Genomic DNA, 72,089 nt, shown 5'->3' with positions numbered 1-72,089 from the left:
TCGTGCAAACACGGACTGATTTCATATAAGCATGAAGGATTTCATATAAAAAAGCCGGATCTTCATAAACATGATGGATTTCATTACAGTTACATGACCTAAGAGGTGCCAATCCGGCTCTCTTGTATAATTAATACTCCCTCCGTCCGGAAATACTTGTCCTAGAAATGGATGTATCTAGACTTATTTTAGTTCTAAATGGCCGCCCGCGGATCCCTTTGTCTTCCTCATGTCCGTCAGACACTTGCGGGGTCGACGAAGGTCCTCAGAAGAGACGAAGCAGCAAAGAAACCACCCAAATCCGCGGTCGTCGCCTCGGCGGTGGCCTTCATGGGTCCCAAGTGGTGACGGCCTCCCGTGTTCTACTTCTCCTTGATGATGGCGGCGGACACGGAGAAGCTGGCCACCGACTCGTCACTCTCCACGCACCCGGCTTCTGTCTTTGCCTGCATGGCACTGCCGCAGGCACGGGAGGCGCGGCCACCGCAGACACTGGTGGCGCGGTACGACGCAGTAGCGACGGTGCCCATACCGGCGTGCTCGCCACCGTGCCGGCGTGGAGCAACTCGCCACTCCTCATCGAGCTAAACTGGAGCGGCAAGTTGCTGAACCACATGCCTGCTTGGGGCGGCAACTGGCTCCGTCGGGCCAAGCGAGGTTGGTGAAGCACCGAGCGGCCTTGTCCGTATCCGGAGGGCTCGGCGGGCCACCCAGCCGGGTAATATACCGGAGAACGGCTCATCGGAAGCCATCAGAAGAGTGGAGAAAATGGTGAAGGAGGAGATGGGGGGCGGCGGAGGGGTGCGATTCTTGCCCGTTGTCTGTCTGGCCTCGTGTAAATAGAGGGCGGACGGTAGGAGCTTGGCCGGCGTCTGGCCTCGTTTAAACTGAGGGCGGACGGGGGGAGCTCGGCCGGTGTTGTGTTTAATTCTGGCCCGCTCATGAACGGACGTGTGGCCAGAGTAGGATTCTCGGTTTGCATGCGGGTTTAACGGAGGGGTTTAATGGAGGCGCCGGGCATGCAGCGGGCGGCGCAGTATTATTCGATTTGACAGCAGTAATGAGCTGTCAAATCACAAAGGCCCTCGCCTCTCGTGAAACCGACCGAGCTAGACTGCCCCACCCTCTAGCCTTTTAAAAAATGTATATACTCCACTTTTGTATAGTAGTAGTATCGATGGATTGCGCCATGGAGCAAAACTTGAAATTAAAAAAAGGTGGTACATATAGAGAGGGAGTATTCGATTTGACAGCGGGCGGTGCAGTTCCCGATACGGCTTTAATGCAGACGAGGGAGGGAGTAGCGGTTCCCAATATGTTGAATGGCCAATGCATCCTCCTTCAATTAATGCAGGAGGGAAGTAATGGGAGGAGGTCCGGGAAAAGAGGCTGCACGATGTGAATGCAACGCAGTTTGCCCTCATTGCCCTCATATAAAGGCGCCCCTCCATTCCAATGCATCTACCACATCTACACACCTAAGCATTTGCTTAAGCACCTACACTAAGCGCAAAAGAGCTCACTCCAGACCCATGGCAGCGATGCGCGTGAGCAGCCAGCGGCTGCGCTAGATGGTCCACGACGCCGGCCTGCGGCATGGCGCCGAGGATCGTCTCCAGACGGTGTTGGAGACCGGTTGGTGGATGGCCGCCGTCGACGCCAACTACGACTCTCAGTTGGACCAGATGATCGTTGCCACCAGCAACAAGTTCACCGTCCTCAAGAAGCTCGTGGACGACATCGCCGTACTCCTCCAGCCCGCACGCTCGGGCTCCTCATTGCCTGCCACCCTAATCGGCCTCCATGGCCGGAACCTCTTTCAAGCACTGGTGGCCCTGCGACTGCCTGCCGACGCTACGAAGAATGTCCACCTGGAGGTCGCGCTCGCCGCGAGGCGCCTCGCCCTGCAAGAATTTGTCGACCTACACATCCACGTGTATGAGCAAATCGTGTACATAGGTATCTACAAGGCCAGTGAGGACGCTACGATGTTGGCCTTCCTCAACCGGCTGGAAGCCTTGGATGCCTTTGCTGAGAAGCACCTCGACCTCGCCACAAAAGCCGCTGCTCCTTAGCCGCCGGTCGGTGGCCTGGCACACTAAGTTGACGAGGAGGAGGAGGTCATACGTTCGTGGATCCATTTTTCTTCTTGCCTTCTGTAACCACCACTGCAATCGCATCATCGTCGTCTTAATTCTTATTGTCTTATTGCATTCTCGTTCCAGTCAATACCGACATGTGCTTTCGCAAAAAAATGCCGACATGTGCGATCCCTTTGCTTAATTATATGCATCACTGTAACTAGTACTCCATCCGTCAATTTATAAGTTGTGCTTACCTTTTCCATCAACTTCGTGCAACGCGCGGGCATCTTGCTAGAAACACTAGAATATGTCTATATAATCCGTATGTGATAGTCCATTTGAAATCTCAAAAAAGACAAATATTTAGGTACGGAGGGAGTAATATATTAGGAGTATATCAAAACAATAGTGATTTCTTTCAATTTTGTGAACAAATATTACTATTCTACTAGTTTGGATCCGTCGCAACGCACGGACACATTGCTAGTAAAAGGAAAAGGCCTGCCGCGTTCGCATCGCACCCCCACACGCCCGGGAATCAGGAGTACAACACGGCCCGTCCGGCACGACACATAGCTTAGGGAAGGCGTGTTGCCTAGCATTTTGACTTTCATGTGGGACCGCCATTGAGAAAACTGACACCCCGCCCGCCATAGGGTTGGAAAACAGAAATGAGGGGAAGATCTAGCTGTAGCACGGAAGCCAAGAAATTTGGTGTCAGATAGGGCTCGTTGATAGAGTAGGAGCATTCCGTACTAGGACTACTCCTACTAGTACCAAGTTTGTACTCCTAATACTATATTACTAGTACTACCACTATACAACTAGTAGGTACGTGCACAGCACAACATCGTAGGAACAAAAAAATGGGAAGATCTTGTTTTGGGTGATTTATCTTTTTTTCAATCAACGTAGTATGAATAATATGATGTGGGGGGCACCCGTGAAGCTTATGTGGCTTGGTTGCATGGCTACGGAAGGTTAGAGAAAAATAAATAGATAATGTGTTTAGAGTGCACTCCACTAAATAGATATACTTTGGATCCATTGCAACGTACCGACACATCTATATCTATACCCCCTATATAGTGTGTGAAAAACTTTGAAAGTTGGTCGTTGGATGAAGCCAATCCGACGGTACAAAGATGGCAAATCCGAGCACTACTGGCTGTTGGATATCATCCACCAGATTCTGCCACATGTATAATCTAGAAAACTCCATGGTTGAACTTAATTCATGAGTAACTTTGCCACAACTAAGCTTAGGCAAAGTTATTAGTTCTTCAAAATGAGAGCCACAAGTTGGCAAGCCTAAGGGAATCTTGCCACATTTTTTGTGTGTATGTCATGTGGGGCCTTAGTGTGGCTTGCCTAAGGTGTGGCTTGAACCGAACACTCACCTAAGTTAATCAAACTTGCCTAACCTTACATTCCACCAGATTTTGCCACATGTTAGAATCCAGAAAGCTCCACATGTAGAAGCATAATGCACAAACCACCAGAATCTCATGCGTGCAATGCACGTGTACCTTACTAGTACTAGTTGGTAGTAGTAAGAAACAAATTCCAGTTTTGGCATGAGCTCGTACCGCGGGAGCACCACAAGGCCTGCTGCGGGAGTTACATTTCCCTCTCGGGGCCCATGGGACCGAACTTCAGTGGCTTAGTGCCCGGCCTATGAGTCAATGACATGTGGACCTTAAATGCGGCTGGCCCACATGTCATTCTCATGGTGGTGGCATGGTTCGCGACTCACTCGTTCGAGATGAACCGGCCGGTGGTGGCGTGGCCGTGGCGAGGGTGCCATAGCTGGGCGTCGAGGCGTTACAAGGCGTAGATGGCCACACCGGTGGGTACTACCTGTAGTACATAAGTACTCCAGTTGAGGATTGATGCCCGGGACGAAATGTGTCACAGCCGCTGGATGAAAATTTGATGGCGCGGGAGTACGGATCGGAGCACAGCAGCGGAGCAGGCAAACCGCGTCCAATCGGGTGTGTCTGTGGTAGAAAGTTGACGATCGCCGCAGTTAGCTGGCTCGCATGTCATGCACACAAAGGCAGATGAGCGGTGGGGCCGAGAGGGATGAGGGGCATGTCGGGGGGATGAGGATCCCCTGACGTGAACAATCCTACCATTCTGTCACTGACATGTGGGACCCATAAGCGTGGGTCCCACCTGTCAGCGAAGGAAAGGCAGGGCAAGGCAGTGATAGCCACGTCAGAGGATCCATGTCCATGTCGGGGGACGTCATGCCGTGGGTTGGAGCGGTGTTTTGGGAATCGCGTGTGGGTGTGGCAGTGGTAGAAACAAGAAACGTGATGGTCGTCGTGGTTCAACTTCCATGGACAAGCTGTCATGTCTGCTGACACATGTATATCAAAACTAGAGTGCTTATATTTCAAGCACGTGAAACAAGTATTATTCTACTACTTTTGATCCATTGCAACGCACGGGCCAGCACAGTGGTAGTAGTAGTGTCCATCTCTATCTCTAGAGGCCTTCCCTCGTTCATCCTTTTCTCTCACAAGATAAACTACTCATACAAATGCATCTTGATGTTCCGTGGAACGCACGAGGATGTTTCCTTGGGGGTCTCTCCAGCGCGGCATGGCTGTAGTTGCAAGTTCATGCCCCTTGAGATGTCGACGTTGAGGGGCACTCGGATTTCCTCTGATGAGCAGGTAAGATGAGTTTAATCACGTAGTAAATGCATTCTAAAGACTACTTCCATGTCCATTTCCTAATTCTCCCCCTGCCCATTGTTTCACAGGTTAGGCTCGGTGCAAGTGGAGATTGGCTTGCATATGTACGGGAGGGTACCAACATCAATTTGCACAACGTTTACAACGGTGACACCGTTCCGGTAGAACCTTTGTCCAACATTGGGATCAGCCATGCAAACGGGCCACCGCATAAATTGGTACGATGGAACCACGATGAGATTGAATAAGATAGCACGAACCTTGCACATGGCGGTCAAAGGCGGACCATGCTGTCTGCCGCCGATTTGTTGCCGTACGAGTAGGAAGACGTTGTGCTCCTTTCTAACCGCATCTTCATGGTGACAAACCAGGGGACTTATTTTTTATGGGACACATCCTACGATATACTCCCTCTCTCCTAATTTATTTGTTTTGAATCTTTTCATTTTATAAGTTTCAAATTCAAATTTAGAGCTCCCCATCACATGTTGAGATTACAATGTCCATTAAATCGTTGCGTGCATGTATAGTAAAGAAACAAATCTCGAGTTTGGCACCAGTTCGTGCTGCAGGAGCACCACAAGCCCTGGCGCAGGAGTTACATTTCCCTCTCAGGGCCGTCGGGACTGAGCTTCAGCGCCTTACTACACCTACCTTTGAGTAAATAACATGTGGACCCGATAGGTGACTTGTCCACATGTAATGCTCCCGTAGGCAGAGGGACAGTCGGGCCAAGAGGGGTGAGCCGCAGGTCGGGGGACGTGTGGTTTCATGGGTTCGAGCGGCGTCGTGGGAATCGCGGGTGGCTATGGTAGAAACTTGATGCTCGCCGCATTTTAGGTGGCCCACATGTCATGCGCACAAAGGCAGAGGGGCGGTGCGACCGAGAGGGGTGAGGCGCACGTCGGGGGGCGTGGTGCCATGGGTTGGAGAGGCGTCGTGGGAATCGCGAGATGAAACATGATGGACGCCGTAGTTGAACTTCCATGGACAAGCTATCATGTCTATGGACACATGCACTGCATACCAATCACTGGAAGGAATAGCAGAGAAAGCTATATATGCAGATAAATAGTTCCTTATAGTCAAGCGGACCCACGCTACTACTCTGTTCCAAAGACATGCACACCATCGAAATAGTCCATCTATATCAATATACACCGAGAGGGAATAATTTTTTTTACAAGAGAGGAAATAGTTCATCCATCCATAATGCCCTCCTGCTGGTGCAGCCTCTTCTTCTTCTTCTTCTTCTTCTTCTCATTCTATGTGGGAGACGGCTTCGCAACAAGCTCTTTGGACCTTGCAGCTATCTCAAAACTCACACGGGCATCGAGGGCATCATATTTTATCCGCCCGTACGTCAAGGGATAATTATCCTATCTAGACGACCTTAATGCCACCGTCTCGTCACCCTTCTGAAGATTTGTACCGAGCACAAAATTTGCTACGTCGAATAGGGATGGTGTCTGTTTATCACAATCTTCTACAGGAATTTTGATTCTGGTTTGTAGGTCAGCGATGCTTTTCAAATCAAGGTTGCACGACTCCAGCTTCTGTTTGTCCCCTGATGAAGACATGTACCTAGGGTGGGGACACGGACCTGACCTAAGAGTCCTACCCTAGGACATCCCTAGGAGAAGTCACCTTTCAATCGACTTAAAGGTATCCCACTCGACGGACTCAAGACACTCGACCTGCAGGCTATCATTCGACCATGAAGCCAACCACTCAACCGCCAGGAGACCTGTAGTCACTCCGCAGGCAAACGGTCAGCTGTTAAGTAGTCTTTATGGTCATTATAGCACTTTATTAGGGGCGTTACCAGTAACGCCCGACCTTAAATGTACCTTAAACCCTGCATTACTGAGGGCAGGAGGGGGCCGACGAACTCTATATAAGCCACCCCTCTCCTCAGTATGAGGGGTTCGCACCCCTGTTATTCACACGCCAGTAATCCAATCGACCGCCTCTGGGCACCGAGACGTAGGGCTGTTACTTCCTCCGCGAAGGGCCTGAACTTGTACATCTTGGTGTGTTTACAACTTCCCAATAGCAGAGATCTAGCCTCTCCATACATACCCCCCTACATCATTGTCAGAGTTAGAACCACGACAGTTGGCGCCCACCGTGGGGCAGCAGTCTTAGCGCCTGATTGGAGAAGTTGCGATTTTTTCGATCCCTTTGATCATGGTTTCGTGCGGAGTTTTGGTGGAGGGCCGCGAGATCCGTCTCGGCGCGCTCACGTTCATCGCCGACGACTCCGCTTGGCTTCAGGAGGCACCACTCGACATCGACGCGCTCCTCGTCCGCGGTGCGACGCATTTCCGCGCATGCGTTCGTGGCGTCCTCCTGCGGCAACCGTCGACCCAATATCGGTCGGCCCCCGTATCACCTTCCCGCTCTGTCTCCCACCGGCGCAAGCGCTCCGGTCGGTTGAGACTTCAGAGGTGGGTGAGACATGCCGTGGCTCGCCAGTCGGCCACCCCGCAAGTCGTGGCGATCGAGCCCGACGAATCCCTCTGCGGCCTGTTCGACCGGCTCCGCGGAGACCGCATCCGAGTGCGACAGTAGCGACCCAGCGGCTGAGGTTCTGGCGGTCGATGGGACGCATAGTCCTCCTGGTTTCCCTCACGCTGGTGGAGGCGCGGGTGGGGGCGACCCGTCGCATCCCCACGATGAGTATCTCCCCGAACCTCTCACATCATTACAGCGAGAGGAGCTTCGCCGTCGGAACATGGACGCGCTCCACACTCCTATTGTCAGAGAAACCCCTGAGGCCCGGGCCTTGGAGGACGCGCGCTTGGCTAACCTGGCCGAGCGCACTCGACTGGAGAATCTCCAACGGATACTCGACGAGCAAGCACGACAGCGAGCTCCCGAGTCCAGTCGACGTCAGCAAGCTCCCGAGTCCAGTCGGCGTCAGCTCTTCCCGCCGCCGCAGGTATACCGAACCCCAGTTCAGAATTTGGCCGCTGCGGCCCGTATAGCAGAATCAATTCAGCCCTCCCAGTCGGAGGCGGGCAGAGGCTTGTTGCAGATCAGAGCGCTGCTCCAGGCGGCGGGAAACCAGAATTCTGCTGTCTCTCAGTCGCGGAACAGGATCCACAGTCGGTCCGTCGCAACGGATACAGTCGAGTCGGCTCACAACCTGAGATCGCCCCCGAGGCGTGAGGGACGTGGCGACTGGCATGATCAGTACAGGAGGAATGAGCAGTATGATCACCGATTCGACCGTGATGATCGACGTCGAGTGCCAACCCCTCCCCCGAGGAGTGGGTCATATGCGCCTCGACGGCAAGATGACAGACGCCCTCATAGTGTTGGGCAGAGGATTCCAGTCGACCCCAGAGACCCAGGCTTTGATGCGAGATCCATCCTCGTCCAAGGTTTGGTTGACAGGAACAGAGCTCATCGAGAGGGCCACAACAGAGATGCGCCTGCCAGCAGCAGAGCACGTGCTTCAGGGCCAGAGTGTTTCAGTCGAGCCATCAGAGCCGCAGTGATTCCTCCCAACTTCAGACTGGTGACTGGGGTCAGCAAGTTCACCGACGAATCTAAGCCTGACACTTGGCTCGAAGATTACCGAGTGGCTGTACAGATCGGCGGTGGCAATGATGAGGTGGCCATGAAGCATCTGCCTCTCATGTTAGAGGGCTCAGCCAGAGCGTGGTTGAATCAGTTGGCACCCAGCAGCATCTACACTTGGGAGGACCTCTCCCGAGTGTTTATCACAACCTTCGAAGGAACATGCAAGCGACCTGCATGCCTTACAGAGTTGTGGTCTTGCGTGCAGAAGCCGAATGAAACTCTGAGGGAATACATCCAGAGGTGGATCACACTGCATCACTCGGTCGAGAATGTGCCAGACCATCAAGCAGTTTGTGCCTTCAAGGAAGGCGTTAAATACAGAGAGTTGAATCTGAAGTTCGGTCGAACTGGAGAGATGTCTCTGAATCGGATGATGGAGATTGCCACCAAGTACGCTAATGGTGAAGACGAGGACCGACTCCGGAGTGGCAAGCACAAGGCAGTCGCCCAAGAAACCGGAGGGAACTCTAGTCAGAAACAGAAGCAGAAGGCCAAGCCAGCCACTCCTGGGGAGGCCCTGGCCGTAGCCCAGGGAAACTTCAAGGGAAAACCCAAGGGCACCTGGAAGCCCAAGAAAGTCAAGGATCAGGATGGAAACGATGTTTTGGATCTACCATGTCACATCCACACCAAGAAAGATGAAGAGGGTAATTTTATTTACCCAAAGCATACCACTCGACAGTGCCGGCTCCTGATCCAGCAGTTTCAGGGAAAACAGCCCAAAGATAAGGAAATAGAGTTGGACAGAGTCGAAGACAAGGAAGATAGCAACGATGGATACCCCCAAGTCAATTCCACCCTGATGATTTTTGCCGATGTCGAGAGCAAAAGTCGACTGAAAGTCATTAACCGCGAGGTGAACATGGTTGCCCCAACAACGCCCAGTTACCTGAAGTGGTCTCAGACTGCCATCACATTCGACCAGTCCGATCACCCAACGCACATTGCCACCCCTGGGAGGCAAGCTTTGGTAGTCGACCCAATCGTTGAAGGCACTCGACTGACCAAAGTCCTGATGGATGGCGGCAGTGGCTTGAACATACTATATGCTGAAACTTTGAAAGGAATGGGCATTCCGATGTCCAGACTGAGTACCAGTAACATGAGCTTCCATGGAGTCATTCCTGGCAAGAAAGCCGAATCACTCGGACATATTGCTCTCGATGTGGTTTTCGGCGATTCAAAGAATTACCGCAAGGAAAAGTTGACATTCGAGGTTGTTGACTTCCAAAGTGCCTATCATGCCATTTTGGGCAGGCCAGCTTACGCGCGCTTCATGGCTCGACCATGTTACGTGTACCTCAAACTGAAGATGCCTGGCCCTAAAGGGGTAATCACTGTTACAGGCAATCGGAAGAAGGCAGAAGAGTGCTTTCAGAAAGGCTCAAAGATTGTAGATGCTCAGATGGCAGTGGTCGAGCTGCAAGAGTACCAAAAGACTGCCGATCCGAGTGAATTGCTACGGGCCAAGAAGCCTGCTTCAGAGTCAGCTTTTCAGTCGTCCGGTGAAACAAAGATAGCTCACATTCACCCGACCGACCCCGATGCTGCCCCGACTCACATCTCGACGACGCTCGATTCCAAATAGGGAGAAGCGCTCATCCAGTTCCTCCGTGAGAACTGGGACGTCTTCGCATGGAAGCCTTCTGACATGCCTGGAGTTCCCAGGGGGCTGGCTGAGCACCGTCTGCGAGTCGACCCGAAGTTCAAGCCTGTGAAAGAACATCTTCGACGGTCCGCCGTCCAGAAGAGGAAAGCCATTGGCGAGGAGGTGGCTCGGCTCTTAGCAGCGGAGTTCATCCGAGAGATTTACCACTCCGAGTGGCTCGCTAATGTCGTCATGGTCCCCAAGAAGGACAAGTCACTTCGCATGTGCATTGATTTCAAACATATCAATCGGACCTGCCCGAAAGATCATTTCCCTCTCCCCCGCATCGACCAGATAGTGGACTCGACCGCGGGATGTGAGCGTTTGTCTTTTCTAGATGCTTATTCAGGGTACCATCAGATCCGTCTGTATGGACCTGACGAGATCAAAACGGCTTTCATCACCCCACTTGGGTGCTTCTGTTATGTCACCATGCCCTTCGGCCTCAAGAATGCTGGAGCCACGTTCATGAGGATGATTCAGAAGTGTTTGCTCACTCAGATCAGTCGGAACGTAGAAGCATACATGGATGATATTGTGGTTAAGTCACGGAAAGGTTCCGACCTACTGACTGACCTTGCTGAAACCTTTGCTAACCTCAGGAGATATGATATCAAGCTCAATCCATCAAAGTGCACATTCGGAGTTCCAGGTGGAAAGTTACTCGGTTTTCTCGTTTCCGAACGAGGAATCGACGCTAACCCCGAGAAAGTTGGCACCATACTCCGGATGAAGCGCCCCGTGCGTATACACGATGTCCAGAAGCTTACAGGTTGCTTGGCCGCTCTAAGTCGATTCATTTCTCGACTCGGTGAGAAAGCGTTGCCTCTTTACCGACTGATGAAGAAGTCTGACAAGTTCGAGTGGACTCCAGAAGCTGACGCAGCGTTTGCAGAGCTCAAAGCTCTGCTCTCCACCCAGCCGGTGCTTGCTGCCCCAATCAGCAAACAGCCTCTGCTGCTGTACATTGCGGCCACGGGACAAGTTGTCAGTACAGTACTCACGGTCGAGCGGGAAGAAGAAGGAAAGGCCTTCAGAGTTCAGCGCCCAGTCTATTATCTGTCTGAAGTTTTGACCCCTTCAAAACAAAGATACCCTCACTACCAGAAGCTTGTATATGGGATTTACATGACCACGAAGAAGGTTGCACATTACTTCTCTGACCACTCCATTACAGTCGTCAGTGACGCCCCACTGTCAGAGATTCTGCATAACAGAGATGCAACTGGTCGAGTGGCCAAGTGGGCGATTGAACTCCTTCCCTTAGATATCAGGTTTGAAGCAAAGAAGGCTATTAAGTCCCAAGCAATCACAGATTTCATCGCCGAGTGGATTGAACAGCAGCTTCCGACTCAAGTTCACTCGGAGCACTGGACCATGTTCTTCGATGGATCTAAGATGCTGAATGGTTCTGGTGCTGGGGTAGTTCTAGTCTCCCCCCGAGGAGATAAGCTCAGATACGTTCTCCAGATTCACTTCGATTCCTCCAATAATGAAGCAGAGTATGAAGCACTTCTGTATGGGTTGCGCATGACCATTTCACTCTGCGTCCGTCGCCTCATGGTCTATGGTGACTCAGATTTGGTGGTTAATCAGGTGATGAAGGAGTGGGACGTCAGAAGTCCGGCTATGACTGGTTATTGCAACGCAGTGAGAAAGCTAGAAAAGAAATTCGAGGGGTTAGAGCTTCATCACATCCCCCGACTGAAAAATCAAGCAGCTGATGATCTGGCAAAGATAGGCTCCAAGAGAGAAGCCATTCCCAGCAATGTGTTTTTGGAGCACATCCGCTCGCCGTCAGTCCAGGAGGATCCTTTCACAGAAGAAGCCCCACAACCGAAAAGTGCCACAGATCCGACTGAAGTCGAAGTTCCTGCTGTGGCGACCTAATCATGGAAGTCTTGGCAATCACTCCCGACTGGACGATACCGTACATCACGTATATCCTAAGGAAAGAGCTCCCAGAGGACGAGGAAGAGGCTCGACAGATCGTCCGCCGATCCAAGGCCTTCACAGTCATAAAGGGGCAGTTGTATAGAGAAAGCGCGACTGGAATCGGTCAAAAGTGCATAACACCAGAAGAAGGTCGGATAATCCTTGATGATATCCACTCGGGGACCTGTGGCCACCATGCGTCCTCTCGGACCATTGTGGCTAAAGCATACCGAGCGGGATTTTACTGGCCTAGAGCAAATGAGATGGCGAAAGAGATAGTCGACAAGTGTGGAGGCTGCCAGTTCTACTCCAACATGTCACACAAGCCTGCATCAGCCCTGAAGACCATTCCACTCGTCTGGCCCTTTGATGTCTGGGGACTGGACATGGTTGGTCCACTGAGAACAGGCAGGAGCAGATTCACGCATGTGCTTGTGGCAGTCGACAAGTTCACCAAATGGATTGAAGCCAAGCCTATCAAAAATCTTGATGCTAGCACTGCTATCGGTTTCATCAGAGAGTTGATATTCAGGTATGGGGTCCCGCATAGCATCATCACTAACAATGGGTCAAACTTCGATTCAGACAAGTTCAGAGCTTTTTGCGCCTCTCAAGGCACACGAGTCGACTACGCATCGGTCGCGCATCCTCAGTCGAATGGACAAGCTGAAAGAGCAAATGGTCTGATTCTCAAAGGACTGAAGCCTCGGCTGATGCGTGATCTCAAGCACGCGGCAGGCGCTTGGGTCGACGAGCTTCCGTCAGTTCTGTGGGGATTGAGGACCACCCCTAACCGATCGACTAGAAGAACTCCATTCTTTCTGGTTTATGGAGCCGAAGCGGTTCTGCCAAGTGATCTTCTTCACAACGCGCCCCGAGTCGAGCTTTACACCGAAGATGAAGCAGAACAGGCCCGGCAAGACGCAGTCGACCTCCTAGAAGAAGAGAGGGAGATGGCCATGATCAGATCGACCATTTATCAGCAAGACTTGCGTCGATTCCATGCCCGGAATGTGAAGAGTCGAGCCTTCCAAGAAGGAGATTTGGTCCTCCGAGTGGATCAACAGAAACCACACAAGCTTGCTCCTACTTGGGAAGGCCCCTTCATCATCACCAGAGTCCTCCACAATGGAGTGTATCACCTCTACAATGTTGATCGCCAGATCGACGAGCCACGAGCTTGGAATGCGGAACTACTCCGCCCCTTTTACACTTGAGCTCTCCCTTGGACGAGATATAATAAGAAAAATTGCTGCAGTTTATTTTTACCAAAGGCAAGAGTGTTTCAATAATTGCTGTCACTCATGTTTGCTTACGAAATCCCCCAGTGGGTGACTTAGCTGCGAATCCGTTTCGCCTAAGTTTGAAGAAATCCTACCGAGTGGAGAGCGATCCTCCCACTCGGGGGCTTAGCTGCAGTCCAGCACTCGCCTAAGTTCTCTCACCTAGAGACTTAGCTGCAGTCCGGCACTCGCCTAAGTTTGAAAAAATCCTACCAAGTGGAGAGCGATCCTCCCACTCGGGGGCTTAGCTGCAGTCCAGCACTCGCCTAAGTTCTCTCACCTAGAGACTTAGCTGCAGTCCGGCACTCGCCTAAGTTTGAAAAAATCCTACCAAGTGGAGAGCGATCCTCCCACTCGGGGGCTTAGCTGCAGTCCAGCACTCGCCTAAGTTCTCTCACCTAGAGACTTAGCTGCAGTCCGGCACTCGCCTAAGTTTGAAAAAATCCTACCAAGTGGAGAGCGATCCTCCCACTCGGGGGCTTAGCTGCAGTCCAGCACTCGCCTAAGTTCTCTCACCTAGAGACTTAGCTGCAGTCCGGCACTCGCGTAAGTTTGAAAAAATCCTACCGAGTGGAGAGCGATCCTCCCACTCGGAGGATTAGCTGCAGTCTAGCACTCGCCTAAGCTCTCTCACCTAGAGACTTAGCTGCAGTCCAGCACTCGCCTAAGTTTGAAAAAAATCCTACCGAGTGGAGAGCGATCCTCCCACTCGGGGGCTTAGCTGCAGTCCAGCACTCGCCTAATTTCTCTCACCTAGAGATTTAGCTGCAGCCCGGCACTCGCCTAAGTTTGAAAAAATCCTACCGAGTGGAGAGCGATCCTCCCACTCGGGGGCTTAGCTGCAGTCCAGCACTCGCCTAAGTTCTCTCACCTATAGACTTAGCTGCAGTCCGGCACTCGCCTAAGTTTGAAAAAATCCTACCGAGTGGAGAGCGATCCTCCCACTCGGGGGCTTAGCTGCAGTGCAGCACTCGCCTAAGTTCTCTCACCTAGAGACTTAGCTGCAGTCCGGCACTCGCCTGAGTTTGAAAAAATCGTACCGAGTGGAGAGCGATCCTCCCACTCGGAGGCTTAGCTACAGTCCAGCACTCGCCTAAGTTCTCTCACCTAGAGACTTAGCTGCAGTCAGGCACTCGCCTAAGTTTGAAAAAATCCTACCGAGTGGAGAGCAAACCTCCCACTCGGGGGCTTAGCTGCAGCCCAGTGCTCGCCTAAGTATTTAAAAACCCTACCGAGTGGAGAGCAAACCTCCCACTCGGAGGCTTGGCTACAGCCTAGTGCTCGCCTAAGTACAAGACTCAACCCAATCCGTGAGTCGACTGCTAACTCCACCTTCGGAATTGCGCCGCAAATATAAGGTCATTCTGAGTGAAGATCCAGTTCCACTCGACGAATCAAACTGTGAAGATATCCAACGAGAAATCTAGTTCAGAAAAAGCCTAAAAGGTCCCAGACCTCAAAGTACTCGAGCCCTCGGCTCGGCAGAGTTTAAACGGTTACAAATCCACTCGGCATTCCGAGGTAAATTCAAAGTTTTTTACTCCTCAGGAGGAGGACTGGAAGGGGCGACGAACTCATCCAAGTCGATCCCGTCGGCAATACGAGTGGCAGCAGCGATGAAAGTCTCCATGAAGTCTTGAAAGTTGTGCTTCCTAGTATTGGCAACTTGGATGGCCGCCAGCTTTTCTTCTCGTGCCTCCTTGCAATGGACGCGGACCAGAGACAGAGCGACGTCAGCACCACATCTAGCAGAAGATTTCTTCCATTCCGCCACTCGACCTGGGACTTCGTTAAGTCGAGCCATCAGAGACTCGAGGTCGTTCTAAAGCGTCGCCCCAGGCCAGAGTGATGTGTCGATCTGCGACATCGCCACTTTCAGCCGAGCCAGATAGTCAATGACGCTGGCAGTACGAGACTCCAGACGGAGCATGTTCATTCCAGCCTCGTCCTTCACAAGAGAGTTAACAGGGTCCAAGCTTGGCTCCACTCGACTGGTCTCCTCTTCAAAATTCTGGCAAAGTTCTGCATACACGATCCAAGGATAAGTCAATTTTCATAGACTGAGTCGACACAAAAACCAGTCGGAACTGAATGTGCACCTTCAAGCTTAAGGTACAACTTCTTGGCGAGGCTCCCCAAGTAGCTCTCCAGGTCGTCCCTCCTGCGAGCGATGTGTTCCAGCTTCTCGCTCAGGGTGAGGTTCTCCTTCTTCCAACGTGAACACTCCCTGTTGGCTTCATTCAGAGCAGTCTTCAGCTTGGTATTCTCTTCTTCTAAGTGGTCGACCGAAGCCAGCTTCTGTGCGGCCAGAGCGGTCTTGTCATCAGCCTCCTTACGGGCAATAGCCAAGTCCTGATCCTTCTTCGCCAGAGCTTCGTTCAGTTTTTCTGCGAAGAAATGATGATTGAATCAGAAATAACAAAAGGGTACTCAAGCCCAAAGACTAACCAATCGACAAAGCCGTCTTACCTGCGGCGCCGTCTCTGACCTTCTGCAGCTCTGTTCTGGCCAGGTCCAGATCAAGGTTCAGTTGAATCTTCTGCTTCTCCAACTCAGTATAGCAAGCTACGAGTTCACAGGATTTCCGTAAAAGCAAAATCAGTCAACAAACGTCCAAGATAAGTTGCTTCCGAGTAACTAAGGGACAATGACGACGTTTCTAAGACCACAGTCGAATCATAAACATTCGACAGTAGTCTCGGGGACTACACCCAGTGGGTGCACTCAGTGTGCCCCCACTAGTTTGACCAAAAAAAAGGTTCCACTTGACCTGACCCGACCAAACCGAGTGAAGAAATACAACTACAACAACACAATGTAAAGACTATAGTCGACTGCCAGCAGTCCACCGTAGTCTCGGGGACTACACCTAGTGGGTGCACTTAGCGTGCCCCCACTTGTCCAAGGATAGGCAGACACACCCAGTGGGTGTACAGATACAGATACAAAAAGATCTTCGGAAAAGAGACTCTTCAAACAGCATATCATAACAGAACAAGTGTTGAAGTCGACTGACCTGGACGCTGCTCTGAAGAGCCGAACTCGCGTCATAGGCTGCTTGGCTGGCCTCCCGAGCCATCTTCACTTGCTCCATCATGATCCCCGCCTGGCGTATAGCCTCCTTGGCAGCAGCCGCTTGGTCCTCAGGGACGGGGTATGCGGCAAAAAGCAAAGACGGATCCGTAGTCGACGATGAGGGCCGCGCACTCGCCAGAGGAACGGCGAAGGTCACAGAAGCCCGAGCGGTGTGACCACCATCCCGAGCTACGGCCTCGGACGCCGGAGCGGAGTGGGGGGCCTGGTCAGCCGGCGCCTTCTTATGCCTCCTCACCCTCAACGGACCATCATCATCGTCATCCGGGAGGTCGACAACATGAGGAGGGGCTACAAAGGAAACATTCAATCGACCAAAGTTGCAATAAATGATCAGTCGACTCAAGACAGAACGTCAGTAATCGTACCAGGTTTGGAGGTAACAGCATCCTCCAGCTCTTGGTCGTCGTCCTTGGCGGAGACCTCAGAAGTAGCAGCACTGCAAAACTCGAAAGTCAGTCGGTTGGCTCAATGAATCGACCAAGGATCTGTCCATGGTCGACGAAGGAAAACAAGTTTTATTATTACCCAGAAATGGTAGGGACAGCTATCTTCATCTTGGGAAGAGCCTTGGGTGGCTTGGATAGCGTCGTGCATGGGAGCTTGGGGACCTTCCCAGTCGGCGTAGGAGAAGAGGTCCGAGGGCGTTTCGACGACTGCCCAACAAAAGCAGTCGCCTTGCCACGTTCCCGCGCTGGGTCGTGTGTGTGCTTGGACCGCCCCTCTGGGCGAGGGGGTTCGACCTCCTCCTCCTCCTCTTCGCTGGAGTAGACATTGTCGTCTCCCTCCCCTTCACCGTCGGACTCCCACTCGCCTTGGTCATCCCCGCTCTCACCTCCGCTCGCCTCCCCTTCCTCAGTCGGCCCCTAAGCCCCGTTGGGCGTCGATTACATCTCGGTGGTCGCCTGGAAAACAATAGACAAGACGAAAGTCAATCGACCAACTCAAAGAAGACCAATGCAGAAAACAAGATTTCAGTCGGGAGCATAAAGACACACCTGGTCCACCTCATACGAATTGTCGAGTGGAACCACCCTCCTGGCTCCTCGGGGGTTGTCTTTGTTCCCCGTAATGCTCGACAGCCACCCCTCCAGCATCTCGTCGGTGACCTCCTCTGGGTGGACCCGAGTGGTGTCGTCAAGGCCCGCGTACAGCCACATCGGGTGGTCACGGGCCTGGAGCGGTTGGATACGCCTCCGGAGGAAGACCTCCAGCAGGTCCATACCAGTCACACCCTCATGGACGAGCTCAACCACTCGACCCGCCAACACTTTGACCTAGGCCCTTTCCTCCGGCGACACTTTCAGAGAAGCAGGATTTTCAGCTCGGTCGAGAGAGAATGGAGGAAGTCCAGTCGACTGCCCTGGGGTCGCCTGGTCTTGACAGTAGAACCAGGTTGCCTGCCAACCGCGGACCGACTCCGGGAAAGTGATGGAAGGAAAACAACTCTTCCCCCTCGCCTGGATCGCCAGACCCCCGCACAGCTGGATCACCTGCGTCCTCTCGTCACTCGACTTGGCCTTCTTGACCGATTGAGAGCGACAGGTAAAGATGTGCTTGAAGAGTCCCCAGTGAGGGCGGCAACCCAAGAAGGCCTCGCACATAGAAATGTAAGCGGCGAGGTATACGATGGAGTTGGGAGTGAAGTGATGGAGCTGCGCCCCGAAGAAGTTCAGAAAGCTCCGGAAAAAGGGATGGGGTGGCAGAGAAAACCCTCGGTCGATGTGGGTGGCTAGGAGCACGCACTCACCGTCACGGGGTTGGGGTTCGATCTCTCCCCCCGGAAGACGCGCGGCTTAGTGGGGGATGACTCCCCCCTCGACCATGTCGTCGAGATCCTCTTGGCGGAGCACCGGCGGCATCCAGTCGCCCTGAATCCAACCTTTGGGAAGAGCGGTTCTGGAGGAGGATCCGCCCCGAGCCGATCTTCTTCCCTTCCCCTGCGCCGCCGCCTTCTTCGCGTGCTCCAGAGCGGAGGTCTTGCCCTTCGTCATCGTCGCCGGCGCGGTCTCGCTCGAGCCTGCTGCGCTAGGGCGAGAACGGAGGTGGCGGAAGGACTTGCGAAGGGAGAGAGGAAGAAGGAAGGAGGAGAAGAGAGCGCACTGCCTGGAAGCCCCGAGCCGGCGATTTATAAGGGACCGCTTCCGAGTGGTTGACTGGTAGGCCCAGGCTATCCAGTCAAATCCCGCAGCAGACGCGCGCACAGTACGTGGCAAAAAAGGCGACGCGGTGATCGAGGGGCTTCCGCTTTATCGCTTCCGATTACTGCGGCCGCTCCCGTCCCGCGCGCTTCCCAAAATCCGAATCCCGCGACATCCGCGGGCCACAAAACAACTTGTCAAAACAAAAGACCCCGATCGCGCCGGCACTCGGTATGTCACAAGCAAAGAAATTCACTCGACGGAAGGCCTGGAATGGATCAAGGCGACTGAAAAAGGTTGACAACATCACCCGTGACGATTGACCCAAAACGAGGCGCTCACGTAGCCCGTAGAACCAGTCGGAAAGATCTCCAACTCTTTCCCCACTCTAACCTCGATCCATTCGGGGGCTAATGATGAAGACATGTACCTAGGGTGGGGACACGGACCTGACCTAAGAGTCCTACCCTAGGACATCCCTAGGAGAAGTCACCTTTCAATCGACTTAAAGGTATCCCACTCGATGGACTCAAGACACTCGACCTGCAGGCTATCATTCGACCATGAGGCCAACCACTCGACCGCCAGGAGACCTGTAGTCACTCCGCAGGCAAACGGTCAGCTGTTAAGTAGTCTTTATGGTCATTATAGCACTTTATTAGGGGCGTTACCAGTAACGCCCGACCTTAAATGTACCTTAAACCCTGCATTACTGAGGGCAGGAGGGGGCCGGCGAACTCTATATAAGCCACCCCCCTCCTCAGTATGAGGGGTTCGCACCCCTGTTATTCACACGCCAGTAATCCAATCGACCGCCTCCGGGCACCGAGACGTAGGGCTGTTACTTCCTCCGCGAAGGGCCTGAACTCGTACATCTTGGTGTGTTTACAACTTCCCAATAGCTGAGATCTAGCCTCTCCATACATACCCCCCTACATCACTGTCAGAGTTAGAACCACGACATCCCCTTCGATGGCTGCCCCACAGAAGTATACGTCCTCCTGAGACAAGAAATCGTGAAGCTCACCTGATATGGAGGGCTATTGTATGATGTGGTACACCAAAACATCATCTTCGTGGCACAGCTGAAGGACGGCGGCGCGCTGGATCTTCCCAGGGGCATGCTCCGTGTACTCTGGGTGGAGACCGATGACCCTCGTCTCTACCTTTTCGAGGGAGTTGGATACATTGTTGATCCACTACCGAACAACCCTTGGGTGGACGGTGACGGTGGCAACTATGCACATCGAGCCTTCGACGAGGACATGTTGGATGCTAAAAACCTGGATCTCGATCTCTTCTGCCATTTGGAACCACTGGAACGGAGGGCTATGGTTTGGAGAATTAGGATTAGATGGCTAGTCTAACTGAAGTAGTAGATGATTATTTAAAGAGGTTAAAACAATGTGAACACAGTGGGGTTTGAATGCAAATGAAGATGAAGGGGAGGTGAAGAAGCCGAGGAGAATCGGTTCCCGATGGAGAAGTAAATGGGAGAAGTGACGTGCAGGTAGTTAATTAGACGGCTAGGTAGACTAAACGAAAAGGCTATGCGAGTAGACTGATGAGTCGTACCTGTTCGTGTACGTGCCCATCCTTCCTGATAGGTGGGACCTATGCAAACAGATAAAAAAATGTGTCGTAGTTTTTTTGAGCGCGTGAGTGGGAGACACAACATTCTCTGGTTAAGGAATACTCCCTCCGTTTAGGTGAGTATAAGTCACCTTATGAAAATCAGGTTTTCCCAAAACCTTTAGGCATGGAGCATTAACTTCCTGCTCGATCCCCTCCCAGCCTCGTTAGCCAGCGTTCTCTTCCGCTGCTGCCACGTTCTACCTTTCCATTTTTCCTCTTCTCAAGTGTGGAACGATCTGCATGCCGTCCTTGATGCACCAGAACGACCACTGCATGCATCGCAGCAGGGCGTTGATTGGGCATGCACGAGAATTTGGTTAGTCCTGCCTTCAGTGGCTGCGTGCTGTCGCTCAACAGTGGCATGGCGGCGCTTGACGACCAGTTTGCCGGCAAAGTGCTGATGGTAACCATCAACGGCGATCGGCCTCTCGTCTCGCCGGACGACCTTATCAAAGCTCTTGGCATTGCGCACGGCATCCAAATAAGTGACTTGCTCGTCAAAGTATGTCCGCCACCGGCTGATTTCTTCGTCAGGTTCCAGACAACTTTTGACTGTAGTCGTGTGTTCGAATCTTCCCGGCGTTTGTTCTGCGATGGCGCGCTGGTGAGCTTTGATCGGTGGCACCCGGGGTGGGGCTCGGTGCCCTCTGAGCTTGAGTTTTTAACAAAGCTTACCTTCCACGGCATGCCTCGATGTGCTTGGAATAGCGAGTCCATGAACGAGCTTATCAACGACCTTGGAGGTGAGCTCGTAAGTATGTTTGTTCCTCCAGACAGCTGGGCCATAACGGTTATGGCATGGATGAAGAAGCCGTCCACCATACCGAAGGTGATTGGTGTTGAGATACCAGTGCAGGAACCGGGGTTGTACTATTCATTGCTACCAAGGCCGCCGCAGACCACGTTAGGGATGTACCTGTATCGAGTGTTCGTGCATGTCAAAGAAGTGGTCAATCCATCAATCGAAGTCCTGCCGCCGCCGCTGGTGCCAGGGTCCGTCGACGACGTCCATTACAGGAGTCAACGTCAGACTTTCCCCGTGTTGCTCGGAACGATGGATGACACATGGCCTACTCCATCGTGCGGCGGAGGCCACTACTTCTTTGGGAGAAGAGGCAGGGCTGGCTGCCTGGATGTGCTCTAATTGAGGTAACAACTGAATCTTGTCAGATACTAGTTAAATCCGAGCTATGGGTGTGAAGCACTGATATGCCAGTACATTTGATTGTGATCTGTTCTAATTTTGTACCTGAACTTTTTTTAGAAAGGGCTATACGTCAAGTTAATGTGCTAGCAGAACTTATTGTGTTGTCTGTCTATTTTCTTTGCACAACATTCAAGATATTTCCCCGTCATTGATAAAGACGATGAACCGTTATGTACGACTTCGTTGGTTTCAACATAGCCCTTCCCGTAGCAATCCACTGCTTCCATCCTGATTGTGTCGCCTACGTGAAATTTTTATATGCAAGTTCAGTGTGCTATGATGTTCTATATGATTGTGTCAACTATATAAGTTTTTACTGAGCATCAGCAATGCATAGGGCTAAAAGATGTATTTACGAGCATCGACCGATGGCTCTCTGTCTCTCTATCTCTCTGTCTCTCTCTCACACACACACGCACACACACGCGCACATGCACAAGTGGGACCCGTTGAATTATTTATTTGCTCGTGACAGCTTTTAATTAGGTTCCACTGTAATCTAACTTTTTTCTTAAGTTATTAATTGAGCTCAGTGACTTCAAAAAGTTGTACAGAAGCCTTGTTTGGGCCTTTCCGGCGTCGCTGAATGTGGGCCGAGTAATAAATGGACTTCAGGAAATAATAAATGGGATGTAATTATAATAACTGGACAGTTACTATGCACCAAACACGTAATTAATTTGAAAAATATATTATTTTTGGAATTTGAAAATTTTAATTTCATTACTTGTTGCGCGCGCAATATTTTGTTGGATTTTAACGTAATACAACTTTATTTTGAAATTATATTTAACCTGACTAGAAATTTCGGATAAAAATATTTCGGATCCCATCAAAATGTGGGAATTTTTTTTTGAATTCTGTTTTGAGCGGTTGTTTGAAATTATTAATCGTTGTCCTAGCTAGAAGTTGGGTTGTACTTTTGGCAAACTGTAAATGGGCTGTAGTAAATTCCATTAGAATTAAAAAATGGGTTGTACATTCTTACAAATCGCAAATGTGCTATATGTTCTCTACCAAATCCGAGCTGTGGGCCTACTAAGTTGATGCGTACCAAGGGCTTTGTCAACTTAGTCAATATAAATGATTCTAGCTGCAGTGATCGTACGATGTCCATCCAAAGGCCGTAGTGCTTCTTCAACCTCTGGTCTTCTTGCTCCAACCGCCCAAAGCAGTGCCGGTCGTGTCGCGTGCTCCTGCCTCCCGTGGCCGGCTGTGATGCCGCGGAGGCCTCACCGCCCCGTACTACTCCCACCGCTGGCCAGGCCATCCCTCTACTCACGCACACCCCCTGTTATTCTGCGGCGACGGCAGCCTCACACTGCAGCCGAACCAGTGAACCCTCGTACTCCTCTCCGCGCGGGCTTCCGCTGCTGCATCTTCCCCGGCTCTGCGTCGTCCCCTTCCTAGGCCTCGCCGTCGTCCAGACCACTGCCCTGGTGCTCTCGGCGCGGCGTGGTCAACGTGGTCAACAACCGACTTCCATCAGAAGAGTACTGTACGTGGAGAGGCTGACATCTGGGTCCAGGCGGCCGCAAGGAAGTGCCTCCTTATTACGCACAAAATAATTATTCCTCCACTTGACAGCAGGGACCCACCGGACGGGCCACCTTATTTCGTGAAAAAACGTTTCCCCCCTGACTGCTGGGACCCACCGGACGGGCCAGGGTATTTCGTGAAAAAACGTTCCCCCCGCTGTCATCTCGGACCCACCAAAAGTGCCTCCTTATTACGCACAAAAAAATGAGTACTCCCCCTGCTAGCTGGGACCCACCATGGTGGGAGGCTGACTTGTGGGCCTACTAAGTTGACTGGGAAGGGGGCCTTTGTCAACTTTAGTCAATATGAACAATTCTAGCTCCAGTGACCGTACGATGTCCATCCAACGGTCGTAGTGCTTCTTCAACCTCTGGTCTTCTTGCTCCAGCCGCCAAAAGCAGCGCCGGTCATGCCGCATGCTCCTACCTCCCATGGCCGGCTGTGCTGTCGCGGAGGCCTCACCGCCCCCTACTATTCCCACCGCTGGCCAGGCCCTGCCATGACGGCAGCCTCACACCGTAGTCGAACCAGTGAATCCTCGTACTCCTCTCTGCGCGGGCTTCCACTACCGCGTCTTCCCCGGCTCCCCGTCGTCCCCTTCCTAGGCCTCGCCGTCGTCCACCACCCTGGTGCTCTCGGCGCGGCGTGGTCAACGTGGTCAAGGAACGACTTCCATCGGACGTGGACTGTACGTGGAGAGGCTGACAGCTGGGTCCATGGCCGCAGAAAGGAAGTGCGTCCTTATTACGTGGAAAATAATGATTCCTCCACCTGACAGCTGGGACCCACCGGACGGGCCACTGTATTTCATGAGAAAACGTTTCCCCCTGACTGCTGGGACCCACCAGCTACATCTTCGCACGCAAGGAAGTGCGTCCGGGAAAAAAATGATACGCCCCCTGACTGCTAGGACCCACCAGCTACATCTTCGCAGGCAAGGAAGTGCCTGACAGCCGGGACCCACCTGGTCGAAGCGTACGTAGCGTTGTCATTCTGGTCGCGAACGTGTACGTACATATATACTGGTGGATGTAGAGGCGCGCACGTGCCGTAGTAGAGGCGCGTACGTGTCGTAGTAGAGGCGCGCACGTAGCATGTACACATACGTACACCGGCCAGGGTGCAAGAAAGAAAATACGGCCACGTATGTGTACATACGGCCGGGGTTTCGAACGCCTACTCGCGCACATGTACGGCCAGGGCTCGTGTACATGGCTGGGTCGGAACGGAGAAAACGCGTCGTCGTCGTGTTCATGGGGAGGCAACAGAATGCGTCATGTTCATGGGGAGGCAACGGAATGCGTCGTGTTCATCAGGAGGCTGCGGAATGTGTGGGAGCCAACCGGCTGGGTCGGAACGGAATGCGTGGTTGTGTTCATCGGGAGGGCTTGGACGGAATAGGCGATGGAAAGAAGGCCTGGCGTACCGCAAAACGGAGGAAACGGCCTTGTGTTCGACAGGCCATGTTCGAAACAGGATCCTGTTCATCAGGAGGGTTTGGCGTACCGCAAAACGGAGGAAATGGACCTCCTACGGTCAAAACAGGGGTCCTGTTGATAGGGAGGGTGTGGCGTACCACAAAACAGAGGAAAGGGACTTGTGTTGGAGCTCTAAGGTCGAAACGGGGGTCCTGTTGATCAGGAGGGGTGTGGCATACCACAAAACAGGAATCCACGGGATATTGTTCATCTCCACCACCGACCTCCTCCAGCCTCCACGGGCTCCTGTTCATCCAGCCTCCACCGCGCGCTACTCCACCGGCTACTGTTCAACCACCCCTCCACGGGCACCCCTCCACCGTCTACTGTTCATCTAGCCCTCCACCACACCACGGGGTCCTGTTCACCCAGAGGCAATGCCACTGCTCACTGTTCATCCAAACCCCCCCGCAACGCTCACTGTTCATCCCAGAGGCAGCATCGATCGGCTTCACTTAGCAGCAGTAGCGAAGGAATCGCTCGATCGAGTCCAGTTAACAGCCATCGATCGATCGCTCGGGTTCAGTAACGCGTAGCCTGCAGTGCAATCGCTCGGGTTCAGTTAGAGCCCAACGCCTCGCTCGGGTTCAGTTCGAGCCAACGCCTCGCACACACACGCGTATGTGTAAGAGAGAAACGCGCATCGCTCGGCCCCCGACCACCCACCGTAATAGGGGACTCCCCGAAATTTTCCTCCCCCTCACTTCTACCATGGTTTTTTCCGTCATGGACGGCCCAAAGAATGTCATGCAGCTGCGTCTCCGGCCCGCCCAGGACGAAAAGCCCATTTTCTGTCATAGAAGTAGGATCCCACCACATCTATGATGATACCGGGTTTTCTCACAATTATTGTCATAGAAGTGTCATATGTATGACAGAAAAAAATTCGTTCGGCCCAAAATGTCACGGATGTGTTTTTTTTTAGTGATAGTCAAATAGTCAAAGTCTACTCCACCATAAACGATAGCCACCATCTCATCGAAAGACGGGACACCTTTGCCTCTATTAAGTGGTATCAGATTTCCAGGTTGCTCGGTGAGATTTTCCAGTTTTTCATAGTTTAGATCGAGTCTGTTCTTCATAGCTACCGTCCACGAAAAAGCAAAAAAAATAGGGTTAGTTCATCATATCAGAACCAATCTGAGCCTTTGCATAGTCTTTTTAGAGTTTTGTTTTGTTGAATTTGCGGTTACATCATCGTGTTGAGTTGCTGGTCTTAGCATCTAGTTACATATAGGAGCAATTACTAGAGCTCGCGCGCGCCAATTGAATTACCAGGTACTTTCATTTCTTGGTAATGATTCTAATGTTCATAAGAATATGATGCTGCCTAAATTGGATACATTTGTTTTGCTTACAAATGAAGGGCCTATCTTGGACAAGAAAGGTGAACCTTGGAGCAAGTTCAAGCGTGGAGATGATGGCATGCACAAGGGGCACAGAGTTACAAGTGATGATTTCAGAATTTTGAAGCTACCATAATGAGTGCTTGAAGCCTTGTACGAAATATACAAGATGCCACTTCATAAATTTCGTCCAGAGGCTATTCCAGATGTCGTGTCACCTTATTATTGGCCCAGGCCCATGTAATTTCGAAATACTTGAGTATAGGATGTTTTTAGAGTTTGTGTGTGTGGGGAAACAAGAGTTTGGGTTGGTTTTGACCCCTCCTCCAAGGACCACGAAATTCTGCCCTCTTCCTCCATATAAACAGCTCTTAGGGCATCGTTTAGGCTTTTGGTTTTGTTTATATTGAAAGTTCGCCATAGCTGGAACTTCGCGAGCTTCGTTTGTGTTGAACGACGAAACCAAGACGTCACAGAACCCCACTTGATCAATAAAGCTTTCCTCTTTTATTCGCAATATCCAGATTGCAATTTCAGTTTCTTGCTTGTTGTTTGTTTGCTTGCAGGTGTTGGGGAATGTAGTAATTTCAAAAAAAATTACGCACACGCAAGATCATGGTGATGCATAGCAGCGAGAGGGGATAGTTTCGTCTACGCACCCTCGTAGACCGTAAGCGGAAGCGTTATGACAACGCGGTTGATGTAGTCGTACATCTTCACGATCGACCGATCCTAGTACCGAAAGTACGACACCTCCGCGATCTGCACATGTTCGTCTCGGTGACGTCCCATGAACTCTTGATCCAGCTGAGTGTCGAGGGAGAGCTTCATCAGCACGACGGCATGATGACGCTGATGATGATGCTACCAGAACAGGGCTTTGCCTAAGCACCGCTACGATATGACCAAGGTGGATTATGGTGGAGGGGGCACCGCACATGGCTAAGGGATCAATAATCAACTTGTGTCCATGGGGTGCCCCCCTCCCCCGTATATAATGGAGTGGAGGAGGGGGGAGGGCCGACCCTCTATGGCGCGTCCTGGAGGAGTCCTACTCCCTCTGGGAGTAGGATTCCCCCCTTCCCTAGTTGGACTAGGAGAGAAGGAAGGGGGAGAGAGGGTGTAAGGAAAGGGGGGCGCCCCCCTTCCAAGTCCAATTTGGGCCAGAGGGGGAGGGGGTGCGCAGGCTTCCCTGGCTGCCTCTCTCTCTCCACTAAAGCCCATTAGGGCCCATATACTCCCCGGGGGGTTCCGATAACCCCCCAATACTCCGGTATATGCCCGAACTCACTCGGACCCTTTCCGATGTCCAAACATAAGCTTCCAATATATCGATCTTTATGTCTCGACCATTTCAAGACTCCTCGTCATGCCCGTGATCACATTCGGGACTCCGAAAAACCTTCAACACATCAAAACACATAAACTCATAATATCGACCGTCACAGAACGTTAAGCGTGCGGACCCTACGGCTTCGAGAACTATGTAGACATGACCGAGACATGTCTCCAGTCAATAACCAATAGCAGAACCTGGATTTTCATATTGGCTCCCACATATTCTACGAAGATCTTTATCGGTCAAACCGCATAACGATATACGTTGTTCCCTTTGTCATCGGTATGTTACTTGCCCGAGATTCGATCGTATGTATATCAATACCTAGTTCAATCTCGTTACCGGTAAGTCTCTTTACTCATTCCGTAATGCACCATCCCGCAACTAACTCATTAGTCACATTGCTTGCAAGGCTTATGTTGACGTGCATTACCGAGAGGGCCCAGAGATACTTCTTTGACAATCGGAGTGACAAATCCTTATCTCGATCTATGCCAACTCAACAAACACCATCGGAGACACCTGTAAAGCACCTTTATAATCACCCAGTTACGTTGTGACGTTTGGTAACACACAAAGTTTTCCTCTGGTATTCGGGTGTTGCATGATCTCATAGTCATAGGAACATGTATAAGCTATGGAGAAAGCAATAGCAACAAACTAAACGATCATCGTGCTAAGCTAACGGATGGGTCAAGTCAATAACATCATTCTATAATGATGTGATCTTGTTAGTCAAATGACAAATCATGTCTATGGTTAGGAAACATAACCGTTATTTATTCAATGAGCTAGTCAAGTAGAGGCAAACTAGTGACACTCTGTTTGTCTATATATTCACACATGTACTAAGTTTCCGGTTAATACAATTCTAGCATGAATAATAAACATTTACCATGATATAAGGAAATATAAGTAACAACTTTATTATTGCCTCTAGGGCATATTTTCTTCAGTCTCCCACTTGTACTAGAGTCAATAATCTAGATTCTAACACCCATGGAGTCTTGGTGCTGATCATGTTTTGCTCATGAGAGAGGCTTAGTCAATGGGTGTGCAACATTTAGATCCGTATGTATCTTTCAAATCTCTATGTCTCCCTCCTTGACTTGATCGCGGATGGAATTGAAGCGTCTCTTGATGTGCTTGGTTCTCTTGTGAAATCTGGATTCCTTTGCCAAGGCAATTGCACCAGTATTGTCACAAAATATTTTCATTGGACCCGATGTACTAGGTATGACACCTAGATCGGATATGAACTCCTTCATCTAGACTCCTTCATTTGCTGCTTCTGAAGTAGCTATTTATTCTGCTTCACACGTAGATCCCGCCACGACGCTCTACTTGGAAATGCACCAACTGACAGCTCCACCATTTAATAAAAACACGCATCCGGTTTGTGACTTAGAGTCATCCGGATCAGTGTCAAAGCTTGCATCGATGTAACCGTTTACGACGAGATCTTTGTCACCTCCATATACGAGAAACATATCCTTAGTCATTTTCAGATATTTTAGGATGTTCTTGACCGCTGTCCGGTGATTCACTCCTGGATTACTTTGGTACCTCCCTGCTAGACTGATAGCAAGGCACACATCAGGTCTGGTACACAACATTGCATACATGATAGAGCCTATGGCTGAAGCATAGGGAACACCTTTCATTTTCACTCTATCTTTTGCAGTGGTCGGGCATTGAGTCTGACTCAACTTCACACCTTGTAACACAGTCAAGAACCCTTTCTTTGCTTGATCCATTTTGAACTTCTTCAAAACTTTATCAGGTATGTGATTTTTGAAAGTCCAATTAAGCATCTTGACCTATCTCTATAGATCTTGATGCCCAATATATAAGCAGCTTCACCGAGGTCTTTAATTGAAAAATTCTTATTCAAGTATCCTTTTATGCTATTCAGAAATTCAGTATCATTTCTGATCAACAATATGTCATCTACATATAATATCAGAAATGCTACAGAGCTCCCACTCACTTTCTTGTAAATACATGCTTCTCCAAAAGTCTGTATAAAACCATATGCTTTGATCACACTGTCAAGGCATATATTCCAACTCTGAGAGGCTTGCACCAGTCCATAAATGGACCGCTGGAGCTTGCACACTTTGTTAGCACCTTTTGGATCGACAAAACCTTCTGGTTGCATCATATACAACTCTTCTTTAATATATTCATTAAGGAATTCATTTTTTGACATCCATTTGCTAAATTTCATAATCATAAAATGCGGCAATTGCTAACATGATTCGGACGGACTTAAGCATCGCTACGGTTGAGAAGGTCTCATTGTAGTCAATTCCTTGAACCTATCGAAAACCTTTTCCAACAAGTCAAGCTTTGTAGACAGTAATATTACCGTCACTGTCAGTCTTCTTCTTGAAGATCCATTTATTATCTATGGCCTACTGATCATCGGGCAAGTCAACCAAAGTCCACACTTTGTTCTCATACATGGATCCCATCTCAGATTTCATGGCCTCAAGCCATTTTGCAGAATCTGGGCTCATCATCGCTTCCTCATAGTTTGTAGGTTCATCATGGTCAAGTAACATGACCTCCAGAACAGGATTACCTTACCACTCTGGTGCGGATCTTACTCTAGTTGACCTATGAGGTTCGGTAGTAACTTGATCAGAAGTTTCATGATCATCATTAGCTTCCTCACTTACTGGTGTAGGAATCACTGGAACTGATTTCAGTGATGAAACTTTCCAATAAGGGAGTAGTTACAATTACCTCATCAAGTTCTACTTTCCTCCCACTCACTTCTTTCGAGAGAAACTCCTTCTCTAGAAAGGATCCATTCTTAGCAACGAATTATTGCCTTCGGATCCGTGATAGAAGGTGTACCCAACAGTCTCCTTTGGGTATCCCATGAAGACACATTTCTCTGATTTGGGTTCGAGCTTATCAGGTTGAAGCTTTTTCACATAAGCATCGCAGCCCCAAACTTTAAGAAACGACAACTTGGGTTTATTGCCAAACCACAGTTCATAAGGTGTCGTCTTAATGGATTTATATGTTTCCCTATTTAACATGAATGTAGCTGTCTCTAAAGCATAACCCCAAAACGATAGCGGTAAATCAGCAAGAGACATCATAGATTGCACCATATCTAGTAAAGTATGATTACGACGTTCGGACACACCATTACGATGTGGTGTTCCGGGTGGCGTGAGTTGCGAAACTATTCCACATTGCTTCAAATGAGGAACAAACTCGTAACTCAAATATTCTCCTCCACGATCAAATCATAGATGATTTTCCACTTCACTCTGAAATTCTTTGAACTTTTCAAATGTTTCAGACTTATGTTTCATTAAGTAGATATACCCATATCAGCTCAAATCATTTGTGAAGGTGAGAAAATAACGATATCCGCCGCGAGCTTCAATGTTCATTGGACCACATACATCAGTATGTATGATTTCCAATAACTCTGTTGCTCGCTCCATTGTTCTGGAGAATGGTGTTTTAGTCATCTTTCCCATGAGGCATAGTTCGCAAGTACCAAGTGATTCATAATCAAGTGATTCTAGAAGTTTATCAGAATGGAGTTTCTTCATGGCTTTACACCAATATGACCCAAACGTCAGTGCCACAAATAAGTTTCAGTATCATTATCAACTCTACATCTTTTGTCTTCAACACTATGAACATGTGTATCACTACTATCAAGATTTAGTAAAAATAGACCACTCATCAAGGGTGCATGACCATAAAAGATATCACTCATATAAATAGAACAACCATTATTCTCTGATTTAAATGAATAACCGTCTCACATCAAACAAGATCCTGATATAATGTTCATGCTCAACGCTAGCACCAAATAACAATTATTTAGGTCTAAAACTAATCTCGAAGGTAGATGTAGAGGTAGCGTGCCGACGACGATCACATCGACTTTGGAACCATTTCCCACGTGCATCATCACCTCGTCCTTAGCTAATCTTCGCTTAATCCGTAGCCCCTATTTCGAGTTGCAAATATTAGCAACTAAACTAGTATCAAATACCCAGGCACTACTGCGAGCATTAGTAAGGTACACATCAATAACATGTGTATCAAATATACCTTTTACTTTGCCATGCTTCTTCTTCGCCAAATACTTGGGGCAGTTCCGCTTCCAGTGACTAGTCCCTTTGCAGTAGAAGCACTCAGTCTCAGGCTTAGGTCCACACTTGGGTTTCTTCACTTGAGCAACAACTGGCTTGCTGTTCTTCTTGAAGTTCTATTTCTTCCCTTTACCCTTTCTCTTGAAACTGGTGGTCTTGTTGACCATCAACACTTGATGCTCCTTCTTGATTTCTACGTCCGCAAATTTTAGCATTGCGAAGAGCTCAGGAATCGTCTTATCCATCCCTTGCATATTATAGTTCATCACGAAGCTCTTGTAGCTTGGTGGCAGTGATTGAAGAACTCTGTCAATGACACTATTATCAGGAAGATTAACTCCCAGCCAAGTCAAGTGGTTGTGGTACCCAGACATTCTGAGTATATGTTCACTAACAAAACTATTCTCCTTCATCTTGCAGCTGTAGAACTTATTGGAGAATTCATATCTCTCAATCCGGGCATTTGCTTGAAATATTAACTTCAACTCCTAGAATATCTCATATGCTCCATGACGTTCAAAAAGTCGTTGAAGTCCCGGTTCTAAGCCATAAAGAATGGCACATTGAACTATTGAGTAGTCACCAGCTTTGCTCTGCCAGGTGTTCACAACATCTGGCGTTGCTCCTGCAGCGGGTTTGTCACCTAGCGGTGCTTCCAGGACGTAATTCTTCTGTGCAGCAATGAGCACAATCCTCAAGTTACGGACCCAGTCCGTGTAGTTGCTACCATCATCTTTCAACTTAGATTTCTCTAGGAACGCATTAAAATTCAACGGAACAACAGCACGGGCCATCTATCTCAACAACATAGACATGCAAAATACTACCAGGTACTAAGTTCATGATAAACTAAAGTTCAATTAATCAAATTGCTTAAGAACTCCCACTTAGATAGACATCTCTCTAATCATCTAAGTGATCACGTGATCCATAACAACTAAACCATGTACGATCATCACGTGAGATGGAGTAGTTTTCAATGGTGAACATCACTATGTTGATCATATCTACTATATGATTCACGCTCGACCTTTCAGTCTCAGTGTTCCGAGGACATATCTGCATATTCTAGGCTCGTCAAGTTTAACCCGAGTATTCTGTATGTGCAACTGTTTTGCACCCATTGTATTTGAACATAGAGCCTATCACACCCGATCATCACGTGGTGTCTCAGCACGAAGAACTTTCGCAATGGTGCATACTCAGGGAGAACACTTATACCTTGATAATTTAGTGAGAGATCATCTTATAATGCTACCGTCAATCAAAGCAAGATAAGATGCATAAAAGATAAACATCACATGCAATCAATATAAGTGATATGATATGGCCATCATCATCTTGTGCCTTTGATCTCCATCTCCAAAGCACCGTAATGATCACCATCGTCACTGGCTTGACACCTTGATCTCCATCGAAGCATCGTTGTTGTCTCGCCAACTATTTCTTCTACGACTATCACTACCGCTTAGTGATAAAGTAAACCAATTACATGGCGGTTGCATTTCATACAATAAACCGACAACCATATGGCTCCTACCAATTGCCGATAACCGTGTTACAAAACATGATCGTCTCATACAATAAAATTTAGCATCATGTCTTGACCATATCACATCACAACATGCCCTGCAAATACAAGTTAGACGTCCTCTACTTTGTTGTTGCAAGTTTTACGTGGCTGCTACGGGCTGGAACCGTTCTTACCTACGCATCAAAAACCACAACGCGGTATAGTGATTGATTTTTCATCTTCAGAAAGAACCTTGTTCATTGAATCCGATTCAACTAAAGTTGGAGAAACTGACACCCACTAGCCACCTGTGTGCGAAGCATGTCGGTAGAACCAGTCTCGCGTAAGTGTATGCGTGATGTCGGTCTGGGCCGCTTCATCCAACAATGCCCCCGAATCAAGAATCAACTAGTGACGGAAAGCAATATGTATATACCCACGCCCACAACTCCTTTGTGTTCTACTCATGCATATAACATCTACGCATAAACCTGGCTCGAATACCACTGTTGGGGAACGCAGTAATTTCAAAAAAATTCCTACGCACACGCAAGATCATGGTGATGCATAGCAACGAGAGGGGAGAGTTTCGTCTACGTACCCTCGTAGACCATAAGTGGAAGCGTTATGACAACGCGGTTGATGTAGTCGTACGTCTTCACGATTGACCGATCCTAGTATCGAAAGTACGGCACCTCCGCGATCTGCACACGTTCGGCTCGGTGATGTCCCACGAACTCTCGATCCGGCTGAGTGTCGAGGGAGAGCTTCGTCAGCATGATGGCATGATGACGGTGATGATGATGCTACCGGAACAGGGCTTCGCCTAAGCACCGCTACGATGTGACCGAGGTGGATTATGGTGGAGGGGGGCACCACACACGGCTAAGGGATCAATGATCAACTTGTGTGTCTATGGGGTGCCCTCTCCCCCGTATATAAAGGTGTGGAGGAGGGGGGAGGGCTGGACCTCTATGGCGCGCCCTGGAGGAGTCCTACTCCTTCCGGGAGTAGGATTCCCCCCTTCCCTAGTTGGACTAGGAGAGAAGGAAGGGGGAGAGAGGGATGAAGGAAAGGGGGGCGCCACCCCCCTTCCTAGTCCAATTCAGACCAGAGGGGGAGGGGGCGTGCGGCCTGCCCTGGCTGCCTCTCTTTCTCCAATAAAGCCCATTAGGGCCCATATACTCCCTGGGGGTTCCGGTAACTCCCCGGTACTCTGGTATATGCCCGAACTCACTCGGACCCTTTCCGATGTCCAAACATAGGCTTCCAATATATCGATCTTTATGTCTCGACCATTTCGAGACTCCTCGTCATGCCCGTGATCACATCCGGGACTCCGAACAACCTTCGGTTCATCAAAACACATAAACCCATAATACCTATCGTCACCGAACGTTAAGCGTGTGGACCCTACAGGTTCGAGAACTATGTAGACATGACCGAGACATATCTCCGGTCAATAACCAATAGTGGAACCTGGATGTTCATATTGGCTCCCACATATTCTACTAATATCTTTATCGGTCAAACCGCATAACGATATACATTGTTCCCTTTGTCATTGGTATGTTACTTGCCCGAGATTCGATCGTGGGTATGTCAATACCTAGTTCAATCTCGTTGCTGGCAAGTCTTTTTACTCATTCCGTAATGCATCATCCCGCAACTTACTCATTAGTCACATTGCTTGCAAGGCTTATATTGATGTGCATTACCGAGAGGGCCCAGAGATGCCTCTCCGACAATCGGAGTGACAAATCCTAAAGTCGATCTATGCCAACTCAACAAACACCATCGGAGACATCTGTAGAGCACCTTTATAATCACCCAGTTATGTTGTGACGATTGGTAGCACACAAAGTGTTCCTCCGATATTCGGGAGGTGCAATAAGTTATGGAGAAAGCAATAGAAACAAACTAAACGATCATCGTGCTAAGCTAACTGATGGGTCAAGTCAATCATATCATTCTCTAATGATGTGATCCCATTAATCAAATGACAACTCATGTCTATGGTTAGGAAACATAACCATCATTGATTCAACGAGCTAGTCAAGTAGAGGCAAACTAGTGACACTCTGTTTTCTATATATTCACACATGTACTAAGTTTCCGGTTAATACAAATCTAGCATGAATAATAAAAATTTATCATGATATAAGGAAATATAAATAACAACTTTATTATTGCCTCTAGGGCATATTTCCTTCAGCAGGAAATAGACCTTCGTGGTCAGGTTGATTGTGCTTCGGCGTGGTTAATAACCTCTCGGAGTTGGTTTAGCAATTGCTAAGGGGTGACGTCCTCACGTTCGTAGTCGGATCGTGAAAGTCTACTCCACCAAAAATTATGGCCACCATCTCATCAAAAGATGGGACATCTTTGCCTCTATCTAGTGGTATTAGATTTCTACGTTGCTGGGTGAGATTTTCCAGTTTTTCATAGTTTAGAACGAGTCTGTTCTTCATACCTACAGTCCACGAAAAAGCCAAAAAAATTTGGGTTAGTTCATCATATGCAAACCAATCTGAGCCTTTGCATAGTCTTTTTAGAGTTTTGCTTTGTTGAATTTGTGGTTGCATCGTCGTGTCAAGTTGCTAGTCTTAGCGTCTAGTTACCATAGATGGTCAGGACATCCATACCATTGCTACACCCACAGCCCCTGCTGCTATACATACTGGACCAATTACTAGAGCTTGCGCATGCCAATTGAATTACCAGGTACTTTAATTTCTTGGTAACGATTCTAATGTTCATGAGAATATGATGCTGCCTAAATTGGATACATTTGTTTTGCTTACAAGTGAAGGGCCTAGCTTGGACAAGATCGATGAACCTTGGAGCAAGTTCAAGCATGGAGATGATTGCATGCGCAAGGGGAACAAGCACGGAGTTAGAAGTGATGATTTCAGGATTTTGAAGCCACCATAATGAGTGCATGAAGCCTTGGACGAAATATACAAGATGCCACTTCATAAATTTCATCCGGAGGCTATTCTAGGTGCTGCGTCACCTTATTATTGGGCCAGGCTATTCTAGAGGCTATTCTAGAGTCCGTATGTGTGGCTAAGCAATAGTTAGGGTTGGTTTCGACCGCTCCTTCAAGGGCCACAAAATTACCCCTCTTCCTCCAGATATACATCCCTTAGGGCATCGTTTAGACTTTGGGTTTTGTTTAGATTAAATGTTTGCCATGTCTGCAACTTCGCGTACTTCGTTTGTGTTCAGCAATGAGACCAAGGCGTCATAGAACCCCACTTGATCAATAAAGCTTTCCTCTTTTATTCACAATATCCACATTGCAATTCCAGTTTCTTGCTTGTTCTTCGTTTGCTTGTAGGAAATAGATCGTCGTGGTCAGGTTGATCATGCTCCGGCGTGGTCAATAGCCTCTCGAAGTTGGTTTAACGATTGCTAAGGAGCGATGTCCTCACACGTTCGTAGTCGGATCGTCAAAGTCTACTCCACCGTAAACGATATCCACCATATCATTGAAAGACGAGACACCTTTGCCTCGACCAAGTGGTACCAGATTTCCTGCTTGTTCGATGAGATTTTCTAGTTTTTCTTAGTTTAGATCGAGTCTGTTCTTCATACCTACAGTCCATGAAAAAGCCAAAACAAATAGGGTTAGTTCATCATATGCGAACCAATCTGAGCCTTTGCATAGTCTTTTTAGAGTTTCACTTTCTTGAATTTGCGGTTGCATCATCGGGTCAAGTTACTGGTCTTAGTGTCTAGTTAACTTAGATGGCGAGGACACCCATACCATTGCTACACCCATAGCCCCTACTGCTATACATACTGGTCTAATTACTAAAGCTCATGCACGCCAATTGAATTAACACGTACTTTAATTTCTTGGTAATGATTCTAATTTTCATGAGAATATGATGCTGCGTAAATTGGATACAATTGTTTTGCTTACAAATGAAGGGCCTATCTTGGACAAGAAAGATGAACCTTGGAGCATGTTCAAGCATGGATATGATGACATGCGCAAGGGGTACAAGCACGGATTTTGAATCCACCATAATGAGTGCATGAAGCCTTGGATGAAATATACAAGATTCCACTTCATAAATTTCATCCATAGGCTATTCTAGGTGTTGTGTCAACTTATTATTGGGCCAGGCCCATGTAATTTCGAAATACTTGAGTATAGGCTATTTTTAGAGTCAGTGTGGGGGGGGGACAAGAGTTTGGGTTGGTTTCGGACCCCTCCTCCAAGGGCCATGAAATCCCCCCTCTTCCTCCATATATACAACCCTTAGGGCATCATTTATACTTTGGGTTTTGTTTAGATTAAAAGTTCGCCATAGCTGCAACTTTGCGTACTTCATTTGTGTTCAACGACCACACCAAGGCATCATAGAACCCCACGTGATCAATCAAGCTTTCCTCTTTTATTCAAAATATCTAGATTGCAATTTCAGTTTCTTACTTGTTCCTCGTTTGCTTACAGGAAATTGACCTTTGTAGTCAGGTTGATCGTGCTCTGGCATGGTCAATAACCTCTCGGAGTTGGTTTAGCGATTGCCAAAGCGTGATGTCCTCGCACGTTCGTAGTCGGATCGTCAAAATATACTCCACCATAAACGATAGCCACCATCTCATCGAAAGACAGGACACCTTTGCCTCTGTCTAGTGGTATCGGATTTCCATTTTTTCATTGTTTAGATCGAGTCTGTTCTTCATACCTATAGTCCACGAAAAAGCAAAAAAATAATTAGGATTAGTTCATCATATCCGAGCCAATCTAAGCATTTTCATAGTCTTTTTAGAGTTTGCTTTGTTGAATTTTCGGTTGCATCTGATAACCCACAAGTATAGGGGATCGCAACAGTTTTCGAGGGTAGAGTATTCAACCCAAATTTATTGATTCGACACAAGGGGAGCCAAAGAATATTCTCAAGTATTAGCGGCGGACTTGTCAATTCAACCACACCTGGAAACTTAATATCTGCAGCAAGGTATTTAGTAGCAAAGTAATATGATAGTAGTGCTGACGGTGGTAAAAGTAATATTTTTGGTTTTATAGTGATTGTAATAGTAGCAATGAAAAAGTAAATAAGTGAAGAACAATATATGAAAAGCTCGTAGGCAATGGACCGATGATGGAGAATTATGTCGGATGCGATCAATCATGCAAAAGTTATAACATAGGGTGACACAGAACTAGCTCCAATTCATCAATGTAATGTAGGCATGTATTCCAAATATAGTCATACATGCTTATGGAAAAGAACTTGCATCACATCTTTTGTCCTACCCTCCCGTGGCAGCGGGATCCTATTAGAAAGGGATATTAAGGCCTCCTCTTAATAGAGTACCGGACCAAAGCATTAACACATAGTGAATACATAACTCCTCAAACTACGGTCATCACCGGTAAGTATCCTGATTGTTGTCACTTCAGGGTTAATGGATCATAACACATAATAGGTGACTGTAGACTTGCAAGATATGATCAAGAAACTCACATATATTCATGAAAACATAATAGGTTCAGATCTGAAATCATGGCACTTGGGCCCTAGTGACAATCATTAAGCATAGCAAAGTCATAGCAACATCAATCTCAAAACATACTGGATACTAGGGATCAAACCCTAAAAAAACTAACTCGATTACATGATAAATCTCATCCAACCCATCACCATCCAGTAAGCCTACGATGGGATTACTCACGCATGGCGGTGAGCATCATGAAATTTGTTATGGAGGAAGGTTGAGGATGACGATGGCGACAAACTGAAAGTGATAAAGAAAAACTTTTACAAACTCTGTTTGCTCTGGTTGTTGTAAATATCTAAAGCCAACATTCAAGTTTTCAACAAAGATTATGAACTAACCATATTCACAATAACATTTAGGTCTCATGTTTACTCATATCAGTGGCATAATCAACTAGCGAGCAATAATAATATATCTCGGATGGCAACACTTTCTCAAAACAATCATAATATGATATAACAAGATGGTATCTCGCTAGCCCTTTCTGAGACCACAAAACATAAATGCAGAGAACCTTAAAGATCAAGGACTCACTAGACATTGTAATTCATGGTAAAAGAGATCCAGTCAAGTCATACTCAATGTAAACTAACGACAATACATGCAAATGACAGCGGTGCTCCCCAACTGGTGCTTTTTAATAAGAAGGTGATGACTCAACATAAAAGTAAATAATAGGCCCTTCGCAGAGGGAAGCAGGGATTTGTAGAGGTGCCAGAGCTCGATTTTGAAATAGAGAAGAATAATATTTTTAGTAGTATACTTTCATTGTCAACCGAACAACTGAGAGATCTTGATATCTTCCATGCTACACACATTATAGGCGATTCCCAAGCAGAATGGTAAAGTTTATACTCCCCCACCACCAACAAGCATCAATCCATGGCTTTCCCGAAACAACGGGTGCCTCCAACTAACTACAACCCTGGGGGAGTTCTGTATGCAATTATTTTGATTTGATTTGACCATGGGACTGGGCATCACGGTGACCAGCCATTTTCTCGTGAGTGAGGAGAAGAGTCCACTCCTCTTGAGAATAACCCACCTAGCATGGAAGATACATGCAGCCCTAGTTGATACATGAGCTACTCGAGCATACAAAACAGAATGCTTATTTGAATGTTTAGAGTTTGGCACATACAAATTTACTTGAAACGGCAGGTAGATACCGTATATAGGAAGGTATGGTGGACTCACATGGAATAACTTTGGAGTTTATGAAGTTGGATGCACAAGCAGTATTCCTGCTTAGTACAAGTGAAGGCTAGAAAAAGACTGGGAAGCGACCAACTAGAGAGTGACAACAGTCATGAACATGCATTAAAATTAATCAACACCAAATGCAAGCATGAGTAGGATATAATCGTGAGATTTGCTTTCCCGTACATCCCTTACATACTAGTCCGTGGCTCTGGCTAGACCATTTTGAGCAGCACGGAGGTATGCATCTCCAGAATTGAAGGCATCAAATGCCTCTGGTGAGAAGCAAGCATCACGGAGTACGGCCCAGCAACGCCTATGATTCATGGTGCTCTCCACTTATGAATTTGTAGCGGATAGTCTATCTGCATCCTCTGTAGGATGAGTATCCGGCGTCCGCCCCATGTCGGCTTCCGCCTCTATGTCCGGCCCTAGAGCCCAACTAGTGGAAGCATGATCGGCAGCCTCTCCGGACATATTCCGACGAGCGTTTTTTCTATTAAAGAAACATGGATGCATTACATCTTGAGAAAGACGACAACCACGGAGCAGGGTTTTTGTCATACCTCTGCGCCGGCGTCTCCGTCCTGACCGCCTTCCTTTTTTGCCTACCTGGCCTCGGTGCCTCTTGTGGGCGAGTTGCTGCGGGTTCGGCACGGCGTCCCGAATGCCTTCCTTGTAAAACACCATATGTATATGGTAGGTGAAGTGTCTAAAAGGGGATCCTAGTTTTTTGGAGTTGGGATTTTGTTTTTTCTTACGTGCGACGCAGGGAGCAGTCTGGGATAGTCAGCCATAATGGCCACCATGGCGTCATCACAACTCAATTGATAGAACTGCCTGTCTATCAGCTCCATGAATATGTTCGGATCTTCTTCGAGTCCGGGACCGAGGGCCCGGTCAGGGTCCTCTGGTTGTGGAGATGGGCTGTTGACCTCCCTTACGACTTTTCGCAGTTCCTGCCGTAAAATGGCAAGGTGAGTACCTACGACAAAGAATGCGGGAAGAATGGGAGTAAGGAGATATAACTCAACCAGCTTGGAGGGTTGTACATGGAGAATCCATCCCGTGGCTTGATGCGGATGAACTCCTCTTCCTCTCCCTTGAACAACTCGGACATAATTTTTGCTAAAGCAGCAGTGGTGTCCGGTCCCTTATGTCCGCAATGGGTGGCATCATCTTCCCCGTTAAAACACCACAGGGGGTGCCCTTGATATTGAAGTGGCTGCACTCCCCGCATTATGCATATTGACATAACCTCGATTACTGTCAATCCTGATTGAGCCAGCACTTTAATCCAGTTCATCAGGTAAAGGACTTCTCCGTTGTCTTCCTCCTGGGGGCTCCGTGGGCGTCAGCTTCGGCGTTTCTTCGGAGGAGCATTGTTGAACTCAGGAAGACCCCGCCGAACAGGGTCTAGAAGGGGGACGTCCTCCATATAAAACCATTCCAAAGGCCAGTCCTCGGACGTCTTCTTCGGGGTACCAGACAGGTATCTGGTTTTGGCGATGCGCCATATTTCGACTCCACCTACTTGATAAAGTGACCCCTTCTGTGTGCGGGGGACGAGGCAAAATAACCTTTTCCACAGCTCAAAATGAGCCTCGCAGCCCAGGAATAACTCACAGAGGGCAACGTAGCCGGCGATGTGTAATATGGAAGCAGGGGTGCAATTATGCAGTTGGAGGCCGTAAAAGTCCAGGAGCCCGCGGAGGAACGGATGAACTGGAAATTCGAGTCCCCTTAATAAGTAAGGAACAAGGCATACCCGCTCCCCCGTATAAGTGCTGGGGAAGCTCTCCGCTTGCTCCCCGCCATTGTAGGTGGCGAGCCCGGCTTGGACGGGAACCATATACGCTGGAAGGAGAAATCCCTGAGTCTGCAGTTCGACTAATCAAACTGTGTGAGACAGAACACCTCTCCCAATCACCGGGCTTAGGGCTACGGGGGCGAGAGGAGGAGCTGCGGTGGTCGGGCATGTTGGAGTGGATTTTTCTGAAGCGCGCTCCGATGGATTCTCGTTGTGGGAGGATGGTATGGATTGGATCTAAGAATCCCCATCCCTTTAATAGACAATTTAATTATCTGGCTAGGGGGGCGAATGTAAAAATGCCCTGGCTCCTCGTATTCACTTGACGCGTGGAAGATAGCCCTTATTGGGCGTGGAAGCCAAGAGGTCCAACATTTATGGGGCCGGACACTACTTAACAAACATTCAAAATTTGGAGGAGAACCCGCCTTGCAATGCCGACGACAATACTGCGTGTAGGACTTCACGTCATTGAAGCCTGGTTCGGGGGCTACTGAGGGAGTCCTGGATTAGGGGGTCTCCGGATAGCCGGACTATATCCTTTGGCCGGACTGTTGGACTACGAAGATACAAGATTGAAGACTTCGTCTCGTGTCCGGATGGGACTTTACTTGGCATAGAAGGCAAGCTAGGCAATACAGATATGTATATCTCCTCCTTTGTAACCGACCTTGTGTAACCCTAGCCCCCTCCGGTGTCTATATAAACCAGAGGGTTTTAGTCCATAGGACAACAACAATCATACCATAGGCTAGCATTTAGGGTTTAGCCTCTTCGATCTCGTGGTAGATCAACTCTTGTACTACTCATATTATCAAGAACAATCAAGCAGGACGTAGGGTATTACCTCCATCAAGAGGGCCCGAACCTGGGTAAACATCGTGTCCCCTGCCTCCTGTTACCATCCGCCTCAGATGCACAGTTCGGGACCCCCTACCCAAGATCCGCCGGTTTGGACACCGACAATGCGGGTCTGAGCTGTAATCGCCCCGATACCCAAGTAAGCAATCCCATGGCCGAACACGCTGCCTTTTTATTTATCATAACATCATTATGGAAAGTCGCTCTTTGACCAGGACTGGATAACAAAGGCGAAGATGATCAGGTGTTCGGCCCCCCTTCCCGAAGGCTCGGCCAATCCAGTACTAGACAGAATGCTTGAGTCGGCGCCTTATCAGGCGCCCTCAGAGGAAGATAAAGGGGGGAATAAAGAGGCTAAAAGCGGGCCTCACTCACTATTCGTCCAAACCGGGGGAGTTAGCGCCTCCGTGAAGGAGGATAGCCAGGGAGAAGAATCTAAAATTCCCTCTCCCCAAGGAAGGAAGAGGACCATCTCGGAAGACCCGGGAACAGAGGTTTCCAAACGGGGGAAGAAATCTCCGCTAGAGGGTCCTGCCTCGGAGGGTACTCTTGCCGCACAGTGTCCGCAAGGGGATCAGCCCTCTACCGAGCTGTGAGTAAACAAAAAGTACTTAACAGTAAAAATATCTTACATTACTTCTGAAGATAATAACCGAAGCATATATCTTGTAGTTGGATCGTAGCCCTTCTCGACAGAGTTCGTCGTTGGGGGATCTTCTTCCGGAGATGATGGAGAGCGAAACACCTCCCCTTGCCACCCCGCCTCATGAGGCGGGCGACCCTAAAGTGTCGTCACGCAGGGTTTCTCCTGATCCGCCAAGGCCAGAGGGTAATCCTTTGGCCAGCCGAAGTCCCCAGTATTCGGCTTGTAAAGATAGCAACGGAAAGAGTCCGGAACCGTACAGTGTGCGGTCGGATGCACTGAAGGATCTTCTGGAGCAAGCGGCCATCTCATAAGCGCATCGTACGCTAATGGGTATGGTGATTGAAAGCATTTCATCCACCGAAAACGGGTTGCATGAAGCTTTTATGAGTCTGCTGAAAGGCTTTGAGGTACGTGAAATAGTGTATGTTTTTGACAATACCGCACACGTTAGGTGTGCCCTATGCAGATAGTAGCCCCTGAGACTCTGGTTGCCGTCGAGTATGGCGGCAAACAAAGGATCATAGTCCCAGGTAATAATCAGACCGCCTTCATGTGCAGGTGGCTGAAGGTCCGGTGGCTAGCCGGACTGATGAGTTTGCCGAGCTAAGGTGGCAACTTGATGCGACAGATGCCGACATCATGCTTGTCAACAAGCGGCTTGACAAGGCACATGGTATGTGATTTCTCCGGTGATCAACACATAGTAAGAGGAGCATGATGCCAGTATCTTTACTATGTTGTGACTGCAGATGGAGCTGCCACTGTGGAGACCCTTCGGGCGGAACTTGCCCGAGCCAAGGAACAAGCCAGAAATAGCAGTGCGGCCGCTCTAAAGGCGGTAGAAGAGCTGAGGGACGAACAGGCCGTGCATGGCCAAAGCAAGGAAAGAATAGCCAAGATGGCCGTTGAGTTGAAAGATGCCGCTGACCATTACCAGCTTCTTGAAAAAGAAAGCCGGGCGAAGGCAACGGACCTGGAGAAGGCCATGGTAGCAGCCAAGGAAGCCCGCTCCAAAATCAGAGCGACGAAGGAAGAGCTGCATCAAGCTGGAGATATCGTGGCTGGGAAGCCCTTTTTGTTGCAGACTAAGTTTGGAGATTCTAAGTATGCCTCCCTTGATCAACTATAGAGTTCTGCAGATGCATACGTTGATTTGGCAGCAAGTGCTGCTGATGCGGCCGAGTACTTCAAGGATCAAAAAGGTCATGAAGTGGAAAAGTTGTTCTGGTCACAATTCCATGCTCCAGTGCGTCCGCTGCTATGGAATGAGCGAATGGGCGAGTGGGCCGACCTCCATAGGTTGTCCGGACTTGCCATGAGGTCTGTTGTGGATCATCTGTGGCCTGAAGGGCCAAGGCCGAATAGTTACTTTAGGCTAGTGCAACAATTCCTTGGTGTTGTGCCGCACATCGACGCTATGAAGAGGTCAGCGTGCATAGAGGGTGCGCGGATGGCACTTGCCCGTGTCAAGACATACTGGGCAGAGATGGAGGCCACCACTATTGCAACATAGGGTTCGGCCGTGGGCCGAGTAGCTGCCGAGCACTACTTTGAAGAAGTCCTTGAAGGCGCTCGTTCGATAGAGGCTCAGTGCTCGAAGAATATTATGTTCTAGTGACATGTATTCCCATTGTAAAAACAATGTTTTATTGAATTATAAAGGTTGTGTTTATACTATTGCCTGAAAGTATTATGATGCCCCTGTGCGGCGTTTATGTATGTATATAACCTGAAATTTTGCAGTCGTCGGCTTTAGCCCCCACGCATATAATGCGGGGGTGTTTGCAAAAAACGTGTATTCACACTTGATCCAACGTCTTGGTCCATAAAGGAGGTGGTAGCGCAGCGAACGAGGCAATCGGACTATATTGTTTTAACACTTTCACTTAGCCATACGAGTTTGACGGCGGGACTACTAGATAGCCCCAGGTACCTCCACGCTCGTCCGAATACGGAGCGCGTACGTACATGACCGGGGAACGGCCCTTCGTTAGTGCGGAGGAATCCCGAAGATTCCGCTAAGTCATCGAGTGGTTGACCAGTCTCGCGCTTTATCATGACAGTAAGTTTTCGGCTTTGTCTATGGAGGTGCTCACCCGGATGAACCAGGGCACAATCGCAGTAGTTCTCCTAGTGCTACCTTAGCCGATATAGCGGAACGTAAGGTACCAAAACATGGGAGCCGGGCAAACCCAACATTTGACCAAAGACATGATTCGGAGCTAATGCATATAAGGCCAAACTCACGACGTCGAACACTCCCTAAGGTATCCGGTCTTTATAACATATGCCGGGCTGAACAATGCCCTTAATAGTAAATCCCGAGTGTCCAGGTACGTGCAATATCCTGACGTGGCCACATGCCAATAATATCAGCATCCTTCTCGGTTGTATTGAGTATCCGGAGGATGTGAACAACAAGAGACAGTAAAAAAGGTTTATGCAGGGTCTTAATCTAAAAAGAAACCTTTGAGCGGGTCCCTGCTGCACGTCTGCGTCTGTGTCTCCGTTGTGCCCTGTCCTAGATGGGTGTAGCACAATTGTCATCTGTAAAAGAGAAGAACTTAGGTGAAAGTTGTCATGCCAGAAAATTTGTTATTGTCAATAAACCATTGAAATTCAAGATAAGTCAAGTTGAGCCGAACTAGCCCTAATTACACGCAGGAAGTCCCTAGTACCGTCTATGAGGGTTTAACCATCAAACCAATCTCATGTATATGTAGTGATGCGCCGGATTCGTCTAACCGTGTCCGTGGTCTTGACGACCTGTCATTTATTCTGGTTGGTCAGGCCGTCTAGTGCTCGGCTGTTGAGGCCGCCGCACATTCTTCCGCGCATAGAGAACGCTCAATATTTCCACTAACTATGATGGTGCCACGTGGACCGGGCATCTTAAGCTTGAGAGAAGCATAATGCGGTACTGCATTAAAATGAGCGAAAGCCACTCTTCTGAGTAGTGCTTGATAGCCACATCATAATGGAGCGATGTAGAAAGTTAACTTTTCGCTTCGGAAGTTGTCGGGAGAACCGAATACAACCTCTAGTAATAGAGAGCCCGTACAGCGGGCCTCTGGGCCTGGTATTACTCCCTTGAAGGTAGTATTACTGTGGTTTATTTTTGTCGGGTCTATCCCCATTTTGCGGACTGTGTCCTGATATATTAGATTTAGACCACTGGCGCCGTCCATAAGGAATCGTGTGAGGTGGTATCCGTTTATTATTGGGTCTAACACCAAGGCAGCCAATCCTTCATGCCAGATGCTTGTCGCGTGATCCCCGAGATCAAAAGTGGTCGGGCAGGCCAACCAGGGGTTGAACTTAGGGGTGACGGGCTCTATGGCGCGTATGTCTCGGAGTGCATGTTTGCTTCTCCTCTCCGTCACATGGATCATGTTTACTGTTTTAACCTCTGGTGGGAATTTTTTCTGTCCTCCAGTGCTTTGCTGGCGAGGTTCATCCTCATCTTCGCTTGGTGTCTCCCCCCTTGTGTTCGGCGTTTAGCTTACCGGCCTGCTTGAAGACCCAGCATTCTCTGTGGGTGTGATTTGCAGGTTTATCGGGGGTGCCATGAATCTGACATAGTTTGTCGAGAATCTTGTTTAGGCTAGACAGTCCATCTCTGCTGCCTTTGAAAGGCTTTTTCTGCTGACCTGGTAGAGAGCCCCTAAATCCGGCGTTGACCGCCGTATTATCTAGGCTATCTTCTTTATTTCGACGCTTGTTTTTACTGCGTCGTGGTTTTCCATTGCCATCCCTGACTTCGGATGTTCTTGGGTCGCTGGTGCTACTGCGGGATAACCATCTATCTTCACCCACGCAAAAGCGGGTCATGAGGCTTGTCAGGGCTGCCATTGTTCTCGGTTTTTCTTGGCTGAGGTGTCCGGCGAGCCATTCATCTCGGACGCTGTGCTTGAAAGCTGCTAAGGCTTCGGCGTCCAGACAGTCGACGATTTGGTTCTTCTTAGTGAGAAACCTATTCCAAAGCTTTCGGGCTGACTCTCCGGGCTGTTGAATTATAAGACTTAAATTGTCTGCATCCAGAGGTCGGACATAGGTCCCTTGAAAATTAGCCCGAAAAGCGTCCTCGAGCTCCTCCCAACTTCCAATTGAGTTTTCAGGGAGGCTTTTCAGCCAGTGCCGAGCTGGTCCTTTAACCTTGAGCGGCAAGTACTTGATGGCATGGAGATCATCTCCACGAGCCATATGGATATGGAGGATAAAGTCCTCAATCCAGACCCTAGGGTCCGTGGTCCCGTCGTATGCCTCTATGTTCACTGGTTTGAATCCTTCTGGGAATTCGTGGTCTAGCACCTCATCGGTGAGACATAGGGGGTGTGCGGCACCCCTGTATTTGGATGTATCATGGCGTTCGGATGGTTGTAGTATTCGGTTTTGATTTTGTTCCGGAGCACGCTTCCTAGATCCATAGATGGATCTTGTCATACTGGATTTTTGGCGCAAGTCCTCACATAGATCGTGTGTTGACTTATGTGCGACCTTGTTAGCCTCTCTATCACGGTCACAAGGTGGTTGATCCGGACGGTTGGCCGTTTTGTTTTTCGGCTGTATGGGGTCTAAGGCCTCATCGTCGAATTCGGGTAATAGCTTGCGCTTTGGATAGCTATTTGTGTGGTAACCTCCACCATACTTTTCTTCGTTGTCGAGCAATTTGTTCCACCTATTGTTGAGCGTATTTTGTTCGGCCTTAAGCCTTTGCTTCTGCTTCTTCAGACTCCTCGCTATGGCAATAAGCCTTCTGCGGAGGTTCTCTTGCTCCAAGTGCGTTTCTGGGATGATGTGTGCATCTTTGTCTAGACTGTTTTCCTCCCCAGAGGGGGTTTGATGAGGTTTATCCTCGGCGTCGCCGTGTTCATACGTCGGATCCGTACTAAGTTCACCGTTTACAGCTTCATCGTGCTCTGCCGCCGGGGCAATGTGGTCGTCGTTTCCTCTGGAGTCGACTGGAGTGTTATTTTCCCTTGTGCTGTTATTGTTGTTTTTGCCGAGGCGGGATTTGGAGAGGCGCCTACGCCGACGCTTTGTTTGCTTCTTGGAGGGGTCATCCTCCTTTATCTCCTCCCGTTCCTCGTCATCGTTTTCTTTGGGTGTATCCACCATGGATATGTCATGTGATGAAGAGGCTGTCCAGTGTCCTGTGTGCACTAGTTCCTGTTCCTCTCCTGCATCATCGTCCATGTCGTCGATGTTTGTGAAGTCGAAATCGAGCATGTCGGTTAAATCGTCGACAAAGGCTACTAAGTGGGTGGTGGGTGGGCAGCGAATTTCTTCGTCGTCCGCATCCCAATCTAGCCGGACATAGTTCAGCCAAGGATCTCCTGACAAGGAGAGAGACCTTAATGAATTTAGCATGTCGCTGAAAGCTGAGTGCTAAAAGATATCCGCGGAGGTGAACTCCATGATCGGCGCCCAATCGGATTCGATAGGCACGGATGCAGGCGGCTCGGAGTCCGTGGACGGAGACGAATCCAGTGGTTCGACAAAATGACTCTCATAAGGGGTGAAGTCAGTATCCGGATCCATCGCCACTGAGAGTGCGGCTTCCGTGGTGGGGTCTATCCCTCCGTCCTCGGATGGTGCAATTTTCTCCGGATTGAAGGCCGGAGTAGTTGTATGTGTGATCTCCCGAAGACTGTCCGACGACAGAGTTAAATCATGCTCGTCGTGATCGTGCAGCGCACCTGACATGGGCTCGAATCCGTCGAAGATCAAGTCTCCACGGATGTCGGTAGTATAGTTTAGGTTTCCGAACCTAATCTGATGGCCAGGGGCGTAGCTCTCGATCTGTTCCAGATGGCCAAGCGAGTTGGCCCGCAGTGCGAAGCCGTCGAATATGAAGATCTGTCCGTGGAGGAAAACCTCACCCTGGACCGCATCGTTACCAATGATCGAAGGATCCATCAAGCCTTACGGTTACGGCATAGTGGAACTCTCAATGAAAGCACCAATGTCGGTGTCAAAACTGGCAGATCTCGGGCAGGGGGTGCCGAACTGTGCGTCTAAGGCGGATGGTAACAGGAGGCAGGGGGACACGATGTTTACCGAGGTTCGGGCCCTCTCGATGGAGGTAATACCCTACGTCCTGCTTGATTGATCTTGATGATATGAGTATTACAAGAGTTGATCTACCACGAGATCGTAGAGGCTAAACCCTAGAAGCTAGCCTATGGTATGATTGTCTGTTGTCCTACGGACTAAACCCTCCGGTTTATATAGACATCGGAGGGGGCTAGGGTTACACAGAGTCAGCTACAAGGGAGGAGATCTACATATCCGTATTGCCAAGCTTGCCTTCCACGCCAAGGAAAGTCCCATCCGGACACGGGACGAAGTCTTCAATCTTGTATCTTCATAGTCCAACAGTCTGGCCAAAGGATATAGTCCGGCTGTCCGGAGACCCCCTAATCCAGGACTCCCTCACAGACTACCAGACATTTTCTATGTTGTCTAGGAGCCTAGGAGAACTGAAGGCGAAGGTTATGGTACTCCATCGGACAATACAACATGAAAACGTAACAGTCAGGTCAAATGAACTGAGCTTCTGAACTTCTGGTGGTGCATTTATCTGCTAGACTGTTAACTTTTATGCCAACCTTCCTTTTGTTTTATAGTTGTAATTTGTTTTGGTGTGATACAAAATTTGTTCTTAACGTAAAGCCACCGGCTGAAGAAAATAGCAAGCCATTTCTGTATAGTGTAGGGTGTTCCCTATATGTGCACTGGTGGCGAACTTTGATGCCCACCGGCTGTAGTTAACATGGGCCTCCTACGGGCCGTAGAAACAATGGGCCTTCTACGTGGCATAGAAACAATGGGCCTGATACGGGCCGTAGACACAATGGGCCTTCTACGGGCCGTATCATCAATGGGCCTTCTACGGGCCGTATCATCAATGGGCCTTCTACGGGCCATATCATCAATGGGCCTTCTACGGGCCGTATGATCGATTGGCCAAACATGGCCAATAACAGACCACATTATGGCCATAAATGGGCTAGAGTTGAAATTGTTCGTTCATGGACTGACCATAATGGGCCGTCGTTAATCGGCCGTATTTGATGACGCTATGAAAATGACCCAACATATTAACGGGCCACAAATGGGCTGACTATAACCACGGGCTGAATTTGGCCCACAAGCAAAAAATGACAGTAACGGGCCGTAAGTAAACAAATGCTGGAAATGAGCCCAAGAATAAATGGGCCCTGAGAAGGCCGAAATATAACATGGGCTGGAAATAACCCAACGGAATAATGGGTAGTTAATGGGTATAAAGTGATATATTGTTCATTGCGGGCCAGTTTCACCACGTGCCGTTAATGGGTATAAAGTGATACACTGTTCATTACGGGCCAGTTTTACCACGGGCCGTTAATGGGCCGGGATTAATAAGGGCCTCATATGGGCCAAAAGACGTCATGGGACATACATGGGCGAGAAGTTAAAACGGGCTGGAATTATATTGGACGGCCCAGATGATGCTACTGGGCCTAATTCAGATAGGCCGTAAACGGGCCCTGGGTTAGCGGGCTGTAAATGGGCTATATGCGAACAGGCCATTAACAGGCTTGCCATGGGCCGGCCCGCCACCTTTTGACCAAGTCAAACGGGCCGGCCTTTTCACAGGAATGGGCCTCTGTTGGGCCGTGCCACGTGTCGACGTATCATAGGCGCTTTGGGTCCAATGAGTGGATGACATCTGTCCCAACGGTGAGCCGACACGTGTTTCCTCCAGCCAATGATGATTTAACACGTGGAAAATCCCCATTGGTCGGGGCTGCTAACGGGTTATCGGATCCAAAACCAGACCCGATAGCATAACGGCATTCCGTTACAGTGGATGCCACGTGTCGGTCACCCTTGACGAAAGCACTTCTGTGACGCGTGATTTATCGTCATGGAAGTGGACACTTCCGTGATGATAATTTTGGTAATGTCATGGAACACTTCTACGACAGCATAAGTATGACTATCTTGATTCTATCATAAAATCATCATGGATGTACATGCATGACAGAAAACGTGACCTACTGTGACAAACACGTATCATCACGGAAGTGTATTTTTTGTAGTGCATGTTGGCACGCAAGGTAAACCATTATAAACTCCTAGCAAATTAAGCATGGCATAAGCAACTATAATCTCTAATTGTCATTGCAAACATGTTTCATTCATAATAGGCTGAATCAGGAACGATGGACTAATCATATTTACAAAAACAAGAGAGGTCGAGTTCATACCAGCTTTTCTCATCTCAATCAATTCATCATATATCGTCATTATTGCCTTTCACTTGCACGACCGAATAGTGTGGATAATAATAATAGTGCACGTGCATTGAACTAAGCTGGAATCTACAAGCTTTCAATTCAAGGTAGAAGACAAGGTAATATGGGCTCTTTGTTAGATCAACAATAATGCATATGAGAGCCACTTAACATTTTCATTATGGTCTTCTCCTCTTGACCCCCAAAGGAAAGAAAAGAAACAAAACTAATTACACGGGAAAGCTCCCAACAAACAAAAGAAGAATGAGAAATCTTTTTGGGTTTTCTTTTTAATTACTACTACTACATGCATGAAAAGTAAACTAGCTAGAAGCTACAACTATTTTTTTGGTTTTTCTTATGGTTTTTCAAACACACAAGAAGAAAGCTTAAAAAGAAATTAAACTAGCATGGATGATACAATGAAAAAGTATGAGCACCGTTGGCATGAGTGTGTGAACATGAATGTAATGTCGATGAGAAATACATACTCCCCCAAGCTTAGGCTTTTGGCCTAAGTTGGTCTATGCCCATGGGTGGCCTGGTGGATATCTGAAGTTGAATCTGGGGTCGTACTGAGATGCATCAGCTACTGCTTGAAGAGCTGCAACTTGGAGGCGGTCTGCCTCCGTCCTCCTCTCGTACTCGTCCGCCTCCTCCCTGGTTATAACATATCTCCTTTTTGCCTGAAAGTCAAAGAAAGTAGGAGCAGGGAGAGCGACATGATAGGTGCGCCGTCTATCAAAGATTAGTCGATACTGGAGGGACTGATCGTTCCTCTCAACAAACTGATGACGAACCATGGCATTATAATCTAAGAAAGCAGGAGGCAACTCAATATCATATCCACATATGGGTACCTCAAGAAAATTAGCTAAACGGGTTGCGTAAATTCCACCGAACAAATCTCCATTAATACTTTTATTATGCAAGCTACGTGCAATAATGGCCCCCAAGTTATATTGTCTATCTCCTAATACAACACTCTTGAGAACACTAAGATCTGGAACACACATGTGACATGCCTCATCCTTTCCATTTATGCATCTACCTATAAAGAGAGCAAAATAATGCATAGCAGGAAAATTAATGCTCCTTATGGTAGCTTGCGTGATTTCCCTAGATTCCCCCACAGTTATACTAGCAAGAAAGTCTTTATACTCAGATTTGCAAGGCTCACTAACATTACCCCAATGTGGGAGTTTACAGGCAGTATTAAAATCTTCTAAGTCCATGGTATAAGATTTATCATAAAGATCAAATAGGACAGTTTGAGAATTGCGTGATGATGTAAATTTAAATCTTCTCACAAAGGAATCAGTTAGGTAATAATATTGGAGGCACTTATCTGCCTCGAAGCTCTCAAGATCAGCGTTATGCACATATGCGTCAAATTCTTCCTTGAAGCCTGCCCGAACCATGAAGTCTTTGGACGGCCATTCACAAGGCCGCACTTGAGCATCTCTTAGTAGTTCATTTTTCGGCTCACGTATCGCGGGCCTGGGTCCTTGCTTCCTTGAGGAACCACCTTGCTACATTTTCCTGAACATATTTCTTCCTCTAAATTTTTTTTCTGAAATTTTTAGTGTCTCAAAATAAAAGTGAACCAAACTCAACAAAATTGATAGCAACTACTTCTACAACTACTCCTACATGCATTAAAACTACTTTTGACCACATAAATTTGACATGCAAGCTCAAGAACAGGGTCACCTAAGCAGCAAAAATTTGTAATGAATAAAGCACTAGAAAAAAACCTAATTGGACCATTGGAGGAGTCACATACCAACGAACAATCCCCCAAAGCAGTTTTCTGAATGGAGCATTGAGCAAGGAGATCGAAAATGGCAGCAAGACGAGCTAGAACTCAGGTTTGAGCTGGCTAGTTATTTTTTTTGGAGCAAGACAAAGTGTGTGGGTGCAAGGATAAGTGGAGGGGACCCACATGGGGTCCACGAGGCAGGGGCGCGCCCAGCGCGCCCTCCACCATCGTGGGCACGTGGTGGGTCCCCTGGTGTGTTCTCAGTGCCAGATATTCTCAAATATTCTAGAAAAAATCATATTTAATTTTCAGGGCATTCGGAGAACTTTTATTTTCGGGGTATTTTTTATTGCATGGATAATTCAGAAAACACACCGAAAATACTATTTTTTGCTTTATTTAATATAAATAACAGAAAGTAAAAAGAGTGTACAGAGAGTTGTGTTTTCTAAATTAATCCATCTCATGCTCATCAAAAGGAATCCACTATCAAGGATGATCAAGTCTTGTTAACAAACTCTTTTCGAATAACATCAAACCGGAGATTTTTCGAATATCACTAAGTTACCTCAACGGGGATATGCATGTCCCCAACAATAAGAATATCATATTTCTTCTTGACAGTAGTAAGAGGAAATTCAAAACCTCCAATAGTAATCGTTGAAATTTTCCAATAGAATTGATACTGTGGACTTGAGGTTGTTTCCTCGAAAAGTGTACCGTATGCTCATTACCATTAACATGAAAAGTGACATTGCCTTTGTTGCAATCAATAACAGCCTCTGCAGTATTCAAAAAGGGTCCTCCCAGAATAATGGACATACTATCGTCCTCGGGAATATCAAGAATAACAAAGTCCGTTAAAATAGTAACGTTTGCAACCACAACAAGCACATCCTCACAAATACCGACATGTATAGAAGTTGATTTATTGGCCATTTGCAAAGATATTTCAGTGGGTGTCAACTTATTCAAATCAAGTCTATGATATAAAGAGAGAGGCATGACACTAACACCGGCTCCAAGATCACATAAATCAGTTTTAACATAGTTTCTTTTAATGGAGCATGGTATAGTTGGTATGCCTGGATCTCCAAGTTTCTTTGGTATTCCCCCCTTAAAAGTGTAATTAGCAAGCGTGGTGGAAATTTCAGCCTCCGGTATCTTTCTTTTATTTGTAACAATATCCTTCATGTATTTAGCATCAGGGTTCATTTTAAGCATACCAGTCAAATGCATGCGCAAAAAGATAGGTCTAATCATTTCAGCAAAGCGCTCAAAATCCTCATCATCCTTTTTCTTGGATGGTTTAGGTGGAAAAGGCATGGGTTTCTGAACACATGGTTCTCTTTCTTTACCGTGCTTCCTAGCAACAAAGTCTCTCTTATCATAACGTTGATTCTTTTATTGTGGGTTATCAAGATCAACAGGAGGTTCAATCTCTACATCATTGTCGTTGCTAGGTTGAGCATCAACATGAACATCATCATTAACATTATCATTAGGTTCATGTTCATTACCAGATTGTGTTTCAGCATCAGAAATAGAAATATCATTGGGATTCTCAGGTGTGTCAACAACTGGTTCACTAGAGGTTGCAAAGTCCTGTCATTTTTCTTTTTCTTCCTTTTAGAAGGACTAGGTGTATCAACATTAGTTCTTTGAGAATCTTGCTCAATTCTCTTAGGGTGGCCCTCATGATACGAAGGTTCCTGAGTCATTTTACCCCCTCTAGTCATAACTCTAACAGCATTATCATTCTTATTATTATTTAATTCGTTGAGCAAATCATTCTGAGCCGTAAGTACTTGTTCTACTTGAGTGGTAACGATAGAAGCATGTTTACTAATAAGTTTAAGTTCACCTTTAACACTAGCCATATAATCACCCAAGTGTTCAAGCATATCAGCATTGTGTTTCAATTGTCCACCAACATAAGCATTAAAGTTTTCTTGCTTACCATAAAGTCATTGAACTCATCCAAGCATTGGCTAGCAAACTTAGTAAATGGGGTTTCACATTTATCGAATCTATAGAGAGAATTTACCTTTACTACCTGTGTTGGGTTATCAAGACCATGTATTTCTTCAATAGGTGGTAAATTCTTAACATCTTTAGCTTTAATACCTTTTTCTTTCATAGATTTCTTTGACTCTTGCATATCTTCAGGACTGAGAAATAGAATACCCCTTTTCTTCGGAGTTGGCTTAGGATTTGGTTCAAGAACTGTCCAATTATTTTCATTAGTCAACATATTATTCAATAGCAATTCAGCTTGATCAACAATTCTTTCCCTAAAAACACAACCAGCACAACTATCCAGGTAGTCTCTGGAAGCATCGGTTAGTCCATTATAAAAGATATCAAGTATTTCATTTTTCTTGAGAGGATGATCAGGCAAAGCATTAAGTAATTGGAGAAGCCTCCCCAAGCTTGTGGGAGACTCTCTTCTTCAATTTGCACAAAATTATATATTTCCCTTAAAGCAGCTTGTTTCTTATGAGCGGGGAAATATTTAGCAGAGAAGTAATAAATCATATCTGGGGACTACACACACAACCAGGATCAAGAGAATTAAACCATGTTTTAGCATCACCCTTTTATGAGAATGGAAATAACTTAAGGATAAATTAATAGCTAGTTTTCTCATCATTAGTGAATAGGGTGGCTATATCATTTAATTTAGTAAGATGTTCCACAAAAAGGATCAGATTCAACCAAAGTAATTAACTCAAGATCGACAGAGAAATCATAATCCTTATAAGTGATAAAGATAGGTGAAGTAGCAAAAGCAGGGTCATATTTCATTCTAGCATTCAAAGACTTTTCTATAAGCTTAGCGAATAATTTCTTAAGATCAGATATATCATTGCAAGCAAGAAAGTCTCTAACAGTTTCTTCATCCATAACATAACCGTCAGGCACAACAGGCAATTCATATTTAGGGGGAGAATCTTCATCATCACTTTCATCAATATTATCAATTTCAATATTTTCATTCTCTCTAGCCCTAGCAAGTTGTTCATCAAGAAATTCACCTAGTGGGACAGTAGTATCAAGCATAGAAGTAGTTTCATCTTAAATATCATGCAAAGCAGAAGTGGCATCATCAATAACATGCGACCTATCAGAATCAATAGCATGTGTAGGTGTCGCAAGTTTACTCAAAACAGAAGGTGAATCAAGTGCAGAGCTAGATGGCAGTTACTTACCTCCCCTCGTAGTTGAGGGAAAAATCTTGCTTCTTTGATCTTTCAAGTTCTTCATACTGACCAGCAGATATAAGTCCCAAGTGACTCAAAGAATAGAGCTATGCTCCCCGGCAACGGCGCCAGAAAATAGTCTTGATAACCCACAAGTGTAGGGGATCACAACAGTTTTCGAGGGTAGAGTATTCAACCCAAATTTATTGATTCGACAGAAGGGGAGCCAAAGAATATTCTCAAGTATTAGCAGCTGAGTTGTCAATTCAACCACACCTGGAAACTTAATATCAGCAGCAAGGTATTTAGTAGCAAAGTAATATGATAGTAGTGGTAACGGTGGTAAAAGTAATATTTTTGGTTTTATAGTGATTGTAATAGTAGCAACGGAAAAGTAAATAAGTGAAGAACAATATATGAAAAGCTTGTAGGCAATGGATCGATGATGGAGAATTATGTCGGTGCAATCAATCATGCAACAGTTATAACATAGGGTGACGCAGAACTAGCTCCAGTTCATCAATGTAATGTAGGCATGTATTCCGAATATAGTCATACGTGCTTATGGAAAAGAACTTGCATGACATCTTTTGTCCTACCCTCCCATGGCAGCAGGGTCCTATTGGAAACTAAGGAATATTAAGGCCTCCTTTTAATAGAGTACCTGACCAAAGCATTAACACATAGTGAATACATGAACTCCTCAAACTACGGTCATCATCGGTAAATATCGCGATTATTGTCACTTCGGGGTTAACGGATCATAACACGTAATTGGTGACTATAGACTTGCAAGATAGGATCAAGAACTCACATATATTCATGAAAACATAATAGGTTCAGATCTGAAATCATGGCACTCGGGCCCTAGTGACAAGCATTAAGCATGGCAAAGTCATAGCAACATCAATCTCAGAACATAGTGGATACTAGGGATCAAACCCTAACAAAACTAACTCGGTTACATGATAAAGTTCATCCAACCCATCACCGTCCAGCAAGCCTACGACGGAATTACTCACGCGCGGCAGTGAGCATCATGAAATTGGTGATGGAGGAAGGTTGATGATGACGATGGCGACCGATTCCCCTCTCCGGAGCCCCGAGCGGACTCCAGATCAGCCCTCCCTAGAGAGTTTAGGGCTTGGCGGCGGCTCCGTATCATAAAATGTGATGAATCCTTCTCTCTGATTTTTTTCTCCCCGAACATGAATATATGAAGTCAAAATGGACGTCGGTGGAGCATCAGGGGCCACGAGGCAGGGGGCGCGCCCGGGGGGTAGGCTTGCCCCCCTTGATGTTGATTCTTTCGCCAGTATTTTTTATATATTCCAAAAATAATCTCCATTGATTTTCAGGTCATTCCGAGAACTTTTATTTCTGCACAAAAATAACACCATGGCAATTCTGCTGGAAACAGCGTCAGTCCGGGTTAGTTCCATTCAAATCATGCAAGTTAGAGTCCAAAACAAGGGAAAAAGTGTTTGGAAAAGTAGATACGTTGGAGACGTATCAGCATCATCGTGTCGAGTTGCTGGTCTTGGCGTCTAGTTACCTTAGATGATGAGGACATCAATACCATTGCTACACCCACAGCCCCTGCTGCTATACATACTGGACCAAATACTAGAGCTCGTGCATGCCAATTGAATTTCCTTTCTTGGTAACGATTCTAATGTTCATGAGAATATGATGTTGCCTAAATTTTATACATTTGTTTTTCTTACAAATGAAGGGCCTAGCTTGGACAAGAAAGATGAAGCTTGGAGCAAGTTCAAGAATGGAGATGATGGCATGCGCAAGGGGAACAAGCACAGAGTGACACGTGATGATTTCAAGATTTTGAAGCCAGCATAATGAGTGCATGAAGCCTTGGACGGAATATACAAGATGCCACTTCATAAATTTCATCCAGAGGCTATTCTAGGTGCTGTGTCACATTATTATTGGGTCAGGACCATGTAATTTCGAAATACTTGAGCATAGGATATTTTTAGAGTTCGTATGTGTGGTGAAACAAGAGTTAGGGTTGGTTTCGGACCCCTCCTCCATGGGACACAAAATTCCCCCCTCTCCCTCCATATATACAGCCCTTAGGGCATCGTTTAAACTTGGGGTTTTGTTTAGATTAAAAGTTCGCCATACTTCGCCTGCTTCGTTTCTGTTCAACGACCAGACCATGGCATCATAGAACCCCACTTGATCAATAAAGCTTTCCTATTTTATTTGGAATATCCAGATTGCAATTTCAGTTTCTTGCTTGTTCTTCATTTGCTTGCAGGAAATAGACATTCGTGGTCAGGTTGATCGTGCTCCAGCATGGATAATAACCTCTCGGAGTTGGTTTAGCGATTGTTAAGGCGCGTCATCCTCGCATGTTCGTAGTCGGATCGTCAAAGTCTACTCCACCATAAACGATAGCCACAATCTCATCAAAATACGGGACACCTTCGCCTCTATCAAGTGGTATCATATTTCTAGGTTACTCGGTGAGATTTTCTAGTCTTTTCTTCATACCTACGGTCCATGAAAAAGCCAAAAAAGGGTTAGTTCATCATATTAGAACCAAACTGACCCTTTGCATAGTCCTTTTAGAGTTTTGCTTTGTTGAATTTGCGGTTGCATTGTCATGTCGAGTTGCTGGTCTTAGGGTCTAGTTACCTTGGATGATGAGGACATCCGTACCATTGCTACACCCACAGCCTCTGGTGCTATACATACTGGACCAATTACTAGAGCTTGCGCACCCTAATTGAATTCAAGGTGCTTTCATTTATTGGTAACAATTCTAATGTTCATGAGAATATGCTGCCTAAATTGGATACATTTGTTTTGCTTACAAATGAACGGCCTAGCTTGGACAAGAAAGATGAACCTTGGAGCAAGTTCAAGCATGGAGATGATGGCATGCGCAAGGGAACAAGCACGGAGTTACAAGTGACGATTTCAGGATTTTGAGGCCACCATAATGAGTGCATGAAGCCTTTGATGAAATAGACAAGACGCCACTTCATAAATTTTGTCCAGAGGCTATTCTAGATGCCGCGTCACCTTATTATTGGGCTAGGCCAATTTAATTTCGAAATACTTGAGTATAGGCTGTTTTTAGAGTCCGTATATGTGGGGAAACAAGAGTTAGGCTTGGTTTCAGACCCCTCCTCCAAGGGCCACGAAATCCCCCCCTCTTCCTCCATATATACAACCCTTAGGGCATATATTAGACTTTGGGTTTTGTTTAGATAAAAAGTTCACCATAACTGCAACTTCACGTACTTTGTTTGTGTTCGACGACCAGACCAAGACGTCACATGACCCCACTTGATCAATAAAGCTTTCCTCTTCTATTCACAATATCCAGATTGCAATTTTAGTTTCTTACTTGTGTCTTCATTTTCTTGCAGGAAATAGACCTTCGTGGTTAGGTTGATCATGCTCCAGTGTGGTCAATAACTTCTCGGAGTTGGTTTAGCGATTGCTAAGGCGCGACGTCCTCGCACGTTCATAGTCGAATTGTCAAAGTCTACTGCACCATAAACGATAGCCACCATCTCATCGAAAGACGGGACACCTTTGCATCTATCAAGTGGTATCCGATTTCCAGGTTGCTCGGTGAGATTTTCTAGTTTTTCATAGTTTAGTTCGAGTATGTTCTTCATACCAACGGTGCACGAAAATGACAAACAAAATTATGGTTAGTTCATCATATTTGAACCAATCTGAGCCTTTGCATAGTCCATTTAGTGTTTTGTTTTTCTAAATTTGCGGTTGCATCATCGTGTCGAGTTGCTAATCTTAGCGTCTAGTTACCTTAGATGATGAGGACATCCATACCATTGCTACACCCACAGCCCCTGTTGTTATACATACTGGACCAATTACTAGAGCTCGCGCACGCCGATTGAATTACCAGGTACTTTCATTTCTTGGTAACGATTCTAATGTTCATGAGAATATGATGCTGCCTAAATTGGATACATTTGTTTTGCTTACAAATGAAAGGCCTATATTGGACAAGAAAGATGAACCTTGGAGAAAGTTCAGGCAAGGAGATGATGGCATGCGCAAGGGGAACAAGAACGGAGTGACAAATGATGCTTTCAGGATTTTGAAGCCACCATAATGAGTGCATGAAGCCCTGGACGAAATATACAAGATGCCCCTTCATAAATTTCATCCAGATGCTATTCTAGGTGCTGCGTCACCTTATTATTGGGCCAGGCCCATGTAATTTCGAAATACTTGAGTATAGCCTGTTTATAGAGTCCGTATGTGTGGGGAAACAAGGTTAGGGTTGGTTTCGGACCCCTCCTCCAAGGTCCACGAAATCCCCCCTCTTCCTCCATATATACAGCCTTTAGGGCATCGTTTAGACTTTGGGTTTTATTTAGATTAAAAGTTCGCCATAGCTGCAACTACGCATACTCCATTTGTGTTCAACGTCCAGACCAAGGCGTCACAAAACCCCACTTGATCAATAAAGCCTTCCTCTTTTATTCGCAATATCCAGATTGCAATTTCAGTTTCTTGCTTGTTCTTTGTTTTCTTGTAGGAAATAGGCCTTCGTGGTCAGGTTGACCATGCTCCGACATGGTCAATAACCTCTCGGAGTTGGTTTAGCGATTGCTAAGGCGCTACGTCCTCGCATGTTCGTAGTCGTATCGTCAAAGTCTACTCCACCATAAACGATAGCCACCATCTCATTGAAAGACGGGACACCTTTGCCTCTATCAAGTGGTGTCAGGTTTCCAGGTTGCTCAGTGAGATTTTCCAGTTTTTCATAGTTTAGACCGAGTCTGTTCTTCATACCTACAGTCCATGAAAAGCAAAAAAATAGGGTTAGTTCATCACAGCCAAAAAAATTTACAGTTGCATCGTCGTGTCGAGTTGCTGGGCTAAGCGTGTAGTTACCTTAGATGATGAGGACATCCATACCATTGCTACACCCACAGCCCTGCTGATATACATATGGGACCAATTACTAGAGCTCGCGCACGCCAATTGAATTACCAGGTAGTTCTGTTTCTTGGTAACGCTTCTAATGTTCATGAGAATATGATGCTGCCTAAATTGGATACATTCATTTTGCTTACAAATGAAGGACCTAGCTTGGGCACGAAAGATGCAACTGGGAGCAAGTTCAAGCATGGAGATGATGGCATGCACAAGGGGAACAAGAACGGAGTTAGAAGTGATGATTTCGGGTTTTTGAAGCCACCATAATGAGTGCATGAAGCCTTGGACCAAATATACAAGATGCCACTTCATAAATTTCTTCTAGAGGCTATTATAGGTGTCGTGTCACCTTATTATTCGGCCAAGCCCATGTAATTTTGGAATACATCGGTATAGGCTGTTTTTAGAGTCCGCATGTGTGGGGAAACAAGAGTTAGGGTTGGTTTCGACCCCTCCCTCCAAGGGCCACTAAATTCCCCCTCTTCCTCCATATATACAGCCCTTTGGGCATTGTTTAGATTTTTTGGTTTTGTTTAGATTAAAAGTTCGCCATAGCTGCAAATTCGCGTACTTTGTTGTGTTCAACGACGAGACCAAGGTGTCACAGAACCCCACTTCATCAATAAAACTTTCATCTTTTATTCACAATATCCAGATTGCAATTTCAGTTTCTTGCTTGTTCTTTGTTTGCTTGTAGAAAATAGACCTTCGTGGTCAGGTTGATCATGCTCCGGCGTGGTCAATAACCTCTCGGAGTTGGTTTAGCGATTGCTAAGGCGCAACATCCTCGCACGTTCGTAGTCGGATCATCAGAATCTACTCCACCATAAACGAGATCCACCATCTCATCGAAAGATGAGACACGTTTGCCTCTATCAAGTGGTTACCACATTTCCAGGTTGCTCGGTGAGATTTTCCAGCTTTTCTTACTTTAGATCGAGTTTGTTCTTCATACCTACAGTCCACGAAAAATCCTAAAAAATAGGGTTAGTTCATCATATGCGAACCAATCTGAGCCTTTGCATAGTCTTTTTAGAGATTTGGTTTTTTGAATTTGTGGTTGCATCATCGTGTCGAGTTACCGGTCTTAGCGTCTAGTTAACTTAGATGATGAGGACATTCATACCATTGCTACACCCTTAGCCCCTGTTGCTATACATACTGGACCAATTACTAGTGCTCGCGCACGCCAATTGAATTACCAGGTACTTTTGTTTCTTGGTAATGATTCGAATGTCCATGAGAATATGATGCTGCCTAAATTGTCTACATTTGTTTTTCTTACAAATGAAGGGCCTAGCTTGGACAAGAAAGATGAACCTTGGAGCAAGTTCAAGTATGGAGATGATGGCATGTGCAAGGGGAACAGACACGGAGTGACATGTGATGATTTCGGGATTTTGAAGCCACCTTAATGAATGCATGAAGCCTTGGATGAAATATACAAGATGCCACTTCATAAATTTCGTCCAGAGGCTATTCTAGGTGCAGTGTCACCTTATTATTGGGCCAGGCCTATGTAATTTTGAAATACTTGAGTATAGGCTGTTTTAGAGTCCGTGTGTGTGGGGAAACAAGAGTTAGGGTTGGTTTCGGACACCTCTTCCAAGGGCCATGAAATCCCACCCTCTTTCTCCATATATACAACCCTTAGGGCATCATTCAGACTTTGGGTTTTGTTTAGATTAAAATTTCGCCATAATTGCAACTTCGCGTATTTCGTTTGTGTTCAACGACCACATCAAGGCATCACAGAACCCCACTTGATCAATCAAGCTTTCCTCTTTTATTCAAAATATATAGATTTCAATTTCAGCTTCTTGCTTGTTCTTCGTTCGCTTGCAGGAAATAGACCTTCGTGGTCAGGTTGATCATGTTCCAGCGTGGTCAATAACCTCTCGGAGTTGGTTTAGCCATTGCTAAGGCGCGACGTCCTCGCACGTTCATAGTCGGATCGTCAAAGTTTACTCCACCATAAACGATAGCCACTATCTCATCGAAAGACGGGACACCTTTGCCTTTATCAAGTGGTATTAGATTTTAAGGTTGCTCGGTGAGATTTTTCAGTTTTTCATAGTTAAGATCGAGTTTGTTCTTCATACCTACAGTCCATGAAAAAGCCAAAAACAATTAGGGTTACTTCATCATATCCAAACCAATCCGAGCCTTTGCATAGTCTTTTTAGAGTTTTGCTTTGTTGAATTTGCGGTTGCATCATCGTGTCGAGTTGCTGGTCTTAGCTCTAGTTCACTTAGATGATGAGGACATCCATACCATTACTACACCCACAACCCCTGGTACTGGTAGTGACCCGACCTCAAATGGTCAAGTCTCTGTGCTTCAGTGTCATCCCTGGATCGGTAATGCTGACACACACAGTACTCGAGGATTTATAACAAAGTAGCAATCATACACTTATTACATCGAATATCTCAAAAGAGAACTTATTACAATAAATATGGCTTAAGGCCATCTAATGCGATAACAGCGGAAGGCTTGGAAGATAAAGTGAGTCCATCAACTCCAACGGCATAGCTGAGCTGCACAACAACGACCTAACAAACCTTACTCCTCGTCTGAAAAGTCTGCAACATAATACGTTGTAGCCCGAAAACGGGTCAGCACATGGAATATGCTGGCAAAGTAACACAGTAGAGCAAGAACAGAATAATGCTAACACTACATGCATAGTTGGCTGGTGGAAAGCTCTATGGTTATAGTTTTTGCGAAAAGCCAATTTTTCCCTACAACAAAGGAATAGATTTTTATTTTAACTATCATGGTAGTTGAAACATCATTGAGAAGGTTCCTCCAACTCAATCCCAATTAAAGTAATTAACAACCCAACAATATTAAATTAGAGAGTGATGAGATACTTAAGATACTCCAAGTACTAGATACTCAAGATTGTCCATAACTGGGGACACGGCTAACCATGATTAGCTTATACACTCTATAGAGGTTTGCGCACTTTTACCCACAAGACTCGATCGCCTCCGTTGAATTTCTCGCACTACATGGTGTTTGAGAAACGGATGACTAAGACACAGTCTTTCAGAAACATTAACTCTTTACTCCGGGTAGACCATACCAAACCTACAAACCACTACCTGCTGATATACCTCTTCGAGAGCTTCACGTAACTTACTCAACTACGCTAGAGCCCATAATAGCTTGTGGCTACACACGGAAGTTTCTAGCATGAATCATCTCAGTTCCCTTTGAGCCTGGGTGGCAGTCCATAGGAAGATAACACGGAACCCCAGGATTTCCAAAAAATACAGGCAACACTGGGTTCTCCAGGTGCCTCAATCCACCCAGATGTGTATTAAAATTGCCACCTTAAGTTGGACCATTAATTAACAATCTCACATCTATCATGGATTTCACTCACCCAAACCACGTCTACGAGCATAGCATAGCAATATAAGCATTACGTAGAAGTAACTCCCAAAGGTTTAAATGTAACAGGACAATAGGTTCTACCTCATCAACTACCCAACCCACAATTTAATGACATCCTAATCATGCAATGTTTTGAGGATTGAAACTAATGCATAAAACTGGGTATGGAAAGAGTATGTTCAATGTGTTACTTGCCTTGCCGATGATCCGAAAAACCTAGGGATTCATAGTAGCACGCTTCGCACTCCAGGTGTTCTATCACAAACAAGCAATAGCATACATAAGCAATCAAGCGAAGATGCACGGGAAAACTCAAGTAAGAAGAATTGACCAGAAAGTTCAACTTAAGAACTCCGGTTTGCAAAAAGAATCAAATCGAACGGAGCAACAAAACTGAAACGGCGAAAGAAACAAGATCCATTTACTAATCTGGATCAACGTCAAATTTTATAGTACCAAAATCTTGTTCAAGTTGATTAAACAAAAAGAGGGTCTCGATACGAAGATCTAGACGCTTGAATAGCCTGATTCCGACAAATGAGCGAAAAGACAAACTGAAACGAAAATCAGATCAGAAATCGCGACTGGAAATAATCGCGGAAAAAATCCGATAAAAGAAAACTGATGAACAGGCTAACGAACGAGCGTTCGTTGTCTGTAACTATCGAGCAAAAACCGTCCGTTAAAACGAACGTACGGACGAACGTCCGCTAAAAAGAAGAACCGGGAAAACCGGCGAACCGACCTTAAAAAACGAACTAGGGTTTTTTCTTACAAAAAAAACCTAATCGGTTTTTCTAAAAAAAACCGGCGGCGGTGAACGGCGCGTTACCTTTCCGGCAAGGCTCCGGCGAGGCGGGGCTCGGGTGGCAGGGCGACGGCGGCGCGACGCGGCGAGGGTCGGCGGTGGCGAGGTGCGGGAGGCGGCTGCTCGGCTCGGCTCGGGAGGCGGGGCTGCGGGGCGGCAGGGTTTGGTGGTGGTAGCGGGGGCGTGATAACCCACAAGTATAGGGGATCAATTGTAGCCTCTTTCGATAAGTAAGAGTGTCGAACCCAATGAGGAGCTAAAGGTAGAACAAATATTCCCTCAAGTTCTATCGACCACCGATACAACTCTACGCACGCTTGACATTCGCTTTACCTAGAACAAGTATGAAACTAGAAGTACTCGGTAGGTGTTTTTGGGTAAGCTTGCAAGAAAGTAAAGTGCACGTAAATAAAAGCTAGGGGATGTTTAGATAAAGACACAACTAAATTAGTTTTAGTAAAGAGCTTGTTGTCACGAGAAAGTTATTTGTCCCTAGGAAATCGATAACTAGACCGGTAATCATTATTGCAATTTTATTTGAGGGAGAGGCATAAGCTAACATACTTTATCTACTTGGATCATATGCACTTATGATTGGAACTGTAGCAAGCATCCGCAACTACTAAAGATTCATTAAGGTAAAACCCAACCATAGCATTAAAGTATCATGTCCACTTTATCCCATACGCAAACAACCTACTTACTCGGGTCTGTGCTTCTGTCACTCACGCCACCCACCATAAGCAAATCATAAGCATATTGCAAACCCTACAACAGGAATCCCTCACGCTTGCGCGACACGAAGAGCACCATAGGACAGCACCAATAATAAAACATACAACTCAAACCAATCACGATCATCAAATAGCCATTAGGACAAAACATATCTACTCAAACATCATAGGATAGCCATACATCATTGGGAAATAATATATAGCGTTGAGCACCATGTTTAAGTAGAGATTACAGCGGTTAAGAGAGAGGTTACACCGCTGCATAGAGGGGGGAAGAGTTGGTGATGACGGCGGTGAAGTTGTTGGTGAAGATGGCGGTGATGATGATGGCCCCAGCAGCGCTCCGGCGCCACCGGAAGCGAGGGGGAGAGAGCTCCCCTCCTTCTTCTTCTTCCTTGACCTCCTCCCTAGATGGGAGAAAGGTTTCCCCTCTGGTCCTTGGCTCCCATGGCGTGGGAGGGGCGAGAGCCCCTCCGAGATTGGATCTATCTCTCTATCTCTCTGGTTCTCCGTTCTCTCCTGGCTCTGTTTCACCGTTTCATATATATATGGAGATCCGTAACTCCGATTGGCCTGAAACCTTCGCCGTGATTTTTTTCCGAATATTAGCTTTCTTGCGGCAAAAGAAGAGCGGCAACCGCCTTACGGTGGGCTCACGAGGGTAGGTTGCGCGCCCTAAAGGGGGCCGCCCCCTGCCTCATGACCACCTCGGGCACTGGTTCGCGTTGATTTTCCTTCCGAATTTTCCATATTTTCCAAAAATAAGCTCCGTCCATTTTTATCCCGTTTGGACTCCGTTTGATATGGATATTCTGCGAAACCAAAAACATGCAACAGGCAGGAACTAGCACTGGGCACTGGATCAATATGTTAGTCCCAAAAATAATATAAAAAGTTGCCAAAAAGTATATGAAAGTTGAATAATATTGGCATGGAATAATCAAAAATTATAGATACGACGGAGACGTATCAGCATCCCCAAGCTTAATTCCTGCTCGTCCTCGAGTAGGTAAATGATAAAAAGATAATTTTTAATGTGGAATGCTACCTAGCATAATCTTGATCATATGTCTAATCATGGCATGAATATTAAGACACGAGTGATTCAAAGCAATAGTCTATCCTTTGACATAAAGACAATAATATTTCAAGCATACCAACCAAGCAATTATGTCTTATTGAAATAACTTAGCCAAAGAAAGCTCATCCCTACAAAATGATATAATCTGGCTATGCTCCATCTTCACCACACAAAGCATTCACATCATGCACAACCCCGATGACAAGCCAATCAATTGTTTCATACTTTTGACGTTCTCTAACCTTTTCAACTTTCACGCAATACATGAGCGTGAGCCATGGACATAGCACTATAGGTGGAATAGAATATGATGGTGGGGGTTATGTGGAGAAGACAAAAAAAGGAGAATGTCTCACATCAACTAGGCGTATCAATGGGCTATGGAGATGCCCATTAATAGATATCAATGTGAGGAGTAGGGATTGCCATGCAACGGATGCACTAGAGCTATAAGTATATGAAAGCTCAAACTCAAACTAAGTGGGTGTGCATCCAACTTGCTTGCTCATGAAGACCTAGGGTATTTGAGGAAGCCCATTGTTGGAATATACAAGCCAAGTTCTATAATGAAAATTCCCACTAGTATATGAAAGTGATAACTCAAGAGACTCTCTATATGAAGAACATGGTGCTACTTTGAAGCACAAGTGTGGTAAAAGGATAGTAACATTGCCCCCTTTTTTGCGGGCTTCTTTGGCCCCCCTTTTTTTATTTAGGCTTCTTTGGCCTCTCTTTTTTTTCTTTTTTTGGGAAATGCTCTAATAATGATGATCATCACACTTTTATTTACTTACAACTCAATATTACAACTCGATACTTTAGAACAAAGATATGACTCTATATGAATGCCTCCGGTGGTGTACCGGGATGTGCTATGATCTAGCGTAGCAATGACATCAAAAAACGGACAAGCCATGAAAACATCATGCTAGCTATCTTACGATCATGCAAAGCAATATGACAATGAATGCTCAAGTCATGTATATGATGATGATGAAAGTTGCATGGCAATATATCTCGGAATGGCTATGGAAATGCCATGATAGGTAGGTATGGTGGCTGTTTTGAGGAAGGTATATGGTGGGTTTATGGTACCGGCGAAAGTTGCGCAGTACTAGAGAGGCTAGCAATGGTGGAAGGGTGAGAGTGCGTATAATCCATGGACTCAACATTAGTCATAAAGAACTCACATACTTATTGCAAAAATCTATTAGTAATCGAAACAAAGTACTACGCACATGCTCCTAGGGGGATAGATTGGTAGGAAAAGACCATCGCTCGTTCCCGACCGCCACTCATAAGGAAGACAATCAATAAACACCTCATGCTCCGACTTCGTTACATAACGGTTCACCATACGTGCATGCTACGGGACTTGCAAACCTCAACACAAGTATTTCTCAATTTCACAATTACTCGACTAGCATGACTCTAATATCACCACCTTTATATCGCAAAACTATTGCAAGGAATCAAACATATCATATTCAGCGATCTACAAGTTTTATGTAGGATTTTATGACTAACCTTGTGAATGACCAGTTCCTATCATCTCTCTAAATACATATAAGTGAAGCAAGAGAGTTTAATTCTTTCTACAAAAGATATGCCCGTGCTCTAACAAATATAAGTGAAGCAAAAGAGCATTCTGCACATGGCGGTTGTCTAACAAATATAAGTGAAGCAAAAGAGCATTCTGCACATGGCGGTTGTCTAAGTAAAGAGAAACAGGCGATCCAAACTTCAAATGATATAAGGGAAGCACATGAAGCATTCTATAAAGCCATACTCAAAAAGTATAAGTGAAGTGCAAAGAGAATTCTATAAATCAATCAAGGACTATCTCATACCAGCATGGTGTGCAAAAAGAAAAATAAAAACCTAAATGCAAAAGATGCTCCAAGACTTGCACATATCGCATGAACGAAACGAATCCGAAAACATATCGATATTTGTTGAATAAAGAGGGGATGCCTCCCCAGCATCCCCAAGCTTAGACGCTTGAGTCTCCTTGAATATTTACTTGGGGTGCCTCGGGCATCCCCAATCTTGAGCTCTTGCCTCTCTTCCTTCTTCTCACATCGAGACCTTCTCGATCATCGAACACTTCATCCACACAAAACTTCAACAGAAAACTCGGTAAGATCCGTTAGTATAAGAAAGCAAATCACTACTCTAGGTACTGTTGCAAACGAATTCATATTTTGTTTTTGCATTGTGTCTACTGTAATATAACTTTTTCATGGCTTAGTCCATTGATATAAATTGATAGTTTCATCAAAACAAGCAAACTATGCATCAAAAACAGAATCTGTCTAAAACAGAACAGTCTGTAGCAATCTGAACATTCACCATACTTATGATACTTTAAAAAATTCTACCAAAATTATTAAAAATAAAAAATTTGTATAGGAAGACAGTGCAAAAAGAATCAGAACCATTTGACGTTCCAGCTAAAAATGTAAAATCGCGCACTACAGCCAAAGTTTCTGTCCTGCACCATACAAACCATCAAGCAAATGTAAACATCCTAAAGGCAAACCTTGGCACATTATTTTTATAATACAATGGAATTGTACAAGGGGATAATTATTTTTATTGAAAAGTTTCTGTAATCAAGATTCACAATGTTTCTGTGAGCATGAACAAAGTTCAAGGAGCTCTCCCACTTCAACAATGCTTGTCTTTCTCACTTTCGCTTTCCTTTTTGAAAAAGTTTTGGGTTCCCCTCTTTATTTTTGTTGTTTTTAAACTATATGAAAGCACTCAACAGAAATAAATGAGTCTCTAAAGCTTCTGGGTTGTCTCTCTGGCAGCACTTTCTTTAAAGCCATTAAGCTAGGCATATAGTGCTCAAGTAGTGAATCCCCCGGATCCCAAGGTATATCAAAGCCATTTTTAATTAGCAATGATTTGTAATTTAGTAATGAGAACAAAGCAACATATATCAAGAAATGACGAAGTCTAACTCTCTTCCTATGCATCGGCATGTCATAAAAGAATAATTCATGCACACAAAGTAAAGGCCAATGCATAGTATAAACAGTTTCTTGCAATTTTATCATGTTGGAAATATAGAGAGGTGGAGATATAGTTCCTCTCTCATAATAATTGCAAGTAGGAGCAGCAAGCACATGCATATTATGTCTATCAAAATCATCATGTGCAACGGTAAAAGGCAACCCATCAATATAATCCTTAATAAAAGCAAACTTCTCCGATACAGTGTAATTGGGAGAATTCAAAAAGATAATAGGACTATGATGCGTGGGTGCAATAGAAACAATTTCATGTTTAACATAAGGAACTATAGCAAGTTCATCTCCATAAGCATAATTCATATTGGCATCTTGGCCACAAGCATAGCAAGCATCATCAAGAAGGGATATTTCAAGAGAATCAATGGGATCATAATAGTCATCATAGCTATCATCCTTCGGTCAGCACGAAGGGAAATTAAACAATGTATGAGTTGAAGAGTTACTCTCATTAGAAGGTGGGCACGGGTAGCTAATCCGCTCTTCCTCCTTTTGTTCTTCGCTCTCCTCCTCATCTTTTTCACCCAATGGGCTCACAGTTTCATCAATTTCTTCTTCCATAGACTCCTGCAAAATATTAGTCTCTTCTTCGACAGCAGAATATTTCTCAATATATGGTTTAACATAGGCATTAGAAGCATAATTATCATAGCAATATTTAGGTATGGAAATTTTTTCAGATTTTGTGAAAAGTAGCATCATACTTTTCAATCAAAGAAGCAATTTCATAAGCACCCTTAAAAGCAACAAATTCTTCAATTTGTTGAACATCATAGTAACTATAAACACCTTTAGCATACGAAGATACGATTACATTATCACTAAACTCACATTGGTAGGGAAGGTGTTTCTGAGGGTTTTCAGAACAACAAGTAAAATCATATATTTCACATAAATTCCAAGCATAGCATTGCAAACGATGAATTTGATCCAATAGAATTTTCCCTTTTTCAGATATTCAGTGTCGCACATAACAAGCATGCTCATCTAAAGATTTTCCATCAACTAAGCTAGTTGGGGTTTCAGCACGAGCACATAGGGATCGAAGATGATCCAAGCAATAAGCTTCAGCAGTGTGATATATTTTGAGTGGTTCTTCAACCATTGGTTCAGTAGGTACAACTAATTTTTTGGTATTTTTCGTTTTCTACCCATAACTAAAGATAGAAAACAACTAAGAATAGCAAATAAAAATTACTTAGTGATAAAGCAAACAAGCACACACGAGAATATTCACCCCGCGCTATTGCTCCCCGGCAACGGCGCCAGAAAAGGTTCTTGATAACCCACAAGTATAGGGGATCAATTGTAGCCTCTTTCGATAAGTAAGAGTGTCGAACCCAACGAGGAGCTAAAGGTAGAAAAAATATTCCCTCAGGTTCTATCGACCACCGATACAACTCTATGCACGCTTGACGTTCGCTTTACCTAGAACAAGTATGAAACTAGGAGTACTCGGTAGGTGTTTTTGGGTAAGCTTGCAAGAAAGTAAAGAACATGTAAATAAAAGCTATGGGCTGTTTAGATAAAGAAACAACTAAATTAGTTTTAGTAAAGAGGTTTTTGTCACGAGAAAGTTATTTGTCCCTAGGCAATCGATAACTAGACCGGTAATCATTATTGCAATTTTATTTGAGGGAGAGGCATAAGCTAACATACTTTCTCTACTTGGATCATATGCACTTATGATTGGAACTCTAGCAAGCATCCGCAACTACTAAAGATTCATTAAGGTAAAACCCAACCATAGCATTAAAGTATCAAGTCCCCTTTATCCCATACGCAAACAACCTACTTACTCGGGTCTGTGCTTCTATCACTCACGCCACCCACCATAAGCAAATCATAAGCATATTGCAAACCCTACAGCGGGAATCCCTCATGCTTGCGTGACACAGAGAGCACCATAGGACAACACCAATAATAAAACATACAACTCAAACCAATCACGATCATCAAATAGCCATTAGGACAAAACAGATCTACTCAAACATCATAGGATAGCCATACATCATTGGGAAATAATATATAGCGTTGAGCACCATGTTTAAGTAGAGATTACAGCGGGTAAGAGAGAGGTTAGACCGCTGCATAGAGGGGGGAAGAGTTTGTG

The sequence above is a fragment of the Triticum urartu genome, chromosome 1, assembly GCF_003073215.2.
Source record: "Triticum urartu cultivar G1812 chromosome 1, Tu2.1, whole genome shotgun sequence".
Lineage (NCBI taxonomy): Eukaryota > Viridiplantae > Streptophyta > Magnoliopsida > Poales > Poaceae > Triticum > Triticum urartu.
Note: the sequence above shows the minus strand (reverse complement) of the source record.